The sequence below is a fragment of the Rhineura floridana genome, chromosome 11 (genome assembly GCF_030035675.1).
Source record: "Rhineura floridana isolate rRhiFlo1 chromosome 11, rRhiFlo1.hap2, whole genome shotgun sequence".
NCBI classification, from domain to species: Eukaryota; Metazoa; Chordata; class Lepidosauria; order Squamata; family Rhineuridae; genus Rhineura; species Rhineura floridana.
In genome coordinates this window covers 15,851,561-15,919,285 of record NC_084490.1, presented here as the reverse complement: position 1 = coordinate 15,919,285, position 67,725 = coordinate 15,851,561, and the positions used below count along the sequence as shown (strand labels likewise).

The 67,725-nt window shown below is 43.6% G+C and overlaps 1 protein-coding gene and 1 pseudogene across 2 annotated transcripts; one reads left to right on the top strand and one right to left on the bottom strand.

The window, feature by feature from the left end:
* Positions 1-15,787: 15,787 nt before the first annotated feature.
* LOC133368099 (5S ribosomal RNA) lies at positions 15,788-15,905 on the top strand (annotated as a pseudogene).
* Positions 15,906-24,276: 8,371 nt separating this feature from the next.
* Positions 24,277-53,631, bottom strand: SETD1A (SET domain containing 1A, histone lysine methyltransferase). 2 transcript variants are annotated; one of them, XM_061588240.1, is made up of 20 exons: positions 53,375-53,631; positions 51,511-51,642; positions 49,114-49,266; positions 44,882-44,977; positions 43,652-43,922; positions 43,452-43,558; positions 42,735-42,955; positions 41,530-42,589; positions 39,567-40,469; positions 38,660-38,836; positions 38,174-38,261; positions 37,916-38,049; positions 37,180-37,258; positions 36,148-36,417; positions 31,531-33,021; positions 30,547-30,716; positions 29,043-29,153; positions 28,106-28,225; positions 26,589-26,726; positions 24,277-26,059 (listed from the first exon to the last, which is right to left on the bottom strand). In XM_061588240.1, the coding sequence occupies exons 3-20, from the start codon at positions 49,249-49,251 to the stop codon at positions 25,886-25,888; spliced, it is 5,748 nt and encodes a 1,915-aa protein (XP_061444224.1). In that variant the 5' UTR covers positions 49,252-49,266; positions 51,511-51,642; positions 53,375-53,631; the 3' UTR covers positions 24,277-25,885. The 2 variants fall into 2 exon arrangements, with proteins under 2 accessions (XP_061444224.1, XP_061444225.1); XM_061588241.1 differs by lacking the exon at positions 53,375-53,631 and adding an exon at positions 53,298-53,370.
* Between the last annotated feature and the right edge of the window lie 14,094 nt (positions 53,632-67,725).

Sequence of the window (67,725 nt, the reverse complement as noted above, 5' to 3'; positions counted from 1 at the left end):
AAACATCAGCTGGTCCAAAATGCAGATTACTGGCTGAGGTTCTGTTTACTACTCATATTAGTCCACAGGCCAAGAGCTGAAAACTGGCATATCGGAATCATGTAAAGTGGAAAAAATTCATTATGATTTTCTCTGGATGGTATTTTCATGTTGCTTAAGCTTTTAATTATGTCATCAGGATGGCCAAAGCCATCTTTTTCTAACTTTTCTAAAGTAAGCTATAATCTGTGAAAAAGGTTAAAAAATTTAAAACTGCATTCCAAAGCCAATTAATTGTCTTACAAATAACTGATTGTAATAAAGAACTTGTCCATTACTGTTTTCTTGGTACAAGCCATATACGGTGCCTTGCAAAAGTAATCAGATCCCTGACCAGTGTTCTCATATTACTGAATTACCAATGGTACATTGTAATTTTGTTCTGTGTGATATTTTATTTTGAAATGCTGAAACTCAGGATCAATTATTGTAAGGTGACATTGGTTTTATGCTGAGATATGTTTGTAAGAAACATAAAAAACTGAAACTGACACCCCTGAACATTTGTGGCATTAAAAGTTATGGGAAGGACCACAGCTCAGTGGTATAGCATCTCTGTTGCATGTGGAAGGTCCCAGGTTCAAACTCTGGAATCTTACAGGCAGGGCTGGGAGAGAACCAGGTCTGAAATGTTGGCGAGCACGCTGCCAGCCAGTGTAGACAGCACTGAGCTAGATGGACCAATGCTCTGAATCGGAATAAGGCGGCTTTCTATCTTCCTATATTAATGAGATTTCAGCAGTGTTCACCGGTTATGCGCTGATTGGAAATGAAGCACTATGACCACCTTTTGCAGGATTTCTTGAACACAAATCATCACAAGTGTGCAATAAAAAGTACCTCCAGAGGGGCCCTTTGTAAAGCAGAGGTGGTCAAGCACAAGCCTCCTTGAAATTTGTGCTGTGGTTTTAGATTTTTTTTTTAAGCTGTAACCCTTCAGATCAGATGTGTTTGGTGCTGCCTACAATGGTAACGTTTCTGTGTACTGGTTCACTTACGTATTGTGCCGCTGCCTTGGACAGTAACCTTGGCAAGGTGGGATAGAAAAGTTTATCATCCAGTGATCGATTACTTAGTGGCTAGAGACACTCTGCACATACTCAGATCACTTCAATTTTTTTACATATTCTGGGCACTGAGCCCTACAGTGGAAAATATGTTTGTGGGATGACGGCTCCTTTCCAGTTTGGGGTGTATTTGTTTTTGTGAAAGGGTTGGCAGTGGAGGGCGGAAAATGAATGCCATTCCAAGTCTGGGAAGGATTCTTTTGGCAGGATGGGATGGATGCATGCTTTATATTTCTGTGGGACACTTTCATTTGCTAAGGCATTGGATCCAGGGAGGAGAAGAAAAAATGCAGAGTGACCCTGTGAACTCTTGGGGAAAATGTCTGGCTTGGCTTTCTTGCTGAAGCCCTGTGTATGGCTGCTTGCTCCTGGGTGATGGGAAAAATTCAGGAGGGGAAGCTCTTTGTGCAACACCCAGCTTGCAGTAATAGGGAAAACCTTACATGTTGGATTCTTGCCTGTTGTGCAGCTGTTTATTTTTAAAGGACAAGGACTTGGCTATGAGAGAGAATTTGGCAACCTTACACATCATAAATGTATAGGGGCAACTTGAGGCAACAGAAAGTCCTGTCTCTGTTTGGAAGGTACTCTGTTGTTGCTTCACGTGATCTGGGACTGGGACTGCCATCTAGCCCTGAAAACAGGTCCTAGGACTAAGCTATGGTAACTCCTGGCTCCACTGAAATGGTTGGAGGAGGGTGTTATATTGAACATTGCGGCCTCATCTGCACAGTTATACCACTTTAAATACCCACGGCTTCCCCCAAAGAATCCTGGGAGTTTTTTTTTTTTAAGGATGCTGGGAGTTGTTAGGAGATCCCTGATTCCCTCAGAGAGCTACAATTTTTAGAGTCTCCTGGGAAGAGAGACTGGTTGTTAAACCGCTGTGGGAATTGTAGCTCTGTGAGGGGAACAGGGACATCCTAATGACTCCTAGCACCCTTAAAAATGACAACTCCCAGGATTCTTTGCGGGAAACCATGGCTGTTTAAAGTGGTATGATGGTGCTTTAAATGTCTAGTGCAGATAGGGCCTTGGTCTGAGATCACACTATACATTTAAAGCACATCCAACACACATTTAAATCACATGACTTCCCCCAAAGAATCCTGGGCACAGTGGTTTCCCTCACAGAGCTACAAATCCCCAGCAACCATAACAAAGCATAGTTCTCAGGATTCTTTTGGGATTATCCTGGCCTTGATTCGCCATTAAACACTAGCAGCAGCAGCAGCAGCAGCAGAAGATTCTTTGCAGAAAGTCATGTGATTTGAATGTTTGTTGGATGTGCTTTAAATGTATGTTGTGGATCTAGATTAGTTATGACTAGCAATTGTTGGCTGTTGCTCAAATCTTGTGATTATGGAGGCTGGACACCTTCTCCCTCACATACTAGACTTCTATGTGCAGGGAACTGATTTGATGTGAAGAGGAACATTTGGTAACCTCTGCCCCCCACCCCAAAACAATCCCTGCAGTTTGAATCAGAACAGCTGAGGTTTAGGTTGCCACTTTAGTAAGAACTAGGTCTTAGAGGGGCCCTTGTATCTTTTCCTTAGTGGGGAGAAAAGTGTCTTGGGGAGGGTGATCTTGAGCAGACAAGTGGCAGGAAAGACAAAGCTTAAGCAGCCTCCCTACTTCCCCCCCCACACACACACACATCAGCTTTTCATTAAATAAAGCCATTACAAGATCTAAACAGGGTGATTTACAAGATCTGAACTTACAAGATCTGAACAGGGTGATTTACAGCAGATACTATTGGAGGTCGCCGATTCATATGGTCACCATAAGTTGTAATCGACTTGAAGGCACATAACAACAACAACAAAATCCTAGCTTCACTTCTGCTTTCAGTCATGCATGGCACTCTTTTCCTAGAACTAGTTTTCCATAGACCTTAAAAGGACAGAAAATACTTAATCAATTAATAAAAATCAACTCATTTGAAATGCGGTGTTGGAGGAGAGCTTTGCGCATACCATGAACTGCAAAAAAGACAAATAATTGGGTGTCAGAACAAATTAAACCAGAACTATCACTAGAAGCTAACATGATAAAACAGGTTATTATACTTCGGACACATAATGAGCAGACATGATTCACTAGAAAAGACAATAATGCTGGGAAAAACAGAAAGGAGTAGAAAAAGAGTAAGGCCAAACAAGAGATGGATTAATTCCATAAAGGAAGCCACAGACCTGAACTTACAAGATCTGAACAGGGTGGTTCACGACAGATGCTGTTGGAGGTCACTGATTCATTGGGTTGCCATAGTCGTAATAGACTTGAAGGCACGTAACAACAACTCTCAAGTTCCAAGGTATTGTTTGTCTACCTAATGAGTGGATTATCTGATCTGTGAAAAGTGGGCCAGAAAAAACCTATTCCGTCCATCCCATGATGGGGAGGGAATTCTGCATACAGCAAGAGGCCAGGCCTTCATTCCTAAGAAACGTATTAGGGCTCAGAAGTTTAAAGCCTTCTGCCCAGGAGGCCCTGAGGCTTAATTTGACTGAATATCAATGGCTATTTACTCGAGGGAGGGTGGGAGAGGGACTGCCCTCCGAATACACTCTCAAGGGATTTTATAATTGGCGAGTTTGGCATTGAAACCATATTGCTCCAGGACTGAAATCCGGCATGTATGAAGCCCATACACGTTCTGAGAAAAATGACATACAGTGCATGGGTGTGGATATCCAGTTTCAACGGCAAAACCTTGCTCTTCTAGGGAGAAAGAAAACCTCCTTTGCAGAAAGGTAAAGCATTGCTGTTTTACTACAAAGTATAAAAATGAAATAACAAATATTTTTGTTTCACTCCTGCCTAGTCTCAGAACAATTCTTCTGTGATCTTAAAGTTCTGGCATTGCAGCATTTTTAGGTTTTTTTTGTGTGTGCTATGCAGTTTTTTAAAATATATTAAGGTACCGCAAAAATAATAATAACCCCCAAATATATTTGTGATACCAGAACAGTTGTGTTTTTAATCAATTTTCCTAAATTCTGAAATTACAGATTCTTCTTCTTTTTAAATCATGTATTTACTGGTGGGTGGGCAAGCTAGTAAGAATTTTCCTAGGTTAGTAATTTCTGTAAATGCTTTGCAAGGCTGTATTCACTCTTTGTTTAGCCTGAACCACTTGGTGCAAATGTCAGGGCTTGTACGTGGTAGAGAGGCTTCCACATGCAAGCCATTTGAATGAAAAAATGGACACCCAGTAACAATTCCTTTAAAAATGCCTGGGAAGGGCCACAGCTCAGTGGTAGAGCATCTGCTTTGCATGCAAAGGTCCCTGGTTCAATACCCAGCATCTTCAGTTAGGGCTGGGAGAGCTCCCCGCCTGAAACTCCAGAGAGCAGAGTCTACAGTGAGTGTAGACAACACCGAGGCTATAAGCGCACTAGTTGCCGACAGCAAAGAGTTTCCATTGGCCGCACCTGGAGGGGCAATGAGTTTATCTGCCAATCAGTTGAGAAATCTCTTTGAAGCAATTTGTTTTTAAAAAATGCACTCATGCTGATCCCACCAGGTTTTACAGTAAAAAGGGGTGGGATTTGACTAGCAGCGTGTGTCCCCGTTTTCAGAAAAGAGAGGTGGAGATGCACTGGAAGCGGCAGAACAGTGAGTGTGTCTCTGCTCTGAGCTAGATGGATCACTGGTCTGACTCTGGATAAAGCAGCTTCATGTGTTAAGCTAGGTTCACCAGCATATCTCAGTCTTTTCTTCCCCTTTCCGTGCCAAGGCTCCTGGGCCTTTAAGAGCAAATGACAGGCAGAAATTAACCCAGTCCCTGGGCCATTACTGTTATCCCACGCTAAGGCTGCACCTGTTAAATTTCTGTCTGTGATGCAATGATTAAAGGGGGTGTGATCAGGTAAGGGGGATGATAATTTGGTTTTGTATGCAGTATTTTATTTAGTTGGGTACTGTTCAACTTTCATTTCATTCATTTGATCAGGTGGAGTGCACGCTTACCAAATGAGGAAGGGGGAAGTCTAGCCTGCTCCTGTGCCTTTAAATGCAGCTTGAGCTGCAGAAATCAGCTAATTTTTCCCTACTGCATGGGGATAAACTATTGTCACCTGCTTCCATGTCCAAGTCATCAAGGTGTTCTTCAAGGTGCAGGAGCCAACCAAAGTGTTGGCCATTCTGAGCCACTGAGACAATAGAAGGGTTGGGGGAAAAAAAGATGCACTATATATCTCACAAACACACACACACACACATATACAGAGAGAGAAAAGCAAGGGTGCAAAGTGTACAACACATAGCAGCATAGGGAGGCACGTTCAGAGACACTTTCTCTTCTGGGAATAGAGGAGTAGATGCTCAGAGGCACTCTCACTGGTCAGACCTCTTAACCACAGTCTGCCTTGCTGTTGCTCTGGCGGGCCCCAGTTCCCTGTTCCCAGCAAGATGTGGGGGCTGTTTCTTTTCTCAAGAAGAAGCCCACAGAGCTGGTGTTGCTTAGCAGCTAAGAAGGTGAGGTTAGACTTCCAACAGCCACAAACTAACAGCCACAAACTGGCCAGCTGGTCTCAAGCAAGCCATGATTCTCTCCACCTGGTTGGCCCATCCCCCCTACAAAACATCAGATCTCCAATATGGCAATGACCATACAGGTGCGCTTTAAAGGGCTTTTGTAAGGATTTCTTTGATAATGCATGAAAAACTCTTTGAAGACCTGTTTTCTGCAAAGCCTTTGAAACAATCATCGTATACCCTCCCTACTGTAACTAAGGGCCCTGCCAGCCGACCTGTTTGTGGAGCCTTCATCCTGATTTATTTTGTAAAGAGGTTAGATGACATTGCCATAAAGCAAGCGTCTTCCCACGCTGGCCAGGGCATTTCCCCATCATTTTCTTTATCTTTTGGGGAAGTGGTTTTGTTGTACAAGACCTCTCAAGGAACTTAAATGGTGCAACCTGAATTTGCCAACTGCAATAATAGGAGATTCTTCCCTTTTATCCATTCCCCTCTCCTCCCTTTGAGATCTCTGTTGTGTCAGGATCCTCCAATTTGTAATAGATGCCACTATACACACACACGACAGGCAGATCCTTCTCCATGGTTGCACCAATATTGTACAACTTCTTGCCCCATGAAGCACAGATGATGGTAAAGCAGGATTTTTATTTGGCCAGGATTTTGCCTGCGCAGTATCTGCTGTTTTACTTAAAGGTTGCAAGTGCCCCCAGACTGTCACTATTTTGGAGGAAGGATTCAAGTACACACCAGAACTTTAGGTTCCTGCAATTGAAATGGATTAAAGCATTCTGTCACCCTTGCACAACAAACTCACTTAAAATAACAACAAACAATAATAAAAGCTGGACTTTTTGTAGTTTGGAAAGTGACAGGGGAATGCATTGGAAAGTGTGGACTGAACGGATGATTAAGGGGAAAGGTGTGTCAACACTCTGCAAACAGATAAGGATGAATGCCCATTGTCATATAACCACCTAGTAAACAAATTGGAAGAAATGCTCAATAAAGACAGGACAATTAATATTGTATTTTTATGTATTTCTGTTGTATTTTATGACGGTATGATTTGATATTGTTGTAAGCCACCCTGAGCAACACACATTGACACTAAAATGGTGGGATCGAAAGCTCTATATAAACAAATATCATAGCACCATCCATGACACTTGGCATAAAATATGCATCCAAGTTAGCATTCACACCTATATTTCAAGTGTTAAGAACATAAGAGGAGCCTGCTGGATCAGGCCAGTGGCCCATCTAGTCCAGCATCCTGTTCTCACAGTGGCCAACCAGGTGCCTGGGGGAAGCCTGCAAGCAGGACCGGAGTGCAAGAACACTCTCCCCTCCTGAGGCTTCCGGCAACTGGTTTTCAGAAGCATGCTGCCTCTGACTAGGGTGGCACAGCACAGCCATCACGGCTAGTAGCTATTGATAGCCCTGTCCTCCATGAATTTGTCTAATCTTCTTTTAAAGCCATCCAAGCTGGTGGCCATTACTGCATCTTGTGGGAGCAAATTCCATAGTTTAACTATGCGCTGAGTAAAGAAGTACTTCCTTTTGTCTGTCCTGAATCTTCCAACATTCAGCTGCTTTGAATGTCCACGAGTTCTAGTATTATGAGAGAGGGAGAAGAACTTTTCTGTATCCACTTTCTCAATGCCATGCATAATTTTATACACTTCTATCATGTCTCCTCTGACCTGTCTTTTCTCTAAACTAAAAAACCCCAAATGCTGCAACCTTTCCTCATAAGGGAGTCGCTGCATCCCCTTGATCATTCTGGTTGCCCTCTTCTGAACCATTTCCAACTCTATAATATCCTTTTTGAGATGAGGCGACCAGAACTGTACACAGTATTCCAAATGTGGCCGCACCATAGATTTATACAACAGCATTATGATATCGGCTGTTTTATTTTCAGTACCTTTCCTAATTATCGCTAGCATGGAATTTGCCTTTTTCACAGCTGCCGCACACTGGGTCGACATTTTCATCGTGCTGTCCACTACAACCCCGAGGTCTCTCTCCTGGTCAGTCACCACCAGTTCAGACCCCATGAGCGTGTATGTGAAATTAAGATGTTATATACTAAGAGTTATTACTTTAGTGGCTAGTGGAATGAGATGTGATAGAAATGGCTAGGAACACCTCATCAATTTCCTATTTCATACTTTTACTCTTCGTTGATCTATCTACATTTCCCTTTTTCTGTTTTCTTCACCCCTTCTCTGTGAGTCCTTGACTTTCTGCCTCTCTCTCTTATCAGAAGACATAATGAGTAGGACCTTGAAGGACCAGACCAAAGATTCATGTGATTCAGCATTTACTCTCCATGAGAGGCCAGGAAGTTGCTTCTGCACAAGCCATCCCATTGCTCACCTGAAGCGTCTGGTACTCAGAGCTATACTGCCTTTGAACACGTGAAGGCTTCCATTTAGCCATAATAGATAATAGCCATTCATAGACCAGTTCTTTATGCACTTGCCCAAAAATTCTCACACACCCCCTCACCAAAAAAATATAATTTAAAGCAGGGATGAAGAAACTGTGGTTCTCCCAAAGTTGTTGAATTACAACTCCCACCATTCCTGACCATTGGTTATGCTGACTGTGTTGACCCTCCAAATGCTGTTCCGTTGTTTTGCTAAATGGTAGCTAATGCAAGTAGTCTACCGTCGATGCAGCCTTGGGGTGAGACATTAAGCAACTGACTCTGGATCATGGCTAGTGCAAATAATCCATGCTTCTCCCCTGATAATTAGGAAAGGATCCATCATTGCCTCACCTAATTTGCTCTTGCTGAAATTAAACTTAACATAGTGCACATCCTAGTGGCCAGTGTACAGCATTACTTCCCTTAAAGCTGAAGCCTTCATAGGAAAATCAGATTATCCTCCCTTCAGCGTGCTAAAATTGAGGCAATACAGTTCTAATATGGAATTGGGATCAGGGCTGTGAAGTTGGAGTTGTGGAGTCAGTCGGAAGCAATTTTGGGTGGAGTCGGAAGCAATTTTGAGTCGGAGTTGGTAGAAATGTACCAACTCCGGCTTCAAAATAAAATTAATATTTTAATATTAATATTTCAACATAAATCAATATACATTTGCCATTTATGAGGGATTCAGAGTAGGAGTCGGACAGTAGAAAAATAGAGGAGCCGGAGTCGAAGGTTTAACGTACCGACTCCACAGCCCTGATTGGGATGCAGGAGTCCTGCACCTCAGCCCATGTATCTAACCTCACATTTGTCTCCTTAAAAACTCCAGAGACCCACTTTCATCTTCTCCCTTCCTCCCCAAAACTGCTCTCGATTCCACTACCTGCCTAGAGCCAACCTGGCAACCTCCAGAGTTACCAAATGAGCCCAGCAAGTCCATGTTCCTACACTAACAATGTTCTGCCTAAAGTCAGGACAGAACTGCAGGTTTTGGCATTCTCTGCCCTTAGACAGCACAGAAAATATTCTTGAAAAAAGACAGGGAGCAGAGATTTTTTTAGAATTTGTAGTGGCAGCTGATGACTCCATGAGAGTGGGATCGTGGAATCTGCTCTGGGTTTTAGTCCGGGTTGAAGTTGGAGCAGATTTCACTGCCCACCGACATGGAGCCACCAGCCTCCACTGCTAATTTGTTGTGAGACATTGAGGGCGTGAGCTGAATAGAGACATCATTGCAGGAGGGGGGAGCGTGTGACCTCTTGCCAGTAATGTTTCAGATCACTATCTGATGATTCCTCAGGAATACCTCAATGTCTGGCAACTACCTGGTTCTACTAAGTCATTAATGCTTTACCGAATTTAGGCCCGTGGGCTTGGATCATCTCCAGACTGTTAATATTTTGCAGGAGGGGTTCAAGCACATGTCCGAAATGTAAGTTTATGCAATGAACATGGATTAAAGCACTCCACCCCCCTGGCACAACACATTAAAAAACCAGACATTTTTACAGTCAGGAAAATGTAAGGCGATATGCATAAAAGGGTTTTTTTAATTCTCAGATCCATCTCAATGGATCATAGCATAAGAATCTATAGTATGGGTGGACTCTATAATACAGGCCTTCCGCTGATCCCAAGACACAAGATGGTCAGAACTGGCTTGCTGATCTCAGGAAGACACGTGCCAACAGTGTTAACTAGTAATACGGAAGATTCTAAATTTCAAGTCTACTCAGGAATAATCTCTTTAACTAAACAATGGTCTGTGCCTAGTTTAAAGCTCAAGTCAACAAAACTCACATACGATAAGGTACAGGATCAATGTACATTGATACAGTTTCTCCAGAGACTGTAAGTAAACGTTTAACTCTGGAAGGTAGAACCATCACAGGAGATTCTGTCATGACCTAAATTACTCACTGGTATCCCCCCCTCACTCCCAATTTACATTGAGTCCAATTAAGGTTCAAAGCATATTTAAACATAGTAATTTTGGAGAGTTGGTAGCACCTCTCAGGGCTTCAACAACTTCTTCACTCTGTGCAATGCACCCTAGGAACAACACTGGAGCTACATGGAACCACAAAAACTAAGGAAGGGTGTGATCTTTGGGGTTTGGCGAAGGTTACAGCGACACGGAAGTTCCACTCTGATCTGGAGCCTCACTGCATTCTTAAGGAAAGCTATATTCACTCCCAACCTCTTGAGTTTCTTTCTCTCTTCTCTCTGTGTGACTTGGTTCAACTTTGAATGTACTTAGATTTAGGGTCTCTGTCTTATGCTATAATGCTAGAGAACAATGACTGGCTAAAGTTTAGACACTGCTTGTATTAATTGTAATGGCAAATGCTGTATTTTTCCTGTTTCCCCTTTCAATAAGCCAGCTTTTGTTTTGTTTTGTGTGCTTTATTGGTGCTAAGGTTGTTGTTGTTGTTATGGTTATGTGCCTTCAAGTCGATTACAACTCATGGCAACCCTATGAATCAGCGACCTCTAACAGCATCTGTCATGAACCACCCTGTTCAGATCTTGTAAGTTCAGGTCTGTGGCTTCCTTTATGGAATTGATCCATCTCTTGTTTGGCCTTTCTCTTTTTCTACTCCCTGCTGTTTTTCCCAGCATTATTGTCTTTTCTAGAGAATCATGTCCTCTCATTATGTGTACAAAACATGATAACCTCAGTTTCATCATTTTAGCTTCTAGTGATAGTTCTGGTTTAATTTGTTCTAACACCCAATTATTTGTCTTTTTCGCAGCCCATGGTATGTGCAAAGCTCTTCTCCAACACCACATTTCAAATGAGTTGATTTCTCTCTTATCCGCCTTTTTCAATGTCCAACTTTCACATCCATACATAGAGATCGGGAATACCATGGTCTGAATGATCTTGACTTTGGTGTTCTTGTTGCGCTGCGTGTAGTTGTGTTGCTTAGTTTCGTTTAAAAGCAGCACCACAGCAGCAGAGAGTAACAGCAGATGTTGAAATGTGAGTGTGCCAGCGTGTGTGCGCGTGTCAGGATGAGGATTGGGGTCCTGGCACTTCAGAGGATGAGGAGGGGGAGGAGATCATTTTCCCAGAGTGGCTGCTGCCCAGCAGTAGAGACCTTGAAACTCTAGCTGACACAGACACAGACTCTTCCCAGGAACTTCCCACGCTCACCCCCCTTCCCGAATCAGAGCAGTTAGAAACGGAAGGAGGGGGAATTCAACTCCCTCCTCAGCCAGAGAAAAGCCCGCCTGATGGGCATGGCCTCCACCCCCCTCTTTCCCCAATACCAGAGATAGAATCCTCAGAAGGGGGAGGGGGCAGCGCTTCCCCCTTCACCACGAACCCGGAGAAAACAAAAGAGAGCAAGGGGGAGAGGAGGGGTGTGGAAGAGAGCACCTTGAGGTGGAGTGAGCGAATTTGCACCAGAAAGCCCCCTTTATAAGGGTCAGGGGGAGCAGAGATTCCTTGTTCTGTCAACTCTCTTGCATGTCGCTGGACACGTGTTATTGTGTTGCTTCATGAGAAGACGTAGTTTCTGTTTGGATATTACTTTAATAAAGACTGAATTGCTTTCACCCACTGGTCTGGTTCCTGAGTCCAGTCCTGGACACGACAGCGCGTTTGCCTAAGAAAGCAGGCTTTTACCCTGTATCAGCATCACTGAGACTTGAGACTTAGTAAAATAAGAAAAGCTACTTTATTTATAGAAATGCATTGTAGATAGAAAAGCAAACCTAACTAACTAGCTAAGTTGGAGGCATAACGCCCAGGTGTGGGAGTTAGCCCCATGCTTGGAGAGAGCAGAGACAAAGGGATGTCTCCTCTCTCCCAGACAGTCGGAGAAGAAAGGAGCAGAAAGGGCAGAAAGAGGAGGGGCAGGTAAGCTTCCCTAAAGGTGTCACAGTCTAGCGACAGAAGTCAGTCAGTCAGAGCATCACAGGTAAAAGGTAAACAAGCCTATCCATCTGGAGGACCCTAGCTCTATCTTCCTTCTGGAGCTTAAACAAAAGAACAAAACAGGAGTTGCTCTTGCCCCACTTCCAACACCCCTTCTCAACGAGTGTTTTGTTCAGTCCAAGAGATTCGTCTTGTCTCGCAGCTTGCAATGTGTGACTTTGCCCAACGCCTTCGTGACAGCGTCTGCAGTCATGTCTTCTGTTGGACAATACTCCATCTTGAGTAGTCCTCTGCGGCAGGTGATTGCTTCACGTCTATGTACTTGGTGCATGAACTCACCCCTTCTGACTCCAAGAGTCTGTTGCGTTCTCGCTTGCTTCCCAGTCCCTTTTGGTTGGCGAGCTGGTTTTTCAGCACAGGTATCCCACTCTTGCCACCACATCTGGCTTGGTAACAGTACTCATATACAGGCTTTTCTTTAGCATTTGGCTTCTTCTTGAATTTCCTCTGGTAGCCTCCAGCTTTCTTTCCTTGAGGAAGCTTGGTTGGTGTCCAAGTTTCACTTTTGTGTAGAGATTCCAGCTCTTCCTTGGCTGGCTGCCTCCACCTCTCAGCTTCGGCTTTGGGTAAGGCATCAATCTCTTTCCAGGTCTCTGGTTTTGGAAGTTCATCTCTCACGAGGTAAGCAAGCCTCTCTGTGGTACACCTCTGTTGGTGCGTTCAGAGCGTCTGGGTGCTGGTGCTTCGGCTGCCCCTTCTGGCTCTGATGCCTGTTCTGGCTCTGTTGCCCCTTCTGGTTCAGACTCCTCACCTTCTTCTGTAGCTATATTGTTATACCTTCTGTGGTGGAAGAATAACTCAGCTTCTTCCATTTCGTTGTCATCTGTTTGGTGTGGTGCCCCTTCTGGTCAGTGTGCACACTTTCTTTCATCAAAATGGACAGCTTTGCCAGTTTGGGGATCTATTACTCTCTATCCCTTTTTCGTTAGAGAATATCCAATAAAAATCACTTCCCTGGCAGTGTTGTCAAGTTTGGATCTCTTTTCCTTTGGGATGTGCACAAAGGCCTTGCACCCAAATACATGAAGGTGTGACATATTTGGTATCCTATCATGCCACAGTTCAAATGGTGTTTTGTTGGTTGCAGATGCAGGAAGCCGGTTCTGCAGGTAAGTGGCAGTAACTGCAGCTTCTCCCTAGTACTCCTTTGGTAACTGCGCATCATCCAACAAGGAATTAATCATTTGTCCAAGAGTCCAGTTCATGTGTGCTGCAACCCCATTTTGCTCTGGGATGGACACTGTAGTCTGATGCTCTATGCCTTCCTCATGGAGGAAGTCTTGCATAGCCCTAGACACATACTCCTTTGCATTGTCAGACCTTATGATCTGTGGCTTTCTGCCAAATTTGTTGGACACAATCCTAACATAGTCCTTCAGTTTTTGAAGTACTTGACTTTTCTCCTTTATTAAATATATTGTAGTATATCTGGAGTAGTCATCTATAAAAGACAGCATGTATAAATTTCCACCTTGGGAGGGCACTCTCATTGGCCCACAAAGATCAGTGTGAATAAATTCTAGAGGCTTTTTGGTTCTCCTCTCACTTTTCTTAGGAAATTTTGGCTTCACATTTTTAGTTTTAATACAGCACTCACAGGTTTGTGTACAATTGCACTGTTTCATTTAATGCCTCTTGCTAAATTCTCCTTTTCAAGGGCAGTAATTCTGGCTAAACTGGAATGTCCCATCCTTCTATGCCGGATGTGTAAGCATTGAAAATCACTGGTTTCTTTGACCACATTTGTATGCATAGTTTCCAAGCAATCAAGAATTAAAAGTCCATCTTTCACTTTTGCAGTGCAACTTATTACTCCTTTACTTAGAACATGGCAAAATTCTCCACTTATATGAAGTTCGCCTCCAAATTCTAATATCCTGGTAACACTGATTAAATAGTCTTTAAAATTTGGAACATATAAACATTCTTTCAGTTCTATCTTTCTTTCTAAATGTCCCACTCTGCACAATAAGCTTCCCTAAAGGTGTCACAGTCTAGCGACAGAAGGAAGTCAGTCAGAGCGTCACAGGTAAAATGTAAACAAGCCTGTCCATCTGGAGGACCCTAGCTCTATCTTCCTTCTGGAGCTTAAACAAAAGAACAAAACAGGAGTTGCTCTTGCCCCACTTCCAACAATTCAGTGATACATGTGAGGACCTTTTCTAGTTCCCTCACAGCTGCCCTACCCAGTCCTAGCCTTCTTCTGATTTCTTGACTATTGTCTCCATTTTGGTTAATGACTGTGCCGACGTATTGATAATCCTTGACAAGTTCAATGTCCTCATTGTCAACTTTAAAGTTACATAAATCTTCTGTTGTCATTACTTTAGTCTTTTTGACATTCAGCTGTAGTCCTGCTTTTGTGCTTTCCTCTTTAACTTTCATCAGCATTCGTTTCAAATCATTACTGGTTTCTGCTAAAAATATATCGTCTGCATATCTTAAATTATTGATATTTCTCCCAATTTTCACACCTCCTTCATCTTGGTCCAATCCTACTTTCTGTATATGTTCTGCATACAGATTAAACAAATAGGGTGATAAAATACACCTGTTTCACACCCTTTCCGATGGGGAACCAATCGGTTTTTCCATATTCTGTCCTTACAGTAGTACAGGTGCTAAGGTTACACACACGTAAGAGTGACATGAGGGTTTAATTCCAGCAAAAGGTTCCACTACCCTCTCAGGGGTGGTGCTTGAATTCCCAGTGGGTGTACACACATGTGGGGATTCACATGTATACATGTAACAGAAATGCAATGAAAAGTGCAGGATGCATGAAAGATTCAACAGGAAGACATATAACCATCATGTGAGCAAATCAGCATGAATGCTCAATTGCTATATAACTTCCCTGCAACAAATCAGAATTAATGCTCAATAAAGGCCGACATAGTCTAAGCTTTGTGGAAGAATTGTGCAAGCAAATTGGGATGCTCCATAAACAGGTCATCTGGAGGAGCCCTTGATAAGCATGTCAAAGGAACACATCCCTTCCAAAATAAAAGGGCAAGTGAACATATCAAGGTGCTTTATACTAAGATCATTGGTCTATCAAATCCAGCACTGACTGTCAGTGGCTCTCTTGCGATTGCCTATACACAGTGGTTTGACCTGTGCTGATTATATCATTGTAAGTAGGAGGTAACAGTAACTAATTCCCTTAACATATTTTTCCTTTCCACCATTTGACCTGCAACATTTCTCAGAGCGTGACTTTGAACCTCGCCATGGATCTTGTTCCCTACTCCCCCTAGAAATCTGTCTAAAATGGCAGAAAGTTCATGCTTTAGCAATGTACCTTTGCTATAGTTCATACTGGCTCACAGCAGGCACAGTTGCATGCTTGGGTTCCAAGTTGGGCTCCAGCGAAAGTAATCTCACAGCCTCATCAAAACTAGAAAATTTGGACTGATCTACTTTGCCATATCCCTGCCCCCAACACAATACTTTGCGCTAACTGACATGCAAGACAACAACAATCCAATCCTTGAGCTTTGAGAAATATCTCTTACTTTTGCATTTTAGGCTTCTTGTTTGCTAACGCCCCCAAAACATTCTGTTGTATACAAATCAGCCTGTGCATTGACATACTGTACCATTTTTTGTTACTCAAAAGAATAAGCCCTTTCTTGCCTCTGTCAAGAACAGCTGATGCAGATGAAAGTGAAATGAATTTTTTCCATTCCCATAAACTTACCTAGGAATTTTAAGCTCTGGGATAGGTATGGACATAATTTCACACCCGCACCCTCCAGATTCCATAATTTTCACCCTTTTATTTTATTACCTTAACTCACCTACAGCCACACTACCCTGAACACGCCCGATCTCATCAGATCTTGGAAGCTAAGCAGGGTCAGGCCTGGTTCGTACTTGGATGGGAGACCACCTGGGAATACCTTAGGCTTAGAAAGAGGCAATGGTAAACCACCTCTGAATACCCCTTACCATGAAAACCCTATGAGTATAGCCAAAAAGAGATTCATAGGGTTGTCATAAGTCGTAATCGACTTGAAGGCATATAACAACAACAAATTACCTTAACTTACCTTCATCACTTTAACCAGAGCTGACCCCATGATCAGATTAAGGCAGACAGTAACTATAATGACAAGAAAGAAAACGTTCTCTTTGTTCGTGGTGGTTAGAAGACTCACCTGAGCTGGAGAAAGATGAGTTTTTGCAGAGAGTTGAAGGTGTTTTTGGAATGATTGGTGCTTCTGGTGAGCATGCTCAATCTGACATTCCTTCTTGGGCAAACAGAGCTTTGTATTGTTTCAAAACCAGTCTGTTCAGACTCAGTGGCAAGAGTGGAACAAATATTTGTACATTATGGAAAGTGAAACGACTCTCTTAGAAACCCAAATTGCAGGTCAACATTCCTCCTGGTGGAATTCCTGCTGCTACGGGCCGTGAAATGTATGAAAACAGCTGGCCACCGAGTTAGCTGCAGCTGCGTATCACTGCGCTGTGCCTCAATGATGATATCCGTAAAAACAGCCCAGGATGGCTCAGCCATGGTTACACGCATACAGTGAAGGGAAGCGGTACCAGATATTATATGGATAAATTCCTGATTAATCAACACACACACACTGGTAGAGGAGTGTGGTGAATTAGCGAAGCCAAATAACCACATACAGCAGAGGGGACCGGTTAGACCTCTAAATGCAGCCAAGGGCAAAAACAGCAAGGCCGAAATCACCAGACACAGTGGAGAAGAGCAGTTTGAGCTCTAAAACCACCAGGAGCAAAATTCACCATACCTCATGCGAAAAAAAGTTGGGCAGCAAGAGCTGTTGGGCTATTGCCAGATGAGGGGGTTAACCTGTTGCAACTTTGCTGTTCTGTGAACAGGCTGTTGTTCTGCAACCGAAGTGTCGCTTGATTGGCCATACCCCATTACTACCACCTCCTCAACAGAGGATGGGGTTCTTGCTCCCAATACACACTTGGCATTAAATATGGGAGGTCTGGAAAATGCAATTTGTCAGGTGTAGCAGCTCCACTGTGCTCCAAATGGCGGGCGCCTCTGTTGTGCTCAGAAATGGCAGGCGCTGCCTCAGAAATGGTGGGCTGCTCCAAACAGTGCTGCTGCTCCACTCCTTTCCGCAATGGCAGGCACTGGTGCTTCCCTGAACCCCAGAGATCTTAGTGACACCTCCGTGGACTTACCTACTGGGGACAGCGCATAGCCCCTTGATGAAGTCCCCTCAGTGGGATCATCAGCGTCTAGTTTTAGTGCCTGCTGCATAATGGCATGTATCTGTAGCGGCTGGGTGCTGACTGCAGCTACCACCGAGTACTGCCCAAATGTCTTAAAAAGCCTTTTCTTTGAAGACTGCCCGCAGCTGGGTACTGACTGTGGCTACCGCCGAGTGCTGCCCAAAACTCTTAAAATGCCTTTTCGTTGAAAACTGCCTGCAGCTGCGTGCTGAGGCCTTGGTAATTGTGCGTAGGCTTATGGGGGCTGCGAAGCTAAGCCCTGAAGACATCCCTTTAAGTGGGTCATCACCGCCAATAAGCAGCCCTTGCTGAAAATTGGCGGGAAGTCAGAGCAGGCGGGAATTGACTGCGGCCACTGCCGAGTGCTGCCCAGACTTTTAGAATATTTCTTCGTCCTTGCTGTCTGACCTTTCATTTTGTCCATGTCTTGCAGGTTTCGGCCCAGTTTATCTGAAGGAGCGCCTCCAGTATCACCAATTATGCCGCCAGACAAGATCAGCCTCACAAAACCTTCTCTCGGTCCTACCAGTCAAAACAGCTCGGCTGGTGCGGACCAGAGAGAGGGCATATTCGTTTGTGGCCCCCACCCTTTGGAATTCACTTCCTTTTGACCTGCGACATGCCTCCTCCCTGATGGGTTTTCGCCGAGCCTTAAAGACCTGGCTTTTCAGGCAGGCCTATAAGATTTCTGGGGTGGATTAGTTTTTTTTTTTTATGTATAAATTGAAGGATGGTTTTAGATAAATTGTTGATTGTGGTTTTGATCTGTATTTTGTATTTTATATTGTTGTACGTCGCCTAGAGTGTCTGTTAGTTCGGACAGATAGGCGACTAACAAATAAAATTTTATTATTATTATTATTTATAGGGAGAAGAACGAGGAAGACAGCTGACAGAAGGCGAAGAAAACTGACAGAGGGAAGGAGATGAAGAACGTGAGATTATTTTTTTTTAAGTAAGAACAACAAACCGAGGGGAAAGAAGCTTGAAACAAATGAAGAGATAAACACAGTAAGGGACAAGAAACTGTTATCCTTCAGAGAGGAAAGACAACTCAATAGGATGTGCTCCGAGCCAAGACAGGAAACGAAACTGAGCCTCAACAAGATGGGAGAAGCAAAAGTATTTGCTGAAGCATTTCCTGTCTCTGAGCTGTAGGGGGAGCTACAATACCCACTTGGAGACCTCTGTCATCCATGAGAAGTGAAATGACTCTCTCAGAAACTAATGTGATCCTTCACAAATGGGTCTAAGCGTTCAGATACAGGAGCATCATCAACTGATGCTTACTTGGGGTGCAGTCACCTTGGAGCATATGTATCGGGAAGGTCCAGTTGCATTCTGGGAAGCGTAAGCATATTAAACTAGTTCTAGGAATATGTGGGGAAATAGTCTTTCAAATAATTCACAATTAAGATACATTCCAGGTATTTGTAGTATAGTGAAAGAACCACAGATTTGGATCGCAGAAGCATTGGTTGCCTGAAAAAAAGGACGGTGGGTAAACAGGAAGGCAAAACTGATCCAGACTGAAAGATCAGGATATCCATTACTGGGCCTAGTAGCAAAGGGAAGAGTCACATGTGAGGATATTTTTTTATACTGCAAATATCCTCACGTGACTTCTTCCTTTGATGCTGTACCAAGGCTCATGTGGCATTTTAAATTTGTTCCCTTCTCTTTCTCTCCATCTTTCTTCTGTCTCCCCAATTCTTCCTCCTCATTCAGGCACTCCTACTTTTTTGACTGTGATATATACAGAGAGCTCCTGTTAAAAATCCCATTTTTAATTGGAAGGAACTTTTACAGGAGATTTGAAATGGCAAGGACTATGTTGAAAGGAAGAGGCAGAGATTGGGGAATTAAGTTGGGACAAAGAAAAAAACAATTTAAGACTTGTTTCAAATGTAATGTATATAAATTAAAAAATCAACTTACCATTTGGTGAGAAGTCAATTGGACTAGTTTCTTTTGGAACTAGGACTAGTTCTTTCAATCGGCGGGATATTAATCAAATAATAAATAAATAAATAAATAAACAAGGAAAACACACATGTATCTCTGGTTGCCCTCCTGACCTGATCACATTGGAACACGTCACTTTCATAGAGGATGAGAAGTCTTACACACTGCTCTCCATTCAATTTTTGGTTGTTGTGGAATACCCGTGTAACTAACCCTTGGTGTCTTAAATGGTCAAATAAAGCTGGCATTGTTGGAACCACATGGGGTTTTCCAGGGTAGTCATTTTAAATGGCTCTTACCACAAACTATCTGAAAAGGCCTTAGGCTTATATTCTACTTTAATCATACTCTCAGTAAACCCACTAAAATTAAAGGATATTACTAACTTGTGTCCATTAATTCCAACATGTCTACTCTGAGTGGAGTTTAATTGGATACAACCCTTACTTTTAAAACTCATCTCCAGCATTCCTTTTTAAAATCAAAACACTCAAATTCCTTGAAAATAGAATGCATTCTATTAATCAAATATATGCAAATCAAATAATTTGATTCATGCAATGAAAAGTGTGAAACGGATAGGGATAGCTTGCCAGAACTGCATAGAAACGCATTTTAGTTTTTCATGTCAGCAGTCTAATTAGGGAGGAATTGGTTGGTTGGTGTTCAGTTCAGGTAGAATTTGGGTAATGAACTATGGACACAGGCCCAGGGTCTCTGATGGATGAGAGTAGGGCAGGCTTACAAATAATTAAGCATGAGTTAGTTGTCCACAATCGTTTTACCAGTAAACTAGTAATGTATGTACAAACTGATGGTGGCTCAGAAGAAAAAGAAATCCAATTTCTGTAATGCTTGCCACCCTAACTGCATTAAGGGAATTTGGTTTTGATGCAACCAGGAAAATGGCCGTTTACAAATCCGTTGTGTGGAGAGGGTTGGTCCTCCAAATCATGTCTAGTTTGACAGCCCTGATTTACTTTATGACATTCCTATTCCAGTCTTCCTCCAAGGACCTCAATGAGACATACACGGTTCTCTCCCCACCCCTCTATTTTATCTTCACAATACCATTGTAGGAACAGGCTAATGCTGAGACTGGCTGGCTCAAAGCAAGTTTCATGGCTGAGCAGGGATTTAAACCCCAGGTTCCTTGTTCACAATTCAACACTGTAACCCTGGAGTGGGGAACCTTTGGCCCTCCAGATACTGCTGAACTACAACTCCCATCAACCCCTGCTATCCTGATTTAGAGCACACAATTTGGGTTTCTATGATATAAAAATCCAGACAACTTTGGTGTGGTGCATACTCAGCCCCCAAGCACAGAAATAAGAAAAGTCATGCTTTCTTTTGTACAATAAAAGTTTAATGACTTTTATAAAAATGTGCTATCTGGCACCAAGTAATGAATCCACAAATTATTAACATATTTACAAGTAGGAAGCCAATAAGATCAAATGAAAATATATTTATATATATCTATATATATAATATTTATATAGACAGAAGAGTAGGTGTCTAAGTTTAAAGAGGCCCATCCACTGGTCAGCCCAGGGAAGGGGGGGGGGGGAGAGAGAACAAAAGGGACGCATCCATCCATCCTTGTGCACACACTTCCACTCTCTGTGTTAAACACAAAACTGTCAGCAAGCTGCCACTGCTGCTAAAGGAGGTTAGAAAGCATAACCTTCCCTGGTATAGAGATATTTTTGTATATCTATCATATTTTTTACATATATGTACACAGAACAAAATGCACATAGAGAAATAGGTGGATGGGTGGGTAATTCCAGAACTCTTCCGATCTACAAGCTGGCAAATTAAGAGTCAGCTTTGAAAGATGAAAGAACCTTGTGGCATTTGTTAAAGCATCAGGAACCATTTATACAGGTTTGGTTATTGTTTCTCTTTTTTAAAAAATCCTCATCTGTTCTGCCAGGAGTTGGAAACAGGGTAAAACAGATGACTGCACTGAATTATTTGGGTAACATGGTTTCCTTTTCTTTATAGCTTTGGTGTGGTGGGGGGAAACCACTGCAGAGCAACCAAAACTCCTAAATTTCAGGAAGAACAAGCATTATTTTTTCCCTCCTCCCTGAACTCATTAAAAACATATACTTATGTATATTTAAGAGCTGGGGAGACAAAATAAAGGGTTTGATGGTTAATAAAACTAGCTGGAGCAATCAACCACAGTCAATGAGCCAACCACTGATTTCTATTCACACTGTGGAAAAGGCACACTGGTGTATGCAAAGAAACAGCTGACATTTAATGTGACCAGGAATCAGTTCCTGCATGAAACAAATATATAGGGGGATTTAACTGCTTGAAAAACAAAAGATATGGCAAAATCTAATAAACGGACTTTGCTAAGGAAAGTGAAATAATGGTATGAGATCTACCGGCACTACTGCTAGGTATTCTGCATTTCAATGGAGCAAAGAGAAAGGGACATAGCTCTAATCCTCTGCTTGTATCTCAGTGGTAAGTGATTCATACCCACAAGTCTAAAACAAGGGGAGTCACACTCTAAAAGCAGCTAATACCTCCCTCTGCAATATTTGGGGATTAAGATGGTGCAGTGCTTCTAGACATAGCATGTGTGACTTGACTTCAGCAGAAAAGATTTGCATCTAGTAAAAGCTTTGATTTGTCATGCCAATCTGCTGATCTAGTCAGCTTTTCAAAAGCTTGCCACCAAACACAATTATGTCATTTAATCTCTCTCCCCCCCCCGCCAATGTATTGTGCTTGAAAGCACCCTTGTTTGGAATTTATATAGCAACTGAGATTAGTAAGCTTGCTCTTACAAAAAAATTAAGTTAAAACCAGCATCCGGCAAGTTAGGCTGCTAAAGTTTAGCCAACGGCTTATAGTTAAGAGGTGACTACTTGTTTTAACCTGTCAAGGAGACTTAGAAGGTTCTACTTTCTTTTTAAATTTTTTTACAAAAAACGTTTATGATAAGAAACAAGTAATAGAAGGTTTTCGTTTCTGAACCCTTAAGATAATACAGATCTTAAGGGATTGGAGTTATTGAAACAGCAGCCTTGAATCTCTGAAAAAGTTCAGCTCCAACAGATTGGTTTGTTGCTTTGCTTTTTAAAAAGAAAACCTGGAGGAAAATGCATGCAAAAGCATCACCTGTATCCTTCGGATACAAGAGGAAGGGGAACTTACAAATAGACCAACAACACTGCAGCAATGAATAATTCGTAAAAGCCATGGAGGGAAAGGGAGAGAATTCATTTATAATTTTAAATACAGCAGTGATTCGAGTTGGGAGATCACACCAAAGACAGGCCAGTATTTCTTGAGTTTACATAAGGACATGAGTAATGTAAAAGGGAATGCCTAGAAGGGAGACTTTATTACTGCAGGTGTTTTCATTCACTATTTAATCACATCGGATACATTTGTCTTCCGTGCAGGTGAATATTCACCTGAGGATTTTAGGGAGAACGGAATTAGAAAAGAACAGAGTATGGGGTGGGGGATGATTAGCTCTCATGAAAATATACCGAATACACCCCAAATATTAAATCCAGAACTAGATTATATGTGTAGTATTTCTTTAGAAAGGGAAGGATGGCTTTTCGACACTGAGATGGGGGGGGGGTCCTGATAGTGAGAAACAAAATAGGCAGTTAGATGATTCAGCCGTTTCACTTCAATACACTAGTTGCTAAGACAGAGAAAGGAAGTTGTGGAGACTGTTTGCAAAACACTGAAGTGGTAAGGGGAAAAATTAGGTATGTTTCTGACACAAATTATTAACTACTTAAGATGAGAGCCAAAAGTTACGTAGTTGAATTCAGCAAACCTGTTTGAAGGTCTATTTCCTCCCGTGTGAAAAACAAAACAACCAAAACCCAACTTCAATTGGGCAAGTTCTAATGGAGCCTTTTAAAGCAAGACAGTGAGTCTTCTTCCATTTCTTTCCATATAGAAGGAGTATACCTCAAAAATGGCCAGGACTTTTAGGGGAGGTGCCACGATCGTACCATTTTGAAAAGAAAGTCCCTTGGAGGATGTCTCAAACTTCTGCTCACAAATACCCTTCAAAGTGCTTCGCTGTGGGGGTGAGGGGAATGCACGTCCAAGATGCTACTGGTTTCAAGTCCCTAGCAGAGGGAGAGCAGAATGCACCGGAAATCTTAATCTTGCTCCCAAGAGGATACCCAAAGGAAGCATGGCATGGGAAATGGTTTACTAAATGCAGAGCCAAGTGAGAAGATCCCTCTCACTGGAACACAATTAACTTTCAAAATACTGGAAGAAACTTGGGATGGAATTACATGCCACATCAGCAAACGTGGGTTTCCAACTGTTTTTGCCAAGTAACAAAAAATGTAAGGAAGGGGGCATTTTCACTGGATGAGTGGTGGGTGGGAGATACTTAAGCTTTCACTGCTTCCCTCTGCAACTCCCCCCCCTGCTTATTTCCACTCTTGGACCCCCAGCTGGGAGGGGGAATGAGGACAAAATAGCTGGAAGGAAGAATTGTGGGGGAGAAGCAGTGGGCAGGGGAAACATGAAGCATGCCTCCTTCCACTGATACCTTATCTGCTGAAAATGCCCCACTTCCAGCATTAACATTATATAGCCAAGGACAGACTGGCACACCATGGCTGCTGACAAAATACAGTTGTTAGGGCCTCTGAACATCACATTCAGATGGGTACTTCTAAAGTTCACTCCAAGCGTTCATTGATATGTGATGTCAATAAAAGGTATTTCACATGGGCTGCATTTTATTCTGTTTGGACTAGCGCAGCTACTAACCATTTATCTCACACCATATATCCCAAATGGTTGGAAACAAAGGATTCTCTGAATAGCTGCCTTGGAGCAGAGGAAACTGTCATGCAGCAGCAGACGGCAGAAGAGACTTAGCAACCAAGCTGCCACTTGAGCATACCATGAAAGCCCACCCTCCTTACATCTCCACCATTCAGACATAGATGGGAACTCCATGTTTTCAGGTGTCCCCTTAGTTCCCCCAGAACCTTCCCACCAGTATGGAAAGGACATTCAGGACAGGGAATTTGCATGCTAGCAAGGAAAAAAATGCTCTAATGGAAATATTCAATTCAACACTATTTATAAGATAAACAGGGCAGACAGAATGATCTAACTTTAAAAAGAAACAAAATTCTCTTAGAATATTTCCTTATGTCTACTTTTAAAGCCTTTCACTTTCAAGACTGACTCCCATTTGGAAGAAATAAAGAAATATGCTTTTTGACCCTGACAATGCACCATTCAGAAGGTTATACACTCCCCCTCGCTGCCCCAGGAGAGAGAAAAAATCCCACTCGGCATCAAAGGAAAAGGGAGGCACAGTGCAAGTGAGGATAAGAAATAGGAGAAGGAAATACAATGCAATGTTATTTACAGTTTTCTTTTTAGTATGAAGAGGAAAACAAAATAAAATATTTACATACTAATAAACGTGTATGTTTCTACAAGAAACAGCCAATCCATCTGGAATAGATATATACACAACTTTCTTCTCCTAAAGAAAAATTATTAGGGGTGGGTGTGTGGGATGGTCTTAGCTTATACCGCAAATCAGCATGGGTTGAAGCCATAACTGTAGCAAGGAAAGAAACTCAACTCCCCTTCATTATTATGGCTACTCCCCCCCCACCTTCTTACTAGACGTTACAGGATAAAAAGAAACAGGAAAGGAATGGGACAGGGAGGCTGCAATATGAACGACTGGCTTTCAGGACCTCTATGTCTCTGGCCTCAAGTGCTTGGAAGGAGGAAGAATTAACAGGATGGTGATTCTATTAGGAGAGAGCCTCAAACAAGGAGGTTCGTCTTTGCCCATGATGACAAATATAGCCTAATGATGTGGCAGAATAACAATTCCTCCTCTCCCAGCACATCCTGGTCACATGCAGCAATATTTCAAGAGCAATCTTTAACCCAGAGCAAACTCTCCAAACTCACCAACACACCCTTCTCTTTGGAGGAAATGGGGTGGGAGGACAAAATGCCCAACCATTCTTAAATTTCAGGGGTTTTGACAGTTCTTAGCTCTAACTACCGACTAGCATCCACGCCCTCAGGGGGCACTGAGCCTTCCACTGTCTCAAAAGGTTTTGTGGGAAGTCTTGCTCGCAACTTGCCATTCTCAAAGTCAGTGGCTAATAACGACTGTGTGCTGGAGAGCCATAAACTGAAATAGATGAAAACCTAGAAAGGAAACCACTTACTGATTTCTGTTCTCTGAGCTTAGAAGCAGGGCTTGTTGGCCGTGCAGAATTAGCCACAACTAATTCCCAGGCTTTCTAAAGCTGGAAAGGGAAGGATATTTGACTTCTGCAGAGTCAGAATGTACAATGTTTTGTTTTATAATTTCCCCAGGGAGAAGTTGAGGGTTAGAGCAAAAATGATTGCAACACACACACACACAAAAATATTGGCAGCTTGGCTGGGAGGTGAGAAGCATTTCTGATTGGCTGGGAGGAAAAGGGGACTTCTCGTTGATTAGAACCTGAGGAGAGGGAAGTGCTTTTTCATTAGCTAGGAACTTAAAAGGTATCTGGATGGGTCTTAAGGCGACTGAGTGTTTTCCCACCACAACTATGTGGCAAGAGAAGTTGAGCTATGGGTGATAGGTGAGAAAAGGGTCTGAACGGGGGGGGGGAGAGACAAAATAAATACGAACACCAGGGTTATGTCTCAGTTCAGGGTGCCCCGGCAATTCTCTGTGCCACAGAGACAAGGAATCTTGTTCTCCTCAATCGGGAATTTGTAGTCATAAGTGATCTCCTCGTTGATGCTGATGGGCTGTTTGGAATAGATGACAATCTTCTTCTGGGATTCTATGGTGATGACTTTGGCATAGCAATTGGGCTGAGAGAGGGAAAGATGAACAGAGGTCAACTGCACGGGATGATAATACAGTCAGCTATATGCCAATGCCAGCACCTCTGTCTCACTATTTCAGTATGTTATCTCTTGAGAAGCTAGCAGAAGCCCACAGGCTCAGTTTATAATTCCCAATGCATGTGGAATGCAAGAGAATACCAGAACCATTGTATGTAAAGCTAAAGAGCACCAGTAACAAGGTAAAAGGAGGTGATTCTTCTTTCCCACCTTCTGCACCATTATGTCTGCTGGTAGAATCCTAATCATTTTTTTTTTTATGGAAGCATGCGCATTAGGGGGCAGCTTAGCCTACCTCAAAATCTGAATAATGCAGAAGCGTTAATTGGAAACCCTGTGGAGCAGGTGCCTGGGTTTCCCCCCCCCCCATGAACTCTGTACGGTGCTAGGTTCATTGACAGCATTATATAAATAAATGCAATTTAATATGCTTAGGGATGGTGATTGTAAGAGCAACAACAGGGATCGCTTTCTCTGCAATTGCCACATAACTTACCGTGCAGCAGTGGTTGATGAAGCGGGCTAGGTTGCCACATTTGGTGGCATCGATTATTGTGTCATGGTCCACACGGAAAAGGTAGCTGCTCCCAATGCCCTCCTGGGCGTACCGCTTCTCACGCATGTCAGCCACCACCTACAAAGGGGAATGAGTGCATCAGGACACTCAGGTACAGGCTATATTAACAAAAATCAAAGCTGTTCTATCCGAAAAAGAGATGGGATTTATCGTCTAGGACAGGAACGGGGAACCTGCAGCTGTCCCCAACATCTGACATCACATATGATGGCTTTTGGGCACTTGGGAAGTGCTGCACAAAGGACTTTGAGAGGTATGTGGGACAGCTCACCTTCAATCATATGACTTCCTAATGTCCCACCCACCTGTCAAAGTTGGCCAGTGGAGATGGGGACAGATGACAAGTTGGCCCAATGGGCCAAAAAGGTTGCCCACTCCAATCTAGGAGGTGGAATTGGTCAACATCTGGGAGCTGGGTAACAGCTAATAAATGTAAAAGTATTGTGGCACCTTAAACTAACAATTTTTATTGTGGTATAAAACTTTTATGGCCTGGAGCCTACTTCATCAGATGCATGAAGTGGGTTCTAGTGCATGAAAGCTTGTGCCATAATTCTTTAAGGTGCCACCAAGACACCTTTTGCTGCAAATGATTAATCCTCTGGAAAACAGCTATGAAACTGTTTACCAGTGCTAAAGTGCAGTTGGACAGCTATCACTGCAGTGCTTTCCCCAAGTGTGGCCATAATTTTGGGAAGGAAATGCCTTGGTATCTTCAGTAGCTACAGAAAAGGTTGAAACAAACTGAACTGTTCAGGAAACAAACAGGTCATCCCAAGGTAGCAATGAAAAGGCTTAAAGCAGTCTCCAGAGCACCCCCTAGTGTCAACTGGCCACATGTGCTTCAATCGGCTTGATTGAAGACATGCCCCTCACCACTTTGTACAAGGAAATGTGGCTTCAGTAAACAAATTCAGAGCCCAAACTTACTTTTTTTGGTAGCCTTGTTTTCCCTACTTCCCAACTGCACCCACTTGAGGTGCATTTTTCTCCAAAGATTTTTTAAAAAAACAGACAATACAAACAAAGATAGGGGACAAGAAAAGGTATAAGAAGGGGATGAGCGTTCAGACCTCAAAGCAGTGGTGAAATCCTGGACAAAGCCCTCTAAATATCCCACATTCTGAGGTACCAAAGAGCATGTACAGAGATCTCTGCTACTGCCCTCTTAACCATGTCACTGCCACCACCTTTAAATATCAGCCAAAGCCAGAACGCTCCTGGAAGATGTCTGACCTTTTTTTAAAAAAAAAAAATTGCTAGCCTGGAGAGTATTATTACATTTAAAAACAAGACAAAATTAGACATATGATCAAAGCTGATCACTTGAGCCACAGCTCTGGCGCTCTCGTGTGGTTATCAAGAAACTTGGCACACAGCACTAAGGCAGAAGAAACAAAGACTCACTCCTAGACCTCACTGTTACTGTTGCTTACCTGCCGGATATTCTGACCCACGTACTCGATGACCATCTCATCAGCAGCGATTGGCTCCATGGCAAAGAGGCCCCATTCATGAATTCGACTCCGACCAAACCGTAGCTTTTTCTTGCGGAACTACAGGGACAAGGAGGATAATAAGAAGAGGAACAACAGATACTGGAGAAGTGAGAAGTGCTGTCTGGGAGAGATGGGAGCCCAGGGCTATTCCGAGTGTGCATGTTTGTGCAAAACGCATAGCATACAATCTGGAATCCTGACATTTCTTCTTTTTTTAAACCCAAGATGATTAGTCTTTAGGATTCTAGAAAAAAACTGCCTTATGATTTCAGCCCAATGTGTGCACACACAAAAATTTACCAAACACAAAGTATGATCTAAAACAACAGGATAAGTTGCCAAAGCTCAAAACAGGATTTCTATGCTCCCAATGATCCCAGCCATTCCCCCTTCACAGTCTTAAGACACTCACAGCTCTCATTATGTTATTTGCAACAGCAGAGAGCCAAATTCTGCAAATGCTCCACTACACACACAAGATCCTGTGCCAACTGGATTATTTGGCATTACTCAAACTATTTAATCTGAGCATACAGCTATCTTTCTCCCCAAACCAAAAGAGTTATTTTTGGTAAACTGTACAAAAAAATCTTATAAAACCTTTCTCTGAAAGCTTGTCCTTCCTTGCTTTCCAAGGTGGAAAATGCTTTAATGTATCACACGGATTAAGAATGATTCTGTGGGGAAAGCAGCCCCTACTGAGAAGCCTTCTCAGCCCAGCACCAATTCCAGGATGCCACAGCATTTGAACTGCATGCTAGACCAAATTCCTTGTCCTTTCCAAAGAATATAGAATCACACTCCTCATTCCCCCAGCCATACGGCACATTTCCGCTTCACTCTTTTGACTTGCTTAACAAGACAGCTTGGGTACCTTCAGCTGGTTAAGTTTCAGAAGATCGCTATCAAGAATGGCAGAGGAGCCAATGGCACTGAGCAGGCGCCTTTGCTCAGATCGCCGTTCTGACAGGATGCGGTTGGTGCCCTGGGAAGGAGAGGAGAGCTTGTTAAAAATGAATGAATGAAAATGAAATCTCCCACTCACAAAGGACAGGAAAATGCCACTGAGGTATGTTGCCTAGTCACACATATTGAAAGGGACAGCCCTTAATAGAAGTCCACTATGCCACACACACATTTATCCAACTTCAGAGAGATGATCTGCATCATGGTAGCCAGCATCCCTAAGCAGCAGTAAGAATGGTACTATAATTTCTCAACATCTATAAAACAATGGCAATTTCCCCCCTCTGTTTTTCATTTTACATTGTCAATATTCAAAAGTGCTCATGGGAGCTAGTCAGATCAGTGGCCTGACTCTGTGCAAGGCAGCACCCTATGACACATGCACCATCACATCCACCCCTTTATAGATTGTGGGTCAAATTACTGCTTCTTCCTCTAGTCCTGCTTCCCTCAATTACTGTGAGACTGTTCAAACTACACTGGCAACAAATCTCTTCCTTTTCCACTTTCATTTCTCTCAGTCCCAGTGAGTGTGCCCTGCTTGCAAACCTTAGGCTGCTCCCAAGTCAGTTTGTTCAGGTACACAGAGCAGCTGACATACAGCGCACATACTTTTAATGGGCCGCTGCTTATAGGGCACAAAAGATGGTAAAAAATGTGCCACAATCAAAGGCTGCTGCTTCTCTAATTCTGCACAAAATTTAGCATAAAGAGGAGAGCATTACCAATGTAGTTATTTCCAGGGGATGTATGTATATCCTGCAATTCTGCACAAGTGCTACGTTTTGTGTGGTTTTTCTGCTTCCTGAGAACGTTAAGACTATTTTCAAAAATACTTCTAGCCCTTACAACTGCAAATATCTGCTTTACAAATTGATGAAGTCTAAGCAGCTAGAGGAGTTACTGGAGAACATTTTCAATAGTTGGGAGGTGGAGCTCCAGTGCCCTGTTCCAGCTATGCCTGTCTCCATAATTATAAGCTTTAGGCCAAGAAAACAGAAATAGCTAAATAATTCATATGTATTAAGAAAAAGCATTTTAAAAAATTGCTTAATGTGCGTAAGACATGCAGGTCACGGAATTCATCTTCTCTCATCACAGAATCACAATTAGCTTGCAGAACAGGTGTGGGGAAACTTTGGCTCTCTAAATGTTACAGAACTACAACTCCCATCAGTCCAAGCAAGCATGGCCAGGGATGATGGGACTTATAGTTTAGCAACATTTGGGGGGCCAAAAGATCCTCGCACCTGCTGTAGAATTTTTTATGTATTTTTAATGCGGAGTATGCCCTGTCCTACTCTTTCTAAAATGTGTGTCTGTTCGCATGCACCACCACCTCGGCAATAACAGCCCTTAATATTCTACAGTCACCCCTCCACTACACAGTCAGGACGCAAAAGGAGTCAAACCTGCGTATCGGCAGCATCAAGCTGCTGCACAGTGGCTGGGCACACATCAAGGTACTTGTCCTTCTCTTTCTTGCTGATGTGGTAATAGCCCTCGCTGCGGGCACAGCCCGTCTGATGCTCCCGCAGGTCTGATGACTTGCGCTTCCGCTTGGGGTTTGCAATGTTTGTGAGTGGAGGCAGGGGGAGTTAAGGAGAAAAAGAAAAAAGTGCAGCGAGGGGAAAGTGAAACAAGAAGCCAGACACCTTTTGGCAATGTTTGCTTTTCTAAAGATTACTACAGTTCAGATATTTCAAAAAGCAAAACCAGCCTTTCACTTTTGCCACACACCCTCTGTCTTTGGGATAGAGCACAATGACAATACTCATAGCAGTTATCCGCCAGCTACTGCCAAACTGGGCAGTGTTCACAAGACATTCTGCATATGTCATCACCAACTGTACAATGCCCAATGCTAGCAACTGGAGCAGCTCCCCCAGGCACAGCTGCCGAATCTTCCCACTGACAACATATCCCTGCTGCCCAGTGTCTCTGCCACTCTGCTGGCCTTGTAGAATGAAGTACACCAAGGTCAGTAGGCCATATTTGGGACAATCTCATTAATATGCACAGTATAAGTCTAGTAATGGGGACAATGGTTTGCAAACACAAGTCTGGCTTTGGCCCATCACTGGTCAAATACTCTGGGACCTGCTCTACAGCCCCCTCCCCCAAAAATCCCTGATGACAGGAAAGATGGAAAGCCCCAACGTATCCTCACACTATAGACTTAAACTGATTTAACAGTCATTCCCTCTTCTCAAGGAACTGTAAGTGGGGAGGGGAATGACAACAGATCTTAAAACAGAATTCTCAGTGGCTGTAAGCCTCACCAGTTCCCAGAAATCAGCGGAAGAAGCCATAATAGTTAAAATGGTATAAAACCAGTATACATCTGTAGCAAAGCTACCTGCCCCACAACCTGTCATTTGTTCCAGGAAGGATATTGGTGTGGTGCACCCAGTGAGTATCATTTAACCAGTCTGTGCTGTTGTCCTCATGCAGCAGGCGCTCATACGTCAGTCGCAGGTACTTCATGTCCTCCAAATCTAGCCCCGAGTTCCAGATGTCATACAAAATAGTCATTTGCTCAAACTCACTGCGTGTCTCAAAGGCAGGGGGCAGCAGAGGCGGCTGAGCTGGGGTGTGCTTGTGTGAGTGGGAGCGCAGGGAGCGCCTGCGGATCTCCCCTTCGTCGCTGCTGTCGGCGCTCTCCTCCTCCTCATCTTCCTCCTCCTCCTCCTCCTCGCTCTCTGAAGGAAACAGATCCTCAGGCCCAAACTGCAATGACCCCAGGTCCTTTAATGCCTCCTCCTTGAGCCAAGGGGGGTGCTTCTTGGCCTGTGTTTGCTGCTGCTGCTGCTCTGGGACAGCTGCCTTGGGCTTCTCAGCCGGCGGAGGAAGTGGAGGGGGCAATGCAACAAGTTCACCCACATCAGGCTCAGCTTTGACCTCGCTGGCATCTGCCACCACCTCCTCAGGAGCCTCCAGGACCTCGCCAATGTGCTCACTGTACAAATCCACCCGCAACAGGTCAGCGGAGCCAAGCAACACCGCGTCTGATTTCCGGGGGGCAGCTGCTGGCGCTGCACGGACAGCCATTGCGTAGTTATGCTCCATCAGAATGCTGCTGACCTCCAGGGACAGCACAGGAGCTGGCGGTAGGGCCTTGGGCTCTTCAGCCTCATCAGAGGTCTCCGTCTCCTCAGAGTCTTCGCTGCCTGCACCAACAGGCATCTTCAGGGCCACATCTGCCAACACAGCCAGGTCGGGTTGATTTGCCAGCTCAAGCAGCGAGGATGCCCCCATTTGTTCACGCGTGTGCAGCCAGTCTTCCTCTGGGGGCTGGGGTACCCGCAGGGGCACTGAGGTCCGGGAGCGAGAGCGGCTGCGCGATCGACCCGCTGGCAGCAGCTCTTCTGACCAGCATTTCACAAGGGAAGCATGGTCAGCTGGCAGATTGCTGATTGTTCTTTGGCTGGCTTTTGGGGGCTCCCTCTTGCGGCTGGAAGGGGCTGCTGCCTTGACAGGGGATGCTGCAGGAGGCAGGGAACCGGCAACTGGACGAGTTGGGGCACCTGAGCTTAAGGACACTTGGGGCAGTAACAAGGGCTCCACAGGCACTGATGGGGGCTGTGCTTCTTCTGTGGGGACAGGAGGAGGCGGAAGAGGAGGAGGGGGTGGTGGGGGCAGAAGAACTGAAGGAGCCAGTTCAGGTGGTTTCTCCAAGGTCGTCTTCATCTCGTCATCTTCACCCGGAGCTGAGAAAGAGACTGTTTTTCGGCGTTTCTTGGGTGGTGGCAAAAGTGGGATAGGTGAGGAAGGTCGCTCTTCTGGCCGGGGCCGCTCCTCTGGTGCTGTTCCAGCATCCTTCTCCTCTAGTGGTGGGACTGGGATGCTTTCCTTCCAAGAAGCAGGCTTCTCTTCCACCACATGGCCTGCATGAGGGAGATAAACTGTGCATTAGCTGTATTGTGGCCCTCTTCAGTTACATTCTGGAGGCCCTTCCCACTAAAGGGGGGGGGTGCACAGGCATCCAAACAGCAAAGTCTTTCAAGCTGCAGCTATCTGAATCTCTCTCCTCCACCATCCTCTGAGCGACTCAGATGAGGAGCCAAACATCTCCATGAAGTCTTATAAAATTTCTACCCTGCCTTATCACCAGTGGCCTTAAGGCAGCTTTCAACAAAATTAAAGCCCCCATCTTAAAAGCAGCAGAAATCAACAGCGAAAACAGACCTAAACAAATTTCAGCTTATACATTAAAGGTAACAGACAATTAAATATGTCATTCTAACAAGCCATTAAAGGCATGGACATTGTCTGGCATATCAAAAACAGTAAAGAAGGCACCAGGTGTACATTTTCAGGGAGGGAGTTCCACAGTTTGAGCACAACTGAAAGGCCCTTTCCCCTGATAGCCACCCACCTACATCTGTTTCTTGTTCCCAATGAGTTCAATACACCTGTCCCCATTATCTCATTAACTCTGGGGTTGGAGAAGACACCATTACAAAATCTGGTAGCCATCTGCTATAGATCCCAATGACTAAGGTGTATATCATCCTTCCTATGGCGGAGAATGCAAGTTTCTATACCCATTGATTCCTGCCCTGCCATCAACAGATCCAGTGAATCTCACCATTTAATCATTTAGCCGCAATACTTATTATTTTCCATACATATAGTTGCGCTGCAATATTTAAATTGAAATGATTATAAAGTTTTGTGGATCCAAATCTCACTCCAATACAGGAATACCTCGCATTAACGTACACAATGGGTCCAGAGCGAGTACGTAAACCGAAAATGTACTTAAAGTGAAGCACTACCTTTTTTCACTTATCAATGCATATACTGCACTGCAATCGTCATGTACGGGCATAACTGATGTAAATAACGCATTTATAACTAAAATAAACACAGTAGGCCTTATTTTAAGAAAAAGTTTGTAGTTGGAAACTGATCAGGCGGTGGCGTCATGCCGTTAAGTGTCCGTTCTTGCGAAGTGAGCATACGTAAACAGGGGAATGGTGCTACTGTAAATATGTCCATACTCGCGAGTGTCCATAAAGTGAAGGTCCGTATAGCGGGGTATTCCTGTATAATACTTGAGAGTTCGAATAAAATAATCTCTTCCACTGTAACCCCCTCGCTGATGACGCTATATGACTGATTTAGTTCATCTGCATTCTGGCACCATGGACATTCTCATTGGGATGGAAACAATTTTTTAAATAAAGTCAGAACACATCATTCAAGTATGCCATTTATAACAAAGATGTTATATTTTCATTTTGGTTTTAGACATACGTAAATTTAATCAATGGATTGACTACAGCTTAAATTAATTGATTAAGATTTCTTTACCTGAGTGACCAACCCTAACATATAGTTATTTAATATACAGAGCACCATCTATGTATATAGCACTTAGGCTTGACAGGACCCTATCTAAAAAAAAAGATAAGCAAGAAACAATAGAGGAAGGGGGAGGGAAATGGGACGTGCCTTAAGTGGAAAGAATACAGTAGGGCCCCACTTACCGGCGTTCCGTTTTGCGGCATTCCGCTCATGCGGCGGCTTTCAATTTGGGGAAATTCCCCATTTTGCACTTTTACGGCGTTTTGTGACATTTTCGCGTCATTTTCGTGTGTCGCAGCCCATTATAGTCTATGGGTTCTGCTTTACGGCGATTTCCGCTTTACGGCGGGGGCCTGGTCCCTAACCCGCCGTAGTAGCGGGGCCCTACTGTATGCAGTGTTTCAGTTAAATGCACTTCAGCTTAGTTGCAGTAGCATGCTGCGACTAGGGAATTGTTCCAAATGCTTAAAAAAAAAAACAAGTTTAGAGAAGGAATTGGAAGGAAGTTGGATACAATGATAGAGCATGGAAAATTTTCCATGTAAACCTTTCCAGTGTTTTATTTTTCCAAGGAAAATGTTCTACTTTGTAAATTTTATTAGTAACAATGAATGGATGCCAACTGCAAATAAATAGTAAGGCAAGCTTAGCAGTTTCAAAGTATGTAGCTTTGCTTACTAAATAAAAGTAGAACAGATCACTCTGTAGGGCATCATAAAACATTCCAATGCAAATTTCCCTATGCATGGGAAAACCCACTTCACTGAATTGGGTCTCACGGAAGCAGTTCTAGGCATAATGGGCAGCAAGGAAGAAAGAGCAGAATTGTTTCTGGAACAGGAGACCTTAGAATGGCTGTGGGTGATGGAGGTGGACAGAGTAAGGCCACAGGTAGGGATCTATTTCAATTCAAGAATGGATAATGGGGGGGGGAGGAACAACAATGTCACAGAGGATTTTAAAGCTAAGGTGCAGGAAACAAAGATGGCAGGGAGCTAGCGTAGGAATTTATGTGGTCAGAGTAACAAGGTAAGTGAGTAATATTGGCAAGTGAGTGCTGGATATATGTATGGACTATGGTGAAACAATGAGAAACCACAGAGAAGACTGCAGCAGTCATGGTGAGAGGCAAGCAATATGTGGACTAGTGTTTTTGCTGAGGAGACGGATGAAGAGCCAGGTTTTAGGAATGCTGTGAAGGGAGAAGTGGCATGATTTGGCAGCGGAATGAATAAGGAGGGTGAATGGAGGGGGAATGAATTAAAGAGAAAGCCGAGGCTTTGTGCCTGATCAACAGGGTGGATTGTCAGTGGATAATGAGAGGGGGGCTTGGGAGGAACTATGAGTTCAGTCCATATTGGACATATTGAGCTTGAAACTATGATGAAGCACCCAAGCGGAAATACCTGAGAGGAGATGCATGACCAGAGGGAGGGAGAGGTTCTGGGGTGAAAAGGCAGAGCTGGGTTTCAGCAGCGTACAGGTGCTGCTCAAAGCCATGGAATAGGGACAAAGCACATATGGTTCACCAGCCCTTTGAGAAGCTAATGAGGACAAACATGGCAATCCTTATCTTGGCCTTCAAAGCTTTGGAACGGTGACATGTCCAGCTGCACTGAACTATTTCCCCATCTCCCAGCCTTTACCCTGGCAGGGCTGATGGGCCACCTCCTGGGGGAACTCAGAGCTGTGCATCTTACCTTGGAGCAGTCCTGCTTCTGGTTTCTTCTTGCCCCGCTCAGTGTCTGCAGCTTGTCGTGCTCTCTCTTCCATCTCTCTCAGTAGCTCAGTAGGGCAGCTGCCTATGGCGGGCTCATCCATTTCCTCCATGCTTTCAGGTTCCTCCTCGTCAGATGAGGAGGAGGACAAGGAAGAGGAGGATGAAGAGCTGCTCTCCGAGTCAGAAGTGCTGTCACTGTCCTCATCAGATTCTTCATAAAGAGAATACTTGGAGGAGCCATCGCTCTCGCCTTCATACGTAGAAAGGATAAGGGGACAGGTAAAGACTATCAACATGGCTGTGGGCATATCACACTTCCGTGAAGAGCTCAGCCAGAGTGCAGAATGTCATCCTGGCCCAATATTTAGCTTCCAAAAGTATATCAGCTTATATATTTAAAAAATTCTAGTCCTCATGGTTGCAAGGATATACTTGAAAGCACATGGTTGATGCTTAGTGCAATTTCAAAAACTGGAGAGAGAGTTGAACAAAATTTCTAGTTCCTTGCCCCTCTCTATAATTAACAAAAGCAAGATTATACAAAACTTCTTGAAAAAATTCAAATGTACAAATAAAAATATGGCTGAATTTGAATGTTTTACACAGGATGCTGGCTTTGGGAAGAAGGGTTTTTAAACAACATAAACACTAAGTATATAAAGCTCAGGCTACAATCACCCAGCAACTCTGCAAAATGCTTAAGTACAGCTGGCTTTACATCTAAGAAGTGTCCTGTGCTCTTCAAGAACAAAAAAAGGGAGATACCACTTGTATGGATAGGGAATGTAAATGCATACTTGAAAAGGTGGGGAGCAACCCTACCCCAATGATGGTAGTGGTATGATTCATACAGAAAAGAGCACACTGATCAAAGAAGATCCTACAACCTTTCATTTCCATGTAAGACAGTAGCCTGTTACTAAAGATTGCATTAATCATGGGAATCCATCAGTTCTGAGTGGCAAATGCCAACTACTGAGCTCCCTACACTCCACTGCCAATTAGGAAATACCTTCAGATTCCTCCACCTTCTTGCCATGTTTCCTGGCACCGTCTTCATCTTCCTCCCTCCGTCGCTCTTCCTCCTCCTCCTGTGAAGACAGCGGTACAAAAGGTTTCTCAGGGATTGAACCTTTTAACCAGCCCATTAACACGGGAAAAGGTTATGTATAGCAAAATCTTATCTTGAATTCCAGAGTGGCTGGAAGGGGGCATGAGCACCAGTCCACAAAGGAATTTAAGCCCTCCAAAATTATTTGGACTACAGGCGCAAACAGCAAAGTAATTTGCCTTCTGAGGCTTCCTTGGCTGCTGAAGGAAAGAAAGGGTGGATGGGGGAGCAGACACAGAAGAAAAGGAAGGGCCAGGAATCCCTAAGAGTCAAGTAGGTTCAACAACAGCAGTAACAGAAGGTGCGAATGAACAAAGAGCAAAAACACACACAAGGCTCTGTGCTTGTTGACAGGCATGGAGGAGAGATGGCCCACTGAGGAACTTAGCAAGGGATGGTCGTTTGAGACAGGTGTAGGGAAGGAGGAGTGCAGCCCTCGTCAGGACTCAGCAAGTCACCTGGCCAGGCACAATGGGGAGGGAAACTCCAGCATCCAGACTATTTCAGTTTTCCACCACAAAGACCCATTCAGCTGCCTTATGCTATTTCCCGAGAGGCTTAAGGGAGAAACTGAATTTTTATCAGGTTAGATGGCTCCAACGCCAGTGGGAACAGCGAAAATGGGACACTTTCTCACCTTCTCAGAAGATGAGTCCTCAGATGCTTCCTCTCCCTCGCTGTCCAGGCAGAAAAGTTTCCGCCGTTTCCCTGGGCCTTTGATCCGCTCATCGTCTCTCTTGGAAGCCTTGTGTATCTCTGAGGAATCTTTATCTGCAAGATGGAATAGGGAAAAACAATAGGATGGAGTCAACTTAAAAAAACCAAAAACACAACCCCTGTCTGATCACAAAAGCTTAAGAACTGCCCATAAACATCCACAGGTGAAGCAACTGACCCTCCTCATCCTCTTCGGCAAGAGTAGAAGGACATGGCTGCTTCACTTCACTGTCCTCTGAGATTTCTGATGGCTCTTTCCTTTTCACCTGCAACAAAAGGTTCCACGGAGTGAGAAGGGCTCAGAGAGCCAAAGTTCAAGGAAGTGCTTAAACCAGAGACTTTGTCTCTTAACAGAGATTATCCCTTTCCCACCTATAGCCCCCTGAACAAAGTAATATGCTGGACCCTTAAGCTATTAGCCCTGATGGCTATGCTCTGATTCCATGGTCAGAGGCAGTGTGCTTAGGAATACCAGCTGCTGGAAACCACAGTAGAGGGTACTCAGGTCCTGCTAGCAGGTTTCCAATAGACACTTGGCTGGCCACTGTGCAAACAGGATGCTAGACTAGATGTGCCGTTGGCCTGACCCAGCAAACTCTCCTTATGTTTTTCATGGTAAGTTGGATTGCTGCCACAGCCAACACAAGAGATATGTGACCCTCACCTTGAAGGATGGGAGTCTGAGAACTCCTCGAAAGCCAGTCCCAAAGCCAAACCCTTCCAGGCCACCGGTACCACCACTCTTGGCCCAGTCAACTAGGGATAGCAGGGCAGGGTCTTTTAATTTCGTTTTATCCTTCTCCTCTTCCTTGGTTGGCTGCTTAACCGTACTCTGGAAAGGCTGCAGATAATGAGACCGGAGTGTCAGTGACAGTGGTGAATGGCCAAGGGAGGGGGTTCAAGGTTTGGGAATGGGAGACAGCACAGCAAAATCTTTCAGAGAAGTATGCTCAGAAGCAGCATAACATGTTGGGAGACGTCTGATAATCATTATTTTAGCAGCGTCTGTCAAATGTGATGAAACAGCACCCTTTCTATCCATGAATGCAGACAAAAACCTTCCTAAATGCAGAGATCTCATTAGGTTGATCTGCTCAGCTTCTATGCTGTGTCACTTCATACCCACTTGCCCAGTTACAACATCCTCACCCAAATTTCTTTACTATTCCACCTGGGTCCTGTCAACACACTTCACACCTGTACTAAGCTTCTACCCTCCTCCCCCCCCATGCCATCTAGCAACACTGCCAACCTGGGGCTGCAGCATCCAGAGGCTTGCAGCAGTCTCAGAGAGAGGAAGCCCACATTTTTGAGAGCTCTGAGCTTTCACTTTATATATTACCAGTAAGGAATGGCACTTAAAAGTCTTTCACATCACTCACTGCAAAGCAGGCCTCATAGGTCATCTAGATTGACTCAATCCTTAACTTCCCATGACCCGTCAACATCCCATCCAAAGGTGGGAATAAAGAGTTAGGAATCTTGTCTCAAATTTACTCAACCCTCCACCCCTCCCAAGATTGGGGATCTTGGCATTTTCACCCCATCCCACCCCTGCCCCCACCAGTCACCTTGGCCTTCTCCTCCTTGCGCTCCCACCACTTGTCAAAGGTGTTGAAAGCCACATTCTCCACCATCTTGCGGTTGAGGTCACGCTGCATGATGCTCTTCATCTCCTGCATAAGTGTTGCAAGGACACTGTCCACTACAGAGGCATGGGGGTCCTTGGGGAGAGGTGGGGGTGGGGCCATTTCCTCCTGGTAACCCCATGGGGCTGCTCGGAAATCAAGTAGACGTTGCGGGGGTGGCAGAGGGGGCTGCTCCGAGGAATGCTGTTGCTGCTGCTGCTGTTCTGAGACCCCCACTGCCGATAGCTGTTGCATGAACAACTGGTCTCTCTGGAAGTGGCGGCTACCCTGGTCCAGTAGATAGCCATGGCCATAGAGGGGCCGGCCACAGAAAGAAGCCGCCTCCCGGTGGTAGGGAAAAGGGTCCTCAAACTGGCCTTTGCTCTGATGCAGCTGCTGCAGGCGGCTCAGCATCTGGGTCTGCATCTGGAAGGACATGGGCATCCCGCCCCATTGGTTGCCCAGCCGGTTCATCAGCTCCATAGAGTTGACAAAGTCATAGATGTGGGGGGCACCTCGGCCTCCGCCTACCACACCCGCCCGTCCTCTGAAGTCCGAGAGGCGGTGAGCATGCCGTGGGCCCACCTGGCCATAGTTGGAGAGCGAATGGGTTTTACTCGCCAGATGTGGGAGGGAGACAGACATGAGAGGCTGTATTGGGTAGGTAGGGGGCAACTCTGGCCGGTGGTGGGGAGTAAAGGAGGACACACCCAATGGCATGTGGCTGAGGGCTGATGGCATCACAGAAAAATGGGGTTCAGACACCCCTGCCACAGGGGTTGGGGGCTCCACCTCTGCTTCATCCTCAGAGATTTCCATATCTTCACCTGAAGACTGCTGAGATGCCTGGTTGGGGAGGGGAAGGAGAGAGAGGTGGCACAGTGAGCCAACTGTCCAGCTTCTGCAGCATGAGTCATCCATTTTCCTGAAAGCAATCTCCACAAACCACATCCAAAAATGCTAACCCCCCCATTTCTGTCCATCAGCCTTCTCACCTGCCTAACCCTAGCATTATAGTTCCATTGTTTGCATTAAATAGTGATAATCTGGAAACAAATTCAAATTTCATTATGCCAGCAAGATCAGACACACAATTCCTAGCTTTCAGTTTCTCTCATTCTCCCAGCTTGTAGACCCCAAGTTTCTATCCCTCATGATTGTGCAGAAAATCTTAAACAGCTGAATGCAGCATCTACCAAGAAGGCTAATATCCCAGAGTTGTCATGATTCCTGCAGCCAGGAAACAGCAATCATCATTTCCCCACAGTCCTTCATCTCAAATCTCCCAAAGCGCTATTAAATGCCCCAAAGAACATGTCTAATTATTCAAACACAAATTTCCAAATCTGTAAATGCAAACATAACCCAAATTTGTGTGACAAGGATACAAATTAATCTTATGTATTTTTTTAACTACTTGCATATGCTCCAATTACAGAATTTTGGATACATACATACGCAATAAAATAGTGCAGCATGGAATACTCCTGGTCCAAGGTTCCAACCATGCCTTCTTCCAGGATACTCCACTGTGCTCTCCCCCATCTCCAAAGACACTAAACATTCTGCAGCCACCGAGCATGCTTTGCTTGGTCTTCATTGGGCTGGTTTGTCCCCCAGTAATTTCCCACTTGAAGTGTTTGGTTTTTTTACTTCTGCAAATCTTAGGGGTCCCCAAAACCTGCTGAGACCTCCCTCTTGTGAGCTGATTATGCTGTTTTCGCTACATAAAGTTCCACACTCTTGAGAATGAGTGAGTTTCCTATTTGTGTGTGCATGTACAAACATATATGCTACCCTGGGCTACTACTGGGAGGAAGGGTGGGATATAAACCTAATAAATAAATGCATTTTATGTATGTGAGAGAGATAGTTATCAATCACATTTCAAACCCTTTGCTCTTACTTTGTCTTGTCCATTGGCTTTGGGAGATTCTGCTCCTGATGCCACGTCCGCTGCTGGCACCACATCTTCAAAGCTGACTGGAAGGGGCGGCGGGGGAGTGCAGGGCCCATGTGGTTCCACTCCCTTGGGCGCCCCCTTCTCCTCCTCTTCCTCTTCGGTGTCTGAATTGAGGAAAGAGAACTTGGACCTCTGCTCCTTCAGCAGCATCTCAATGCGCGAGTCCAAGCTGCTATGCTGAGCAAAGGGGACGCTCTCATTGGTAGTCTCAGGTGCGGGGGAGCCAGATCGGGTTGGCGAGGTCTGCACAGCAGGAGAACGGGACTGTTCCTCCGCCCCTAGTGCTGCTGTCACTGCTGGGCTGATGTTCTCTTTAGTTTCCTGAGCAAGAAATTCGGTGGGAGGCAAGGAATTGGCAGCAAAAGTTTCAGCTGTGGGGAGCAGACGGTAGTCCTGGTCCACGGCGTGAGATTCAGCCGGGAGAGAGAATGGATCCGGAGTGGCTGCATAAGATGGGTAGAGCACACTGGGTGCTGGAAAGTGCTCTGCACTCTGCTGAGCAAAACTGTGACTGTTCTGGAACTGAGCACCATCTGATGCTGTTGCCACAGCCGAAGACAAGGAGGGGGTGGGGGTGGCGGCAGGGGTGGGGGTGGTGGCAGGGGTGGGGGTGGCAGAAGGAGTAGCATCCTCCCGCTGGGAGCGCTCCCTATGCCGGGAATGGAAGCCAGAGTCCTCTCTTTGGTGAGAGCGATGAGAGGAGGAGGAGGAGGAAGACGACCGCCCTTCAGAGGTGGATGAGAGACGCTGGTACCGGCTGCTGCTGGCTATGGCAGCACTACTGCTGCTGCCGCTGCCATCAAACTGTTGACTGTAGGGTGGGTAGTGATGGTCATTGCTGCGGTAGTGAGAGGAGGAGGAAGAGGACGAGGAGGACGAGGACGAGGAGGACGAAGAAGAATAATGCCGGCGGGAGTACGAGTCTGAAAAGCTGTTCTCATGTCGGCGGGATTTGTACAATGTTGACTCTGGCTGGTAGCTAGAGTAGACAGGAGTCCCTTGCCTTGGAGAGGAAGATGAAGAAGCATTACCATGAGTGCCCTGTTTTTAGTCTCTTCCATTTAGCTAGCCCTAAAAGGCCAGCTCAAGGACACAACACCTGTGAAATAGTTTCCCCAGCGCTTAGAGGGGGGGGGGAAACCACCTACCTGCTGGAGTAAGCAGAATCTTGGGAATATGGTGTCCCTCCCCGGGGGGTGTACGGAGTCCCCTGGGAAGACTGTGGCGTGTACTGGCCATACGAAGGTGTGTCCTGCCTGCCACTGGAATAGGGAGTGTCCTGAGAGCAAGGTGTGCCGTTGCCAGGCGTTGAAGGCATTGTGTTACTAGGGTAGGAGGAATCAGTTGAGTGGCGCCTTTGGGACTCTGACTGCAAAAGGAAAGAGTTGAGAGCAGATCAGTTCTTGCATAGTAACTTCTCGCCAGCAGCTGAAATATGAGGGACTGCTGGGTTGCCAAGTCATGTAGCTATTTCCAAGCTGCCTGGGGTGCAGTCACCTCTAAGGGAAAACACCAATTATTTTGCAAAGAAGCATGACTGGGTCATTGTTTTCCTGCCTCTGTTACTCTGGTAAACCAAGTGTATAAATGTCTAACAGGGAACTGAGCTGGCCAGCTTGGGGATTGGCAGCCAGCAGGTGGCAGGAGCCTTCTGGATGGGCAATGACGGCAGAGCAGCAGAGGGAAGGCAAAGCAGTGGTGGTGGTGACGACAGGGGGAAGAGCGCCAAAGGATGGCTATTTTCCAATCAGGAATTAGGATCAACAGGCAAGCCCTAAATAGAAAAAACAATCCATTGGTGAGGCCTCTTGTGGAGAAGTGGCTCTAGATCTGGACATTCAAATGAGAGACTTTAGCAGACTTACCGAGTCTGCTGGGAACTTCTCATTGATTATTTTGCCCCCAGTGGGGACAGTCTGGGGTGTGTAGGAGCCATTCACAATCAGTTCATAATACTTCATTCGCTGCTGACCTGTGGAGAAAAAAGCCATTTATTGGAAGTGGGAACTACTATGAACCGGGGGCAAGAGTGAACTGGGAGTTATGACTGGAGTAGGACAACCACCTTTGATGTCGAGTTGGGCATGAATGATGTTGCCCATGACTGAAGTGTTGTGCAGCTTCTTCACTGTTTCCTTGGCCCCCCTTGTGCTGGTGAAGAGCACCTTGGCCAGGCCCAGGTGCTTGCGGTTTTTGGGATTGTAGAGGATCTCAATCTCCTCAATGTCTCCATATTTTTTGCACATGTCAGCCAGGAAGGGCTCCTTGATGTTGTCATTGAGACGGGCAAAGGTCACCTCTTTCAGAGGGATCTGACCCACATAGAACTCATCCAGCTGCAGCAAAAACAGAAGGTGAGATGGCATGAGGGGTTTAAATCAGCTGCCAAAGACCATACCCCAATAATTAAGAAAAAGCATTCAATGGGCAAAAGCTTTAGAGTGCTGACAAGAGGAGGTTCAGAAATCACACAACTGTTGAGTGGACCTTCCATAAGTGTTGTCCAGATCCCTGACCCTCCTATTCCATGCTTCTCAATCTCCACCCAAGACAGATTACATCAAGTACACCTTGCTTTTCCTATTACCTCCCTAGTAATTTCCAAAAACAAAACCTCCATGTCTGTGTAACTCCAGACAATGAGTTATATTCACTGTACTTTGGATCTTCTTAATTTGCCAAGTTTATTCTGAGGGCAAATTGTGTTTTTTTTCCTTTGAAGAATTTTCTCCTCTTTTTAAAAATAATTTTTACTCAGCTTTTTACTCTGCAGAAAAATGTTTATTATCCATTGACATTTCACAGCAACATATTCAAAGGAACGCAGCAGCATGAAGCAAAATGACAAGAAAGATGCAGTTTTCTTTTCCTTTTCTGCCCTCCCAGAACTCTCTTAACAATTTCTCCTCTTATGATTAGATCCAAGCATTTTCCTCTGTAAGACACGATTGCTACTTTTTAGCCCCAAGGTCAAGGCAGATGAAGACATGTATTTGTACTTCCTACACTCACCAAGTTCCCAGCTCTCCCACCAGCTTAATCCCATAATACTCTCATATTGCGGAAAGATGGCTGGAAATGCGAGCAGGTTTCAGGAGGATTATTTAGGGTAAAATTAATCCAATTTATTTACAGCCTGACATGCAACTACACTCATGTACACTTGACCACTCCTGGGAATTTAGCAGACCTCCAGGAAAGGCTGATGTGGCACTGATGCTGTGCTAAGAACTTGGGAGACTGAAAACATTTAGAGAATTGGAGAAAGATACACAACCAGGTGGGCAATGCTTACCTTAAACTTTGGGACAGGCAGGGAAATGTCTCTGTTTTTAGACCATTTCCTGCGTCTAGGATCCTGCACATCACACACGGGGACATGGCGCGAATCCTTGAGAAGAGCAAATTTCATTAGACAACAATGGCAATTAAAAACAGGAAAACAGAAGTCCTTAGAGTAAAGTACTCCTTGGCTGAAGGCTTCTGAGGTCTCAGGGGAAAGGTGGTAAGACAACTGGAACAGAGTACAGATCACACACTAAGATTTCCTATACCACCGCTTCAACGCAGGAGTATGATAAGCAACTTTCCCCAGGCATTCAAGCAGCAGTTAATTTAAGAGCCCCAGATATGGAAATAAAGATGAAGACTTAAGCTGGAATTTTTATAAAAAGGAAAAACAGAGAAAAAGAGGAAATGTAACACGAAACACTGGAACATTTATGAAATAGGATTTAAGATGTAATAATCTACAACAGAACTTTAAGTATGTATGATACAAGTTATTAGGAACTTCTCCATATTACTAAGGATTGTTTTGTTTTTCATGGTAGTTTGCCATTTGTAACGTAAAGGAAGACAATTGTTATGGTTACTTACTGTTAAGGGTGAACGCTATATGTGAACTTGTGGCTCTGCTGTGAGCAGCCAAGCTTCTTTTTAAATCTCTCCCAGAATATAATAACCGTGTCTATATGGGGCCCAGGTGAGTGAAATACACTATAGCAGCTGCTCTTGAGGAGGACTATAAAAACCTGTGTAGGGCAGATTTTGAGGTTGGTTGTGATGGACTCATTGTACAACTTTTGAGTGAGTCATTCCCTCTTCTTCATCTATATAGTGGGAACAGTGACCTACCCTCACTGTTAGGAGGGTGAAGACAAATACTGTAAAACATTTTGCAAGTTAACAGTACTGGCAGTAGAAACAGAGGCAAGCTCAGGTGTGCTATAGATTTTGGGACTGTGGCCAACATATCCATCTTCACTCCCAAGTTAGCCCATTTCCACTCCAGGCCTAAACGACTTTACTTGGAAATAAGTTCCACCAAGTTAAATCAAACATATTTCTAATGCTGCTGTTGTTATATGCCTTCAAGTTGATTCCGACTTATGGCAACCCTATGAATCCTTTTTTTGGTTGTATTCATAGCGTTTTCATGGTAAGTGGCATTCAAAGAAGGTTTACCATTGCCTCCCTCTGAGGCTAGTCCTCACCAGCTGGCTAGGGCCTGCTCATGTTGCCACAGTTGCACAAGCCAGCCCCTTCCTTGTCCGCAACTGCCAGCTGGGCTCCTTGGGACTATGTAGCTTGCCCACGGCTACACAGGTGGCAGGGCATGTAACCCCTGAGCCACTCACTGCGGGGTGATCTTTAGCTGGCCCTTGACACTCAGGAGACACGAGCGGGGATTTGAACTCACAGACTCTGGACTACCAGCCAGGCTCTCCTCCCCACTGTGCTATACCAGCTGTCATATCCAATGTACACATTGATTATTAGACGTAAGAGGGGAAAATGCTATGGGCAACAATGGGTCTGAGTGCTACAAACTTGCTATTCTTTGTTCTTGAGTGGAATTGTAAGGATGGATCTTACGGTCATCAGTGCCTGTTTGAACAAACATGACCCAAATCATTAACTCATCACAGTTTCAAACCCAGCTTTTCTCTCTCCTTTCCTCCTGTTCTCAGGCTCTTTTTACAGCTTTGGGTCTTTGTCACAGCTGCTTCTGTTGCTTAGGGAAATGTTCAAACAAAGCGGCATCTACAAGGGAAATAGATTCCCAGGCTAGAGAAAGTGAAACTAAGCCTTCAAATGCTGTCAAGTTATGCAGGGACTGTAAACAGAAGATACTGCTTCTCTTTTTGACTGCAGCAATCAGAATATCTCAAGGAGCTAGCTTAAATTTTTGGTATCCCTCTCAGCACTGAGATGTAAAACGTTCTGGATTTTGTGCACATTGCATCTGTGAAACATAACTCCAACACTGTAACTGGCAATAGAAGTCTAAGAAAGATTATAGAAGGGAGGGCATGGATGACTCAAGTGTCTGTGTTTTCACGTTTCTCTCCTACCTTAACAGAAGAATTAGGATAAGTAACAATATTTTATTGGAACTCAAGATGCTTGTAAAGAAAATTGGGACAACACCTACAGCCCAAATGTAAAAGTGAGTTCCACAGGGCTGGATGAGAATCACTAAAAGTGTACGTAGGACTTCAGGCTTAGTATTTTAATAGCAAATGTTTAAAACTAGCAGCCTCGTACCCAGAATCACTTGGGAATTCTAAGAAACCAACAAATCAATGCAGTTTTTAAATCGGTGGTTAACATCAGTGGAGTTTTGAAAGATTCATTCGGCCATCTTGATTCAAAATGGCATCCAATTGTATTCAACAATAGACAAAAACCTACTCCTAGATCTCAGGAACCACCAGGCAAAATTTAGTTATGATTTGTTAAAGAGATATCCAAATGCATAGCAAACAAATTTCCAAAATATATAGCAATTAGCAAAAGGGGCTGGAATGAGATTTTAGTCCTTGTACTCTAAATTCTAAGTACTATTGTGGTTTGGGGGAGAAATTATCTTTTGAGACAGATTATTTCAGGATTCTTCTCAGTCTCGCTTTTCTTTCTGTGACCTGGGCATAAAGTTGTATGGGTTTCAAGCATGGCAGGCAAAACCCAGGAGTCAATCACTACGATCTTCAAACTGTTCCACTGCTACAAGGCCTGTTCTCATTTCTAGGAGGACTCTGAAATGGAACCAACCCGTTAGCGAGTTTAATGGCATCTCCAAAATAAGAACCAATGGTACCTCAAAGACAAATAAAAAACCAAAGCATTTTATTTTTTTAAAAAAAGACATCCAATCAAAGTTAGCCAACAGCCACGGTTTAATTGTATCTTACTAGAACTGGAGCAGGTGTGTGTGGTCTCCACTGAGCCTTACCATTTACTGTAACACACTATAGAATATAGAGAAATAGACCTCGAGACCACCAACAGCCTTGTCTTCTTTACATGATGCCAGCAAAATCTGACAGAGGACCAAACCAAATGTTTTTTCCATGTTCTATTGTTCCTGCTCATTAGCAACCTAATTCATAGGACAGACATAAACCAACCTCAGCCATATTCTTTGGATTGCTATATTACTATATTCATAAACCTAGAAAATCAATAGGTGCAATCGAGGAAAAGTTAAGCCACTTAAATTTCAATGGGTCTCAGTTGCTCAAGTCTCAACTATTCCAGTGGAACTAAAAGAAAAAGCAGTGACTTGATTTAATATGAGATGAAACAGAGTCCAGGGAGTTCATGAACCCAGGTATTTCTGGCCTCCCCAATACCCAAAGCACCCTTGCTCATCCCTATGTCAGGCAGGCTCTTAGACCTTCCAAAAACTCCTCAGCACACGCTCCATGAGTCACAAACCTTCTTCCTTTCTCTGTTCACCTCACACACCTCTTTGTTCTCTCAGTGGCTGTCTGCACACAAAATCCACCTGCCATTTTTCCTGACAGCACTCTGCATGTTCTGTGTTTAAAAAATTTGCCAAAATAAAAATAACATATTTAAAACATCTAAATGCCAGCTTCCATTCTTCAGAAGCTAACATCAAAGTTTAGGCACCAGCCCTACTCAGAGATGTGCAAAGGATTCAGATTGCTACATTCAAGTATCCCAGTATCTAGAGCAGCCTTTCCCAACCAGTGTGCCTCCAGATGTTGTTGGACCACAACTCCCATCAGCCTCAGCCAGCATTGCCAATGGTCAGGAAAGATGGGAGTTGTCCAACAACATCTGGAGGCACACTGGTTGGGAAAGGCTGATCTAGAGCCTCAATGAACAAGGACACAAAAAATGTGGGGCAGGTGGGGATAGGGAACTTATGACAACCAGGAGCAGGAGGTGCACAGAACCAATAGCCCCCACAGGAACTGCATGGCATAAAGCTGACCCATCAAAGATTTTGAGTAACACTGTCTTGGACTTTGCTGTCCACTCAGACCTGGAGAAAACCAAGGAGTTAATGACAGACACACACACCCAAAACACAGTAGACTAACAGAACGGGAGAAGCAACAAGCTGAAAATCAGGAGGACACAAATGAAAAAGGCGGTGCTTAGAAAGACACATGAATATTTACAGCAGGAAAGCCAGAACCATCCTTCCCTCCTTAGTATAAATCAACCAAATCCTCCCATCCAAATAAGAATCCGGTTCTGTCCACTTACATTGGTGCTGAAATGCACTCCATCGTAACGGTAGATCTTGTGAGGTCCCTGTTTGAGTACTGGGTCAATGATGAGCTTGTAGTTTCTCCACTGGAAGTTAGGGGTTTTCTGGAAGTCACCCCCACCTTCCTGATCCATTCTGACTCATTTACCCTAGAGCAGTGGAAAGGGAACCAGAACACTGACTAATTTGATTACATCTGGCAGAAAGACTTTACAGTAACAAGGGACCCTACTAGCCAATTCTGAGAGGGACACCCTCACACCCAGAATAGCCACCAGATGTTTCTGCATATCCCAGAACTAGAAGGGAGGTTAATATTATAACGTCTGAAATGACAAATGGCACAAACATTCACTGTTCTATACCACTTCTCCAGAATCCTTTTAACATCTACAGTACTAGATGTTGGTCTTGTACCGTAATAAACTAATTCAATTCAATTCAACATCTACAGTACTATACTATGTTACACAAGGCTCAGTGGGTTACGCAAAGGTATTTGGATGTCCATCGCAGGACTTACTAAGCTTTTATTAAACTGGCCACTTTGGAAAAGGGATTAATCACATTGAATCTACTCAGAACTACAGGGCTGTGGGCATGCTACAATTCTGCAGCTTCACATAAACAAAAAATGTGGTATTGAGTGCAGAATTCTTTTTTGTTAGCAAGCTTCCAGTTCTTATGATTATAAGGCACCCTTGTTGTGCTGTTTTAGATGGCTGCTAAAACCTTTTTGTGTTTCAGCAAACCTGTTCAGACATATAAATAAGTTACATATAACTGTTTTTAAAGAATTGCTGATTTTCATTTTTATACAGATAATTATACAGATTCTTTGATTATGTGGTTTATAAATTCATCTAAATAAATAAAATAAAATATTGTGAAGAAATGGTTGGAAGCATATGGACAATCTCTGCTGCAATCTTAGAAGTTAGACTGTTGTCAAAATAAGATTTCTAACCACTGGAGTGGAATATCAATGGTCTTGCATCTCCCATGGCTAGAATATTATGAGTATTAGAAGAAACTGTGCAAAATAAGAGAAATTATGCAATTTTTATAGAGATTGCAAGGGCCACCAGCTACAGACAATAACAATCTGGCTGATTATTTATAAAGGGCCCAGAATTTAGCTTTTCTTGGAGCCAATTTTTTTTAAAGCATGGAATACACTTAGCCTTGGTTTAGAGGTGATGATTTTAAAGAGAAAGAAACTAGTATCAAACAACTTTGTTAAAACAGGAGAGGACTTTAGTAATAAAAGAAACTATTGCCCCATACAATTTTCACATAGTTGTCTCTTCCAGTGAAAAACACCCTAAAGCAAAATGCCTCAGAACTAAGAATCACAGAATAGTAGAGTTGGAAGGGGCCTATAAGGCCATCAAGTCCAACCCCCTGCGCAACGCAGGAATCCAAATCAAAGCATTCCCGACAGATGGCTGTCCAGCTGCCTCTTGAATGCCTCCAGTGGCGGAGAGCGCACTACCTCTCTAGGTAATCGATTCCATTGTCGTATGGCTCTAACAGTTAGGAAGTTTTTCCTGATGTCCAGTCAAAATCTGGCTTCCTGCAACATGAGCCCATTATTCCATGTCCTGCACTCTGGGACGACCGAGAAGAGATCCCGGCCCTGCTCTATGTGACAACCTTTCATGTACTTGAAGAGTGCTATCATATCTCCCCTCAGTCTTCTCTTCTTCAGGCTAAACATGCCCAGTTCTTTCAGTCTCTCCTCATAGGGCTTTGTTTCCAGACCCCGATCATCCTTGTTGCCCTCCTCTGAACCTGTTCCAGTTTGTCTGCATTGTTCTTGAAGTGCGGAGACCAGATCTGGACGCAGTATTCAAGATAAGACCTAACCAGTGCTGAATAGAGGGGAACTAATACTTCACGCGATTTGGAAACTATACCTCTGTTAATGCAGCCTAATATAGGCTGCATTATATAAGTAACTCAGGTAGATATCTGACAAATCTCTAAGTAGTAGATCTCAAAAGCTCCTAAGGCAGTGTTTGTCCATGGCTCTACTGTTCTTATGGGCAGGAAGTTTTAAAACCTACTTTACTATAAAATTCAACTCATTCAATCTTGGTCTGACCTCAAAGTTAGTTTTGCCCTTTTAAATATTTTTAAATTGTCAATTTAACACATTTTCCTGCCGCCTATTCATATTCTACTTCCTAATAAATATAAAGAAAATAGTTGCTTGACCCAAATACCCTCTCCAAGTAGCAATGCCAAGTTTGGAAAGCCCAGCAATTGCAATCATTATATATTCATCCCCCTGCAAAGCTGCCTGTTGCATAAGGACAGCATATAGATCTCAAAATAAGTGGAACGCAAAAAGAATGAAAAGAAAGCAAAAGGCAAGAACAAAATTGCACCTGTTGTGGATTATCTTTTCTGTGGTTAAGCTAATGGCAAAATGCAGTGTACAGACACAGCGGTTACTCCTTCCCAACAGAACCTGGTTGGAGGTGGTTCAGTCCATAATGTGAAACAGAACACTTGGGAAACTAGGAATAAAAAACACAACATGTTAAAAAAAAAACACAAGCAATTGATAAGTCCAGATTTGAATAATGAAACATTCTCAGGCAGTAGCATAACCAGAATTCCTTGGAAGATGAAACAGTATGTTAGAACCGGGAATGCTGGGAAGCAGGACTCCCAATTCTACCCCCAGCAACATCTTCTCCTCCTTCTAAAAAAAAAAACTACTAATGTTCACAAATTAAGAAGTAATCAAAATTATGCAATAATTTCTCATCTCAAAACTAAAATGAAAAAGGTGAAGCAATGTGAATTCAGATGGCCCAAGCTATGGTATGGCATATTGTACATTAATTTTCCGAGCGGAGACACAGAAATCCACAATCCATCTCTTCTGCTGGGGTCTATCCTAACAGTTTCCCCAATATTCTTCAGCTTTATAAATCATCTTCCTCCTTGTATCAGCTTTCCTCAACAGAATTCCTGACACAGGCTTGTCCTCTGAAAATTATTTTCCCCAGACTATATTTTTCTTATCCCTCTAGGAGTTCCCTGTGCTCCACAGCCCTCATCCTTAATTTTCTTTGGAGTTAAAATACCCCCACATGTTGTTTCCCTCTTTCAAATATTTGCTCATTTCAACATTCCTAATTTCTGAATTCCTCCTCTATCCTTGGAAGGCCTTACCTCTCAGTTTTACCATTTATCATGGCCTTTTCAACTTCTCTCCAAGCCATCTTTAGTTCCCATGTCTTAACGAGGGATCTCCCTCTCTCACTACAGCCCCTTAATATAGTCCTCTATTGTCCCATTCCCTCTGCTCGTCCTCATCTTTTACTTCTACAGAGACATGCAGATATAGAAAATCTATTCCCCACCGGCACATCTCCCATGTCACCCATTTCTCCTACAGAGCCAATCAGTGGAGATCTCCCTTTCCCTCTCTTCAAACCAACAGGTTATATTCCTCTTTCAATGTCTCGTCCTCAATCTCACCCCCTTTCTGTCATCAGAACCTCCTTCAAAGCAGTCTGAACCATCCCCACAATTCACCCCTCCCTTCCTCCTCAACTGGTCCCCTGTCCCCCCCTTCATAACACCCCCTCAGGATGTTCCCTATAGCAGCCATCCATTCCAAAACATCCCCAGCCCACTCGCCCTATGTCCCCCTCCTCAAACACCCACCGAGCCCTTCTTTTCACCCCACACTTCTCCCACTGTTGTCCCCCTCCTCTAATTCATGCCTCCAGTGGAGGAAGGTGGGGGGCAGGGGACTTCAGCACCACTAACAAGACTCCCCCCCATCCCGACCGCACACAAATATGTATCCTGAAGGTGCGTTTGGGCTGTTTGGCCAGTTGGAGGAGGAGAAGAGGCCTCCTTCCTCGGTCCTCCCCACCCCCAAAAGAGCCTCTTCCTCCCTCCCCCCATAGGCAATGTCCTGGGCCTTCCCCCCGATACCGGTCTCTCTTCTCCCCTCCATCTACACTCCGCAACACCCCCCTTTTTTTAGGGTCCTCCCCACCCATCAGGTGTCCCGGCCCCGCCCACCAGATGCACCCGCTCGGCCTCTCCCTACCCCACCCCCAACACACACCCGTCGCTCGCGCCTTGCTCTCGCGCGCGTTCTCTCTCTCTCTCCCCCTCCCTCCTTGCTGCCCCCCCCCGCCATCCTTACCAGCAAAGGGGTTCTCTCGCGCGCGCTATCCCTCTCTCTCCTCCTCCTCCTCCCACTCGCGCGTCACCTGCCCCTACCCGCTCCTCCCCCTCCTCTTCTTCTCTGGGGGCGCACGCGCGGCGGCGGCCCCCTCCTCCTCCTTCGTCCGGCCGTCTCGCGCCCGCGCCTCCGCTCTCTCTTTCGCAGCGTCGCGTGCTCTGCCGCTCTTCTTGCCTCGCGACCTGTGAGGGGAGGACGAGGGAGGGGGAAAGAAAAGAGGGAAGGGGAAAAGGGTGACAACCCTCTGCCGCTGCCGACAGGGACCAGGGGGCGGGGCCAAAGCACTCAAGCGAGACTCTCGCGTCAGGTCTCGCGAGAGCAGCTTTTTACCACCACCCTCTCTCCTTCCTCCTCACTTCCCCTCCCCCGTCCTCTCTATGGAGACGGTGTTGCCGGCTCTCCTATTTGGTTTTTCTAATCTGTACTTTCGATACCAAGGGGAGTGAAAGAAAACCAGCCGTTCACGTATTCACTATATAGATTGTCAGTCCAGCTCCTCCGTGTGGCTCCAACGTAACTTCGGGCTGTTTTCGCACTCACCCCTTTCTTGCGAACATAGGATCGTGGCGAATCGTTCGATCCGAAACGAGAACTAGACTCTAGATGGGGAGGGAGAAGATCTAGTACGCGATTGTTTCCTCGCACATTCTTTCTTTGCCAGAATGAAAACGAGCCACGCTTATATGGGATGACTAGCGCGGGTTAAGTGATGGAAGAGATACGCCGCAAGCAGAACTTTTCAAGCTGTTCAGATGTAAAAAATGGGGCTTCTTACGAATCTGAGGGAGCGAAATCTAAGCTCGTTGTAACTGAATGGGAAACGTAAAAACAAAAAGTATGCCGCTTTCGCCACCGGAGAGGGGGACCCCTGGCATTTAAATAACCATTTCACAATAGTAGAGAAGGTAATGTGGGTAAGTGTAGAACTTCCGAGTCTGCACCGTCATTCGGAAAAGGCCCGTGTAAATAATTCGATCCGAATCTACCGAATTGAACTCGCGGCTATGTCTGGTGGGGCTGAGCTGGCCGGAGTCGACTGTGGTACTTTCGCCCGCAAGCGAAATTATAAAGTCATTGCCAAAGCATTGCAAGAGAAGCCAGAAGGAGAGATAACTATTCCTAGCAATAATATTTGTCTATTAGTTTATTTTTAAATACTTTTACGGCATAATGTTGAATCTGCCCAGGCAAACTAAAGGCACCGATTTTTTTAAGCAATATTTTCAGTTTAGGTAATTTTGCCCCTTAGCTGAACAAATATTTTTAATATTTTTTAATTTTATTTTTTATTTTCAAATTATACAGAAAAGCAACTATAACATATTACCCCTCCCCACTCCCTGACGACCCTGTTTTGTTTTATGAGAGAGCTATTACAGTGTTTAAGTCAAACATAAGAGTTCATCAAGCCAACCACAGACTGGTAAAGGGTTTGGGTACTTGGCAAAGATTTTCTTCCTTGGTTGTAAATTCAGTAAAGGGCATCCATTGGTCCGTGAAAGTGTCTTTCTTCTTAGTGCCTGCTGTTGTTTCAAGTTTTGTGTCAGTTTCTCCAGCAAAGCAAATTCCCATAATTTTCTATATCATCAGTCCAGTGATAGTCCATCTAGGTTTTTCCAGCACTGAGCAATTGAATGATGGGCAGCTATCAGCATGAATCCTATTAATTTTTTATACTGTAGATCTGAGTTTTGGTTAATAAAAAGATTTAATAAAGCAAATTCTGGTGTGAGTTGTATTGTTTGTCTAGTTATTTTGCTTATTTCCCTTTGTAACCCCCTCCAAAATTTCTAAACATTCTCACATTCTCAGGACATCAGGACATCTTTGCATTTTAGGACCTTTTCTCTCATAGCTGCCCTCCCCACTCCTAGCCGACTTCTGATTTTTTGACTATTGTCTCCATTTGGGTTAATGACTGTGGCCAAGGTATTGATAAACCTTGACAAGTTCAATGTCCTCATTGTCAACTTTAAAGCTACATAAATCTTCTGTTATTACTTTAGTCTTTCTGACATTCAGCTGTAGTCCTATTTTTGTGCTTTCCTCTTTAACTTTCATTAGCATTCAAATAAGTACTGGTTTCTGCCAGTAATATGGTTTCGTCGGCATATCTTATATTATTGATATTTCTCCCTCCAATTTTCACACCTCCTTCATCTTGGTCGAATCCTGCTTTCTGTATGATATGTTCTGCGTATAGATTAAACAAATAGGGTGATAAAATACACCCATCTCACACCCTTTCCGATGGCGAACCAATTGGTTTCTCCATATTCTGTCCTTACAGTAGCCTCTTGTCCAGAATATAGGTTGTGCATCAGGACAATCAGATGTTGTGGCACCCCCATTTCTTTTAAAGCATTCCATAGTTTTCTATGATCTACACCAGCCTTTCCCAACCAGTGTGCCTCCAGATGTTGTTGGACCACAACTCCCATCAGCCTCAGCCAGCATTGCCAATGGCTGAAGCTCATGGGAGTTGTGGTCCAACAAAATCTGAAGGCACACCAGTTGGGAAAGGCTGATCTCCACAGTCAAAGGCTTTGCTGTAATCTATAAAGCACAGGGTGATTTCTTCTTTAATTCCTTTAATTTTATAGACTGTGTTTAGCAGTGAGATTGGCCGATATGAATCTGGAGATGGAGGATTTTTGCCTGGTTTTAATAATAAGACAATATGCGAGGTGTTCCAGGTAGGAGGCAATCAAGCCCCTGTTAGAATACACTTAAATTACAGCAATAAATGGGGTACGAATAGTTCTTTATATACCTTATAAAATTTTCCTGTGAACCCATCTGCTCCTGGAGCTTTGGTTTTATTGATTTAATTGCTTCTAAAATTTCATCAGCCGTGATATAGGTTTCCCATATTTCTTGTTCTACTCTAGATAGCTTGGAGATATTTGAGTTATCCTGATAATTTTGAATGAGTGTGGGGTCATTTTGCTCATGTTTATAATTGTTCATAAAAATTAGCAAGAACCTCCCCTATCTCCAAACTGTCATTTACTAAGGGAGAAGTAACATTTCCCATGTGTAAAGTCCGGATTAAATTCTGCTTTCTCTTTTTTTAAATTTCATTTGCTAATAATTTAGAGCCCTTTCCATCAAATTCATAATATATTTGTTTTGAATATAGCATATTAGCCATGATATAATCTATATCTGCCAAGTTTAATTCTGTTTTTTGTTCCATTTTTCTCCTTATTTTGGCAGATCCTGTTCTTTTATATTCCTGTGTTAGACTTGTCCATTCTTTTTCTATTTCTTCCAAGTGCTTTTTTTTACCTTTTTTTGTGAGACCATTCGCTAATGCATATTCCTCTTACCACTTTTCATTGCCTCCCATCTAATTTCCTCTGATATTTCCTCATTTGCGTTATCAGTAACATAGTAAGACCCTCTCTCATTTTCTCCCTACTATGCTTAGAAGCAATTAAATCTGGATTAAGCCTCCAATTATAACTCCTTTTGGCAGAAATTTGTTGTTTCAATATTAAACTTACAGGAGCATGATTTGTGACTTTTATTTCACCAAAGTGTCCATCTCTAACTTGAGGCCATATAGATTTGGATAAAAATATGGTTTCTAACTGCAAAAATGAACCACATACCCTAGAAAGGAATAAATGACTAAAATACTCTGGATATAATTCTGACCACACCTCTCTCAATCCCCTTTTACTGTATATTGCTTAAAAGTTTTTTTGCTTGTGAGCTTTTTTTTGTAGTAATCCCTTGCCCTGGTAATTCTTGTAGATTGATATTAGTATCTCCTCCCATAATTATATTAGTTTTTGTAAATTTGTATGATGTATTCAGTAACATATAAAAAGAAGTTAGTTGTCCACTATCGGGGGCATCAAAAGTAACCAATGTAATTAGTCCTAGTCTGACCAGTTTTCCTTCTACAAAAAAGAATCTTCCTTGTTTATCTATAAACCTTCTTGTGGGTTTAAAATCTAAATCATCCCTAATAAATAGTGCTACTCCTCTTGCCTTATTTGATCCTTTTGCTAAGAATTTATGCTTCCATATTTTGTTGTTTAAAAGACCAGCTGCTAATTTTGCACGATGAGTTTCCTGCAACATTAAGATCTTGGGCTGCAGTTTGTACAGCCTATTTCTCTTTATTACAGAAATCATCCCCCTTACGTTTAATGTAACAGTCTTCAGTTCAGCTGTTATATTCATCTAAGCACATTACCCACTTGGACTGTTTATAGGCTCCCTTTTTAGTTAAATTAAGTGGTCATCTTTTCTCCTTCCTTTCGCCTTTTCTCAGAACTTCCCTCCCCCCCTTTCTCCCAGTTAACCCTGCCAATACACCCCTCCTTTTGAGGCTCGGCTACACCATGGATGCAGGGGGGGGGAGCATTAAAGCTAACAATAAACAAATTAACATCAATGTTTCTCTTCCTCCAAAACAAGTTTCGCATTCCGCTTGTTCCATTAGCTTAAGAAAAAGTATATAAAAATTAAATTAACCCCTCCTTTCCCCCCCTTACACTATAAAAACTATATTAACAGAAAAACTGCGGAAATACCATTCTATTCCTTCATAGAACAGCCACATAGCTCAGGACCTCTCATTGCCGTTTCTGTTTTTTCCATATGTGCTGCAATGCCTAAACAAAATTAATTACCCTGGATTAATATGTACAAGATATAAATTTTATCTCCTGCGATTTGGCAAATTGTGCAGAGAGCATTGCCAGGGATGGCTGCCATCATAGTTGTTCCTTTCTGCTTTATCCTGTTGTGTTTTTTGAGGTCTTTTCCTTCTCACTGTGTCCCATTCATCTTCATTGCCATCAGATTCCAGATGTATTCCTCATTGGTTTCACCGCCATCCACCCCAGCGCCTTTCTCCTCTGGGGGATCCAAATGCAGGATGTTCAAAATATTTCTTACTTCTTTTATTGTTGCTGCCAAATGTGCTGTTCTCTTGTATGGGATAATGAGGTAAATGGGAATCCCCAAAAGTATTTAAAGCCTGCTTCCTGTAGCTTTAAGGTGTATGGTCTCAGGCACTTCCGTCATTGCAGAGTTTCAGGGGAAAGGTCTTGCAGGACTAAGATTGGGGTAATTTTATATTTAACAGCTTCCAAGCTCCTTAGCTCTTTTAAAAGGCTCTTTTTTTGTAAATTTAGCAAAGCAAACAATAATGTCCCTGTCCCTGGAGCCCTCTTTACAACGTGGTCCCAATGCTCTGAGAGCCCTTTCAAGATCGTCTTCCATGAGTGAGAATTCAGATAGCAGTGACTTCAGCCAATTAACATGGAATGATTTGATATTGTCTTTTTCTTTTTCTTCATCCAGCCCATGAAATCTCAGATTCTGTCTTCTATTTCGGTTTTCCAGGTCTTCCAGCTTAATTTTGGTCTCTATATAAGCCTTTTTGAGCATTTTAACTTTTCCCTGTTCCCCCATCTCTTCTCCCATCTTTCCTATACTGGATTCCGATTTTTCTATTCCGGTTGTTAAATCTCCCAGCTTTTTAATTCAAAATAGTAGCCCAACTTTCCATAAGATCATTTTTGAATGCTTGGTGTTGCTTTTGTATTTCTACTCTGGTCGCCACAGCAACTGCTTCTTGTATCCCCACCATATCTTCAGGCTTCATATCATTTCCAGGCCTAGGGGAAGGCGGCGCCATATTTACCAGTGACTCTGTTGTTTCCTCAGATACAGGCCTTAAGCAAATGCTTCTCCCTGCAGGTCGAAAGTGGTGCGTTAAATCCAGATTTCTGCTTCTAGCTGCTTCAGCAATCATTCCATATCGAGGGTGCATGAAATACTGGTTGGGTTTTAGTGTCTTTCGCTCAGACAACAGGCATAAATGAATACAAAGCAAAGGAGCTCCCAGACTATGCTGCCATCTTGCAGGCGTGCTAGCTCCACCCCCTCCTTTTACATATTTTTGGGTAATTATGGAATCTACTGAGATTAGAAGATTATTCCCCTTTACATAGAAAAAATGGAAGGAACATTGCAAAACAAGAAACTGATTTGCCTTTCGCACTTTCCTCATGAGTAGTGAAATAACGTTACATAAAGCATTATAGGCGCTTCAAGTAGGGTTGGCTAATGGCGACACACGCACATCATCACCCTGGGCAAAGGGGCTGCAACTTTAACAGCTGTCTGACAAGAGAAATGCAACTACGGTAGCTTGTTGCTACATCACCATGCCAGGAAAAGCTTCCCCTGTTGAATTTCTGCAACCCATCTGTCAAGATATAGGGACAAATTTACAACGCACCACCACCATGGGCTCAGGATTTGACCAGTTACATATTTGTGGTTTGGAACAATTTTTATGCATGCTAAATGGGGATGAGTGAGAATTTTGATTCACATTTCAAGCAGAATTTATCAAATTCACAATTTCGGAAACCATATGAGAACTGAAACACAGCTATCCTTTGAAATTTGCATTTATTAGAATTTCAGGATGCAATTCGCCAACTAAATAACATTTACAAAAATGCGTATCTTAGGGGAAAGCGTGCATTAAATACATGAGTGAAAATAACATACAAAAAGGCATGAAATTATGAGAAATTACTTGCAAAAATGTGTACCTTTGTCAAAACTGCCTACAAAACTATGTTTATTTGGAGAAATTCACACTGAAATGGTGGAAAATTTCCATGAGGATTTTTTTTAAAAAATTGGCAGATCCCTGTAGAAATGTAGAGAATTTAACATTGGAAAAATGAGAAACTAAGAGAATCAAACAGACAGATCTTTCCATCCCGAATGCCAAATTGATATCCAGGTAGGGCTTGAGGCTGGAGTCTCCTGGTTCAGTGAAGGTGCTAATCCCTGGGCAGGTACAGGGGTGGAGCCTGATGGGAGTGGTGGTGTTGATGATGATAATCCAGAGATGCAGCCCATTGACCCTGGAGGCATTCTGTCTCAGCCCATCTGCAGCATGTAGCTAGGCTCGCTTCCGGAAGTGATTTGGAGCTACTGATTTCTGTAAGAGAGGGTCTCTAAGGAGAAATTTTATTTGACATAACTGAGGGCTAGTGTCTTAAGAGCCTGTGTGAAAAGGGGGAAAACTCACTCCTTGATGTACAGTGTAAGATAAAAAGGTTGAACTTTACTGAGATATGTTTCATTAAAAGCAAGCGGGGTCCAAATGCTAGTAATAAATTGATGATGAATAAATCAATGGCAATGATGTTAATAATATGTATATTGGTTTTTAAATAGTAGCAAAAGACAATTGGGTTGCATGATGAGGATCAAAAGTTCACAACACTCTTCACCCCTCCATAACCCCAAGAAATTGGTCCTAATTTAAACTATAAAAAAGAACAAATATGACACATTGGCTGTACATATGCGTGCATGCATGTCCTCACACACAGAGTTAATTTTCATTTAGGCTGCCTATCTAATGCAGAAATGTCATACGTTTTGACTGTTATGTCCTTGAATATAAGAATATTTGAAACCTCTCAGCAACACCTAGCCTAACTATAACATTGATGCCTTTCTTCCTTGCTTTTTAGAGAGTGAATGGGGGGAGGAGAATACTCCCTATTTTTTATAACTGAGCTGTTTCTTGCAGTTAAATATTCTACGATATTTGAACATTTTCCAAGTGTAAATCTTGGTGGAATTTCTTTTTTAACTTCAATGCTTCAAACTTTGGAGCAGAAAATCCAGAATTATTCCAAGACCCACATTGTCCACTAGAAACTCTTCCGATTTGAAGTGTGTATGATGAAAATATGTTGAGGTCCAGCAGTGGTTCAACATATGGATATCCCCCTAAGTATTTTAAGTGTTAAGTGAGTCAGACTTTCCCATCGCTTCCTGTTAATAAATTAGAATTATTTATTTTCCTATCTTGTTTTTATGATGGTTGGAGTTTTGGTTTATTATCATAAATGACACAAGTCTGAATATCTTTGGTAAATGCTGTGGCATTTGGACTGACATTTTACAAGTCAGGGTCAAGCAGGTGGTGCAGGATAATTTTAATTAATGAACTTACAAATTGAGTATTCTATCCTTACAGTATCCCCACCCCAAGTCCTTAAGAACAGAGAAGATAGAATTGAAATAATAAAACAAGTAAGAATCAGTAACTGATCACTGAGATCTTCTTCAGTAGCGGCTTTGGTCATCCCGCAAGGCTCATTTAACATCGACACAGAATCAAGACTTCGGTGTCATCAGCCCAGTTCTCTGGAATGCTCTGCCAACAGAGTTTCAGCAGGCGCCTTCTGTTTTAAATTTTAAGCACCTGCTGAAAACCTTTCTTTTCTGCCAGGCTTATGCAGGCAATTGAGAACATGTTTTTTTTTGCAACAACTGACCTTTGTTTTTATTGTATTTTCAATGTTTTTTATTCTGTGGTTATTGTTGTTTTAAACATGTTATAAACTGCTTTGATGTTTTTAACGAAATAGCGGCATACAAATATTTTTATAAATAAGTAATAAGTACGGCAGATTTAAATATCTGCTTCAATCTCTTACATCTGTCTTTAAAAATTAGCTAAAATTATCTGGGCCGTGCCAATTCAGTTTCCAGTTATGACAGGAACTCCCATGCTGAGAAAAAATTGTGCATTTAAAAAAAAAGTTTCCAGGATGTGGTATTTAATGCTAGTCCTATTCAGAGTAGATCCATTGAAAATAATAGACATGACTAAGGCTTCAATCCAATACATACTTACCTGGGTGTAAATGCCATTGAACTCAATGGAGCTTACTTCTGAGTATTTATTTATTGCATTTTATTGCACTTGTATACCGCCCCATAGCCGAAGCTCTCTGGGCGGTTTATAGCAATCAAAAACATTAAAACAAATATACAATTTAAAACACATATTTTAAAAACAATTTAAAAGACAATTTTTAAAATTTAAAACAATATAAAAACAATTTTTATATTGTAGACATGTATTGGATTGCACGGCAACTTTGGTTCATTCATTTCAGTGGGTCTACCCTAAGCAGGATTTAGCTGAATACAACTCAGGGTCTTAACCCTAAAAGGAGACAGCCTATTTCAATCAAATTTTCTCTTTTCAATAATAGAGCTTTGAGGTGGGGGTGGAAAATGTACTATTTATTTTGCTTTCCACCAGAGGGCAGCACAAGTTAAGGTCTTAAAATTTAACCTCTGGCTGATCCCTACAAATACACAGGCAGGAGCAGGATTGGTGGCAGACAATTTTGGCCTTCATACCTTTACACAAAGGTTGCAGGGCCATAGCTTCATGGCACACAGTTTGCATGCAGAAAGTCCCAAGTTCCAGAAGGTATTGACAACTCCTGATTCACGCCTGAAACCCTAGAATCACTACCAGTCAATGTGAACTAGGGGTAGCCAGCCAACATGGTGCTCTTCAAATGCTGTGGACTGCAGTTCCCATCATTCTTGACCATTGACATGCTGGCTGAAGCTGATGGGAGTTGTAGTCCCAAATATCCGGAAAACTATAGGTTCACCGTTCACCGCCCTGCCCTCCCCTGCACTAGCTACTGCACAATCTGGGTGTCTCTGGAACCTACTTTCAATGGCAAGATTTGCTATTTATCCCTGAGGTAGCCAACACAGTGCCCTCTAGATGATGTTGGACTACAAGCTAGCGGGCTTCCCTCCAGTTGGCAACTGTGAAATCAGGATGCTGGACTTGATGGGGCCCAGCCCTGTTCCAGCAGGGTTTTTTTTTAATGTTCTTAATTCCCATCAGCCCAGCCAGCATGGCTGATGGTCAAGGATGCTGGGAACTGTAGTCCACATGTTAAGAGCACCACCTCAGCTACTCTTCTTCTATCATTCCTTAGCCAGGACGTCTGTTTACCTGCACCCAAAGGTTACAATTACAGCAAAGGGCTGTCGGAAACACTTTTCTTCTGCCCAGGGAATAACCACCAGGAATCCCAACCCACCTAGATCTAGGGCTAGGGAACCCATGGGCCCTCCAGAGGTTGCTGAGCTGCAACTCCCATTGACCCTGACCGTGTTGGTTGGCGTCGATGGGAGCTGCAGCCCGACAACAGCTGGATGGCCGCAAGTTCCCCGGCCCTAGAAGACCAAATGGAGATTCTTGAGCACATTCCCCTCTGGATACACCCAAACCAGTGAAAGTATGCATTTTGGAACCAGAATTGGGGCACACATAGAAAGCTGCCTTATATCGAGTCAGACCAATGGTCCATCAAGCTCAATACCATCTACACTGACTGGTAGTGGCTCTCCAACATTTCAGACAGGGGCCTGGAGATGTCAGGGAGTGAACCTTCCGCGTGCCAAAGAGATGTTTTACCACCGAATGACCCACTCATCTCAGCCAGCCAGAGAGCTGCCGTTGACCTTCTCTCTCTCTCCCAGGCCTTCTTGGCGTCTTCCCAGCCGGGACCAGGCGTATTCCCAGACAGCATAAACCTTTCACCAACCTTGGAGGTTGGCCAGGGCCAGAAAGGGATGATATATATAGTTAAGCTCCATCCAGAAGGGAGGGGGGTGCAAGGACATGAGGGCGTTGTAGGATCCAGAGTGGTCAAGCCCTGGGGGTGGAGGGAGAGGAATGTTCCAAAACAACAGAACGAAGAGACAAAAAATAGAGCCAGCTGTGAAGACATTTGGCTGCTTGAAGCCGGCCATCCAAGTGGCACCCCAGCCATGACAGTGTTTCAGACTAGGACTGCGGAGGACTCCATTCAAATCCCCTCTCAGGCATGAAGCCCTCCCTGGAGGACCTTGAGCCATTCTCGCTCAGCCTAGCCTACCTCATGTTGGCTATTAAACCGAGAAAGCAGAGGTTAAATTTCCACAAGTGAGCTACGTGACTTAGCAGCGAAAGTTGGCAGAGCTCAAGCCATCTTCAAGGACACGTTGCTAAGAAACCTAGGCTCGGGCAGCTGGCCTTATCTATATAGAGGGCCAGCAGACACTTATGAGTGTGGGGGTCGAGGAGTTTGTACAGAGAGAGCTTGTGATATATTGTCAGTAAAGTGACTCTTAAAACTTATTGCTTGTCCGGCTCATTGCTTCAACTGGCATCTAGCCTGTCACTATACTGTTCTGCATCCTGGGCATCTGCTTGCGCCAGATACAACATCCAACAAGTGGTAGCAGAGGATGGTTACCTGGTGCTGAGGATTGCAGAAAAGTGGCAGAGAAAAGCCGGAAATGCCGACCAGCGAGTAAAACAGCGGAAAGACGGAGAAACCGAAAGCTGAGCTGAAAGCTGTGAGAGAGCCATGGGAATAACTGACTGAAGGACAGAGGTGAGAAGCTCTAATTACAAAGGCGGTGAACTGTGAAAAGCGAGAATATGTCTGTTACGTTATCGGCCGGGATTCCCTTGGAAAGGCTGACAGGGAAAAATTATGGCACTTGGAAACAGAGAATGCAGGCTTTTCTAGTGAAAGAAGACCTGTGGAAAGCTATCGCAGAAGACCCACCCGCCGTAGTGCCAATTCCAGCAGATTGGAGAAGGCTGGATGAGAGGGCAAAGGCGTTAATTGTTCTTGCTATTGATGATTCTCAATTACTGCACGTGCGTGATGCAACAACGGCAAAAGAAACCTGGGAAACTTTAAGAAATATTCATGTGAGAAAGACTGCCAGTTCTAAAATATATCTTGCCAGAAGATTGTATCAGATGCGCTTATCTGGAGATACAACCATGTCAGAGCATTTGTTGGAAATAAACAGACTGTTTACTGAGTTGTCAGAACGTGAAATTGAACATTCTCAAATGCAAAAAGTGTATATCACATTAGCTTCACTAGATTCAAGTTATGATAGTCTGGTGAGCTCTTTGGAAGCAATGGACGATGCAAATCTCAATATGGATTATATAGAAGGCAAACTTTTACAAGAATTCCAAAGGAGGCAGGAAATGGCAAAGCAGGAAAAGACTGAGTCTAAACACAACGTGGAAAAACAGAACAACAAAGCTGCACAAGAGAGACTGTATGGACAAAAGGCGTGTTATTTTTGTGGTTCCAGGCAACATCTACAAATAAATTGTGAAGCAAGAAGAAGAGAAAGAGGAAGAAAACCATGTGTACAGGTGATCTATGCTAGTAAGAATAAACAATATATTAACAATGAGCAGGGAAATAACTGTAAAGATTTATGGGCAACTGACAGTGGGGCAACAAATAGTATAATCAAAGATAAATCCATGTCTCATACATTTTGTGACGTAGAGGATCATGTAATAATGGCTGATGGGACTAAGAAACTTATCAAAAGTAGGGGTACAGTGAAATTAGCAGGTTTCAATACCATTATGACAGATGTGCTGTTTGTTCCTGATATCGAATGTAACATCATGGCTGTTTCGAAACTCAATGAAATGGGGTTCACAGTAATGTTCAAAAGGGGTTCAGTGCATGTAATGAGAGGAGAAAAAATATTCATGGAAGGGATAGTAAAGAAGTCACTGTTCTATATGCAGCTGAGAGTCCTCAGTAAAGACACAGACAGGACACATAGAGGTTCAATAGGGATTAACCTAACACAGTCAGTGAAAGCACAGACGCCAGTGATTGATGCTGATGTCGTGGCTAATAAAACAGAGCAGGAAAAAGAACCCTCAAGCCTCGGGGATATAAAACAATTACCCATAGCCGAACAGAATGAATGGCATGCAGCGATGAAAGAGGAGCTGGAAGCAATGCGAAAAAATGGCACATGGACGTAGTACCTCTGCCCCCAGGGAAGAAAGCTATAGGGTGTAAGTGGATATTTAAACGTAAGCGGTCGAGTACAGGACAGATACAAAGGTATAGGGCACGCCTAGTAGCTAAGGGCTTTACACAGCAATTCGGGACGGACTACGATGCAGTTTTCGCTCCCGTGGTGAAACATGTCAATCAGGGTTTTGCTAAAAATAGCTGCCATAGAAAACATGCATGTAAGCCACTATGACATTGGCACGGCGTTTTTACATGGGGAGTTGAAAGAAGAAATCTATATGGAACAGCCTCCCGGATGTGAAACACAGCCAGGTCTAGTTTGCAAGTTACAGAAATCCCTGTATGGTCTGCGCCAGAGTGCGCGCTGTTGGAACGAAAAACTAGATGATGTTCTGCAGTCAATGAATTTCAAGCGTTGTGTGGCAGACCCCTGTGTGTATGTGAAAGAAACAAAGGGGGGGCTCACATACTGCCTAGTTTATGTGGATGACATCCTGTACTTTTCCCATGAGGAGGAAGACGAAAGAGAGTTCCATAATAGTCTGAAACAACATGTGGTAACGAAAAGTTTGGGACCTGTAAGTCATTATTTAGGTACAGAGGTCATACGGGGTTCAGACAGGAGTTTCGTGTTAAAACAGGAAGGAAAGATAAACCAAATACTAGCAGATTGTGGGATGTCTGAATGTAAGGCAGTAGGGACTCCCATGACAACATCATTTCAACAAGAAAACACAGAGACAGCTTGTGAAAACCCTGCTAGGTACAGACACATCATAGGACAGTTGCAATATCTTGTTAAGGTAACAAGACCTGACATTTGTAATGCTGTTAGCATCTTAAGTCGAAAAGCAGAACAGCCTACTGAGACAGATTGGCAAGGAATAAAACGAGTCCTGAGGTATTTGCAAGGTACTAGCAGTAAAGGTCTAGTGTTGTCCAGCAGTAAACACGGGAGTATGTGCTGCTATGTAGATGCGGATCATGCTGGCGATCCCAGTAGCCGCAAGTCTACTACTGGTGTTGTCATTCTATTATATAATTCAGTGATTGATTGGTGCAGCAAGAGGCAAACTATAGTGGCAACATCAAGTTCAGAAGCTGAATATATAGCGTTGTCTCTGGTTTGTAACAAACTTACCTGGTTCGACCATCTACTGTTTGAAATTGGAAAAGGCATAGACAAACCAATCAAAATATATGAGGACAATCAGACCTGCATTAAGCTAGCTCAGTCAGAAGCACACACCAAGAGAACCAAGCATATCAGCATCAAATATCACCACGTCAGAGAAATGATTAAACAAGGGTTTGTGGAATTAACTTATTGTAACACTGCTGATATGCTGGCTGACGTTATGACAAAACCACTAAGTGAAGACAAGTTCTCAAAACTGATAAATCAAGTAGGTATGACAGCAAAAGTGTGAAATTTCATGAGAATAATTGCTGTAATAACTGTATGTAATAAAAGTGATGCTACGATTGTAATGAAATAATGATTACAAATGAAAGTGATGTAAACTGAAATAAAACCAAATGATGTAAATGTAATGACATGTAAAATGTAACACATGTAAATGGAAGAGAAATGTAACTAGCTGAATGTGGAAAATTAAGGTGGGGGATTGTTGGCTATTAAACCGAGAAAGCAGAGGTTAAATTTCCACAAGTGAGCTACGTGACTTAGCAGCGAAAGT

Excerpts from the sequence above, each read along its gene's own strand:
- SETD1A (XM_061588240.1), bottom strand. The coding sequence starts at position 49,251 with ATGGATCAGGAAGGTGGGGGTGACTTCCAGAAAACCCCTAACTTCCAG. Across the intron at positions 43,923-44,881 it reads TGCCTGTCCCAAAGTTTAAG|CTGGATGAGTTCTATGTGGG; the intron begins GTAAGCATTGCC and ends TTTTTGCTGCAG. Across the intron at positions 30,717-31,530 it reads TCACTGGGTGCACCACACCA|TCACAAACATTGCAAACCCC; the intron begins ATATCCTTCCTG and ends CCCTGCCTCCAC.